The following is a 72,089-nucleotide window of genomic DNA, read 5'->3' on the forward strand; positions in this document are numbered from 1 at the left end:
TTTGGTCATGATGAATTATCTTTTCACTGTGTTGTTGAATCCACTTTGCTAGAACTTTGTTGAGGATTTTTGTGTCAGTGTTTATCAAGAATATTGGCCTGTAGTTTCTTTTTTTGACGTGTCTTTTTCTGGTTGTGGTATCAAGGTAATATTGTCCTCATGGAATGAGTTTGATAGTATTCCCTCTTCCTTTATTTTTGGAATAGTGTGAGTAGAATTGGTGTTAGTTCTTCTTTAAATGTTTGGTAGAATTCAGCAGTGAAGGCATTGGGTCCTTTGCTGGGGGACACTTATTAAGTTTCAATCTCATTACTTGTTATTGGTCTATTCGGATTTTGGATTTCTTCATGGTTCAATCTTGGTGGGTTGTATGTGTCTAGAAATTTATCCATTTCTTTTAGGTTTTCCAATTTGTTGGCATATAGTTGCTCGTAGTAGCCTCTAATGATCTTTTTCTGCAGTATTGGTTTTAATGTCTCCTTTTTCATATCTAATTTTACTTACTTGGGTCTTCTCCCTTTTTTCTTAGTTAACTGGGCAAAAGATGTGTTGCTTTTGTTTATGTTTTCAAAAAGCCAACTTTTTGTTTTGTTGATCTTTTGTATTTTTTTGTTTTAATTTCATTTATTTCTGTTCTGATCTTTATTATTTCTTTTCTTCTATTAATTTTGGGTCTGATTTGCTCCTGCTTTTTTAGTTTTTTAAGAGGCATTATTATGTTATTTATTTGAAGTTTTTATACTTTTTTGATGTAAGCACTTACTGCTATAATCTTTTCTCTTAGTATTGCTTCACTGTATCCCATAGGTTTTGCTATTTTGTATTTCCACTTTTATTTGTTACAAGAAATGTTTTCATTTCTTTCTTAATTTCTTTATTGACTCACTGGTCATTTAGGAGGATATTGTTTAATTTCCATGTGTTTGTATAGTTTCCAAAATTCCTTGTTATTGATTTCTAGTTTTATTCCATTGTGATCAGAGAAGACACTTGATATTATTTCAGTTTTTTTTTTTAATTTTATAGACTTGTTTTATGGTGTAACATATGATCTATCCTTGGGAATGATCCATGTGCTGAGGAGAAGAGTGTGTATTCTGTACCTGTTGGATGAAATGTTCTGTAAATATCTATTAGATCCATTTGGTCTATACTGCATTAAGTCCAGTGTTTCTTTGTTAATTTTCTGTCTGGAAGATCTGTCCCATAGCATATAGAAGTCTCCAGCTATTAATGTGTTAGGATCTATCTATCTTTTTAGCTCTAATAATATTTGCTTTATATATTTGGGTGCTCCAGTATTTTGTGCATATATATTGACAATTGTTATGCCCTCTTGCTGAATTGACCACTTTATTACCTTATAATGACTTTGTCTCTTTTATTTTATTTTATTTTATTTTATCATACTTTAAGTTTTAGGGTACATGTGCACATTGTGCAGGTTAGTTACATATGTATACATGTGCCATGCTGGTGCACTGCACCCACTAACTTGTCATCTAGCATTAGGTATATCTCCCAATGCTATCCCTCCCCCCTCCCCCAACCCCACAACAGTCCCCAGAGTGTGATATTCCCCTTCCTGTGTCCATGTGATCTCATTGTTCAATTCCCACCTATGAGTGAGAATATGCGGTGTTTGGTTTTTTGTTCTTGCGATAGTTTACTGAGAATGATGATTTCCAATTTCATCCATGTCCCTACAAAGGACATGAACTCATCATTTTTTATGGCTGCATAGTATTCCATGGTGTATATGTGCCACATTTTCTTAATCCAGTCTATCATTGTTGGACATTTGGGTTGGTTCCAAGTCTTTGCTGTTGTGAATAATGCTGCAATAAACATATGTGTGCATGTGTCTTTATAGCAGAATGATTTATAGTCCTTTGGGTATATACCCAGTAATGGGATGGCTGGGTCAAATGGTATTTCCAGTTCTAGATCCTTGAGGAATCGCCACACTGACTTCCACAATGGTTGAACTAGTTTACAGTCCCACCAACACTGTAAAAGTGTTCCTATTTCTCCACATCCTCTCCAGCACCTGTTGTTTCCTGACTTTTTAATGATCGCCATTCTAACTGGTGTGAGATGGTATCTCATTGTGGTTTTGATTTGCATTTCTCTGATGGCCAGTGATGATGAGCATTTTTTCATGTGTTTTTGGGCTGCATAAATGTCTTCTTTTGAGAAGTGTCTGTTCATGTCCTTTGCCCACTTTTTGATGGGGTTGTTTGTTTTTTTCTTGTAAATTTGTTTGAATTCATTGTAGATTCTGGATATTAGCCCTTTGTCAGATGAGTAGGCTGCGAAAATTTTCTCCCATTTTGTAGGTTGCCTGTTCACTCTGATGGTAGTTTTTTTGCTGTGCAGAAGCTCTTTAGTTTAATTAGATCCCATTTGTCAATTTTGTCTTTTGTTGCCATTGCTTTTGGTGTTTTAGACATGAAGTCCTTGCCCATGCCTGTGTCTTGAATGGTAATGCCTAGGTTTTCTTCTAGGGTTTTTATGGTTTTAGGTATAACGTTTAAGTCTTTAATCCATCTTGAATTGATTTTTGTATAAGGTGTAAGGAAGGGATCCAGTTTCAGCTTTCTACATATGGCTAGCCAGTTTTCCCAGCACCATTTATTAAATAGGGAATCCTTTCCCCATTTCTTGTTTTTGTCAGGTTTGTCAAAGATCAGATAGTTGTAGATAGGCAACGTTATTTCTGAGGGCTCTGTTCTGTTCCATTGATCTATATCTCTGTTTTGGTACCAGTACCATGCTGTTTTGGTTACTGTAGCCTTGTAGTATAGTTTGAAGTCAGGTAGTGTGATGCCTCCAGCTTTGTTCTTTTGGCTTAGGATTGACTTGGCAATGCGGGCTCTTTTTTGGTTCCATATGAACTTTAAAGTAGTTTTTTCCAATTCTGTGAAGAAAGGCATTGGTAACTTGATGGGGATGGCATTGAATCTGTAAATTACCTTGGGCAGTATGGCCATTTTCACGATATTGATTCTTCCTACCCATGAGCATGGAATGTTCTTCCATTTGTTTGTATCCTCTTTTATTTCCTTGAGCAGTGGTTTGTAGTTCTCCTTGAAGAGGTCCTTCACATCCCTTGTAAGTTGGATTCCTAGGTATTTTATTCTCTTTGAAGCAATTGTGAATGGGAGTTCACTCATGATTTGGCTCTCTGTTTGTCTATTGTTGGTGTATAAGAATGCTTGTGATTTTTGTACATTGATTTTGTATCCTGAGACTTTGCTGAAGTTGCTTATCAGCTTAAGGAGATTTTGGGCTGAGACGATGGGGTTTTCTAGATAAACAATCATGTCGTCTGCAAACAGAGACAATTTGACTTCCTCTTTTCCTAATTGAATACCTTTTATTTCCTTCTCCTGCCTAATTGCCCTGGCCAGAACTTCTAACACTATGTTGAATAGGAGTGGTGAGAGAGGGCATCCCTGTCTTGTGCCAGTTTTCAAAGGGAATGCTTCCAGTTTTTGCCCATTCAGTATGATATTGGCTGTGGGTTTGTCATAGATAGCTCTTATTATTTTGAAATATGTCCCATCAATACCTAATTTATTGAGAGTTTTTAGCATGAACGGTTGTTGAATTTTGTCAAAGGCTTTTTCTGCATCTATTGAGATAATCATGTGGTTTTTGTCTTTGGCTCTGTTTATATGCTGGATTACATTTATTGATTTGCATATATTGAACCAGCCTTGCATCCCAGGGATGAAGCCCACTTGATCATGGTGAATAAGCTTTTTGATGTGCTGCTGGATTCGTTTTGCCAGTATTTTATTGAGGATTTTTGCATCAATGTTCATCAAGGATATTGGTCTAAAATTCTCTTTTTTGGTTGTGTCTCTGCCTGGCTTTGGTATCAGAATGATGCTGGCCTTGTAAAAAGAGTTAGGGAGGATTCCCTCTTTTTCTATTGATTGGAATAGTTTCAGAAGGAATGGTACCAGTTCCTCCTTGTACCTCTGGTAGAATTTGGCTGTGAATCCATCTGGTCCTGGACTCTTTTTGGTTGGTAAGCTATTGATTATTGCCACAATTTCAGATCCTGTTATTGGTCTATTCAGAGATTCAACTTCTTCCTGGTTTAGTCTTGGGAGAGTGTATGTGTCGAGGAATTTATCCATTTCTTCTAGATTTTCTAGTTTATTTGCGTAGAGGTGTTTGTAGTGTTCTCTGATGGTAGTTTGTATTTCTGTGGGATCAGTGGTGATATCCCCTTTATCATTTTTTATTGCGTCTATTTGATTCTTCTCTCTTTTTTTCTTTATTAGTCTTGCTAGCGGTCTATCAATTTTGTTGATCCTTTCAAAAAACCAGCTCCTGGATTCATTAATTTTTTGAAGGGTTTTTTGTGTCTCTGTTTCCTTCAGTTCTGCTCTGATTTTAGTTATTTCTTGCCTTCTGCTAGCTTTTGAATGTGTTTGCTCTTGCTTTTCTAGTTCTTTTAATTGTGATGTTAGGGTGTCAATTTTGGATCTTTCCTGCTTTCTCTTGTGGGCATTTAGTGCTATAAATTTCCCTCTACACACTGCTTTGAATGCATCCCAGAGATTCTGGTATGTTGTGTCTTTGTTCTCGTTGGTTTCAAAGAACATCTTTATTTCTGCCTTCATTTCGTTATGTACCCAGTAGTCATTCAGGAGCAGGTTGTTCAGTGTCCATGTAGTTGAGCGGTTTTGAGTGAGATTCTTAATCCTGAGTTCTAGTTTGATTGCACTGTGGTCTGAGAGATAGTTTGTTATAATTTCTGTTCTTTTACATTTGCTGAGGAGAGCTTTACTTCCAACTATGGGGTCAATTTTGGAATAGGTGTGGTGTGGTGCTGAAGAGAATGTATATTCTGTTGATTTGGGGTGGAGAGTTCTGTAGATGTCTATTAGGTCTGCTTGGTGCAGAGCTGAGTTCAATTCCTGGGTATCCTTGTTGACTTTCTGTCTCATTGATCTGTCTAAAGTTGACAGTGGGGTGTTAAAGTCTCCCATTATTAATGTGTGGGAGTCTAAGTCTCTTTGTAGGTCACTCAGGACTTGCTTTATGAATCTTGGTGCTCCTGTATTGGGTGCATATATATTTAGGATAGTTAGCTCTTCTTGTTGAATTGATCCCTTTACCATTACGTAATGGCCTTCTTTGTCTCTTTTGATCTTTGTTGGCTTAACGTCTGTTTTATCAGAGACTAGGATTGAAACCCCTGCCTTTTTTTGTTTTCCATTTGCTTGGTAGATCTTCCTGCATCCTTTTATTTTGAGCTTATGTGTGTCTCTGCACATGAGATGGGTTTCCTGAATACAGCACACTGATTGGTCTTGACTCTTTATCCCATTTGCCAGTCTGTGTCTTTTAATTGGAGCATTTAGTCCATTTACATTTAAAGTTAATATTGTTATGTGTGAATTTGATCCTGTCATTATGATGTTAGCTGGTGATTTTGCTCGTTAGTTGATGCAGTTTCTTCCTATTCTTGATGGTCTTTACATTTTGGCATGATTTTGCAGCGGCTGGTTCCGGTTGTTCCTTTCCACGTTTAGCGCTTCCTTCAGGAGCTCTTTTAGGGCAGGCCTAGTGGTGACAAAATCTCTCAGCATTTGCTTGTCTGTAAAGTATTGTATTTCTCCTTTGCTTATGAAGCTTAGTTTGGCTGGATATGAAATTCTGGGTTGAAAATTCTTTTCTTTAAGAATGTTGAATATTGGCCCCCACTCTCTTCTGGCTTGTAGGGTTTCTGCCGAGAGATCCACTGTTAGTCTGATGGGCTTCCCTTTGAGGGTAACCCGACCTTTCTCTCTGGCTGCCCTTAACATTTTTTCCTTCATTTCAACTTTGGCCAATCTGACAATTATGTGTCTTGGAGTTGCTCTTCTCGAGGAGTATCTTTGTGGCGTTCTCTGTATTTCCTGAATCTGAACGTTGGCCTGCCTTGCTAGATTGGGGAAGTTCTCCTGGATAAATCCTGCAGAGTGTTTTCCAACTTGGTTCCATTCTCCCCATCACTTTCAGGTACACCAATCAGACGTAGATTTGGTCTTTTCACATAGTCCCATATTTCTTGGAGGCTTTGCTCATTTCTTTTTATTCTTTTTTCTCTAAACTTCCCTTCTCGCTTCATTTCATTCATTTCATCTTCCATCATTGATACCCTTTCTTCCAGTTGATTGCATCAGCTCCTGAGGCTTCTGCATTCTTCACGTAGTTCTAGAGCCTTGGTTTTCAGCTCCATCAGCTCCTTTAAGCACTTCTCTGTATTGGTTATTCTAGTTAAACATTCTTCTACATTTTTTTCAAAGTTTTCAACTTCTTTGCCTTTGGTTTGAATGTCCTCCCGTAGCTCAGAGTAATTTGATCGTCTGAAGCCTTCTTCTCTCAGCTTGTCAAAGTCATTCTCCATCCAGCTTTGTTCCGTTGCTGGTGAGGAACTGCATTCCTTTGGAGGAGGAGAGGCGCTCTGCTTTTTAGAGTTTCCAGTTTTTCTGTTCTGTTTTTTCCCCATCTTTGTGGTTTTATCTACTTTTGGTCTTTGATGATGGTGAGGTACAGATGGGTTTTTGGTGCAGATGTCCTTTCTGTTTGTTAGTTTTCCTTCTAACAGAGAGGACCCTCAGCTGCAGGTCTGTTGGAATACCCTGCCGTGTGAGGTGTCAGTGTGCCTCTGCTTGGGGGGTGCCTCCCAGTTAGGCTGCTCGGGGGTCAGAGGTCAGGGACCCACTTGAGGAGGCAGTCTGCCTGTTCTCAGATCTCCAGCTGCGTGCTGGGGGAACCACTGCTCTCTTCAAAGCTGTCAGACAGGGACATTTAAGTCTGCAGAGGTTACTGCTGTGTTTTTGTTTGTCTGTGCCCTGCCCCCAGAGGTGGAGCCTACAGAGGCAGGCAGGCCTCCTTGAGCTGTGGTGGGCTCCACCCAGTTCGAGCTTCCCGGCTGCTTTGTTTACCTAAGCAAGCCTGGGCAATGGCGGGCGCCCCTCCCCCAGCCTCGCTGCCGCCTTGCAGTTTGATCTCAGACTGCTGTGCTAGCAATCAGCGAGATTCCGTGGGCGTAGGACCCTCCGAGCCAGGTGCCGGATATAATCTCGTGGTGCGCCGTTTTTTAAGCCGGTTGGAAAAGCGCAGTATTCGGGTGGGAGTGACCCGATTTTCCAGGTGCGTCTGTCACCCCTTTCTTTGACTCAGAAAGGGAACTCCCTGATCCCTTGTGCTTCCCAAGTGAGGCAATGCCTCGCCCTGCTTCGGCTTGCACACGGTGCGCGCACCCACTGACCTGGGCCCACTGTCTGGCACTCCCTAGTGAGATGAACCCGGTACCTCAGATGGAAATGCAGAAATCACCGTCTTCTGCGTTGCTCACGCTGGGAGCTGTAGACTGAAGCTGTTCCTATTCGGCCATCTTGGCTCCTCCCTCGACTTTGTCTGTTTTTATACTTTTCGTCTTGATATTTATTTTGTCTGATGTAAGCATAGCTACTCTTACTCTCTTTTGGCTTTCATTTGTATAGAGTATCATTTTCCATCTCTTTATTTTCATTCTATGTGTGTCTTTAGAGGTGAAGTGTGTTTCTTGTAAGCAATAGATCATTGGGTCTTATTGTTTAATCCATTCTGAATCTTTGGACTGGAAACTTTGGTTCATTTATATTTAGTGTTATTATTGATAAGTAAGGACTTACTCTTGCCATTTTGTCATTTGTTTTCTGGTCTTCTCTTCCTTCTTTTGTTCTTTCCTGTCTTCCTTTTAGTAAAGATAATTTTCTCAAGTTGTATGTTTTAAATTCTTGCTTTTGATTTTTTTGTATATCTGTTGTATGGTTTTTGATTTGAGGTTATCATGAGGCTTGCAAATAATATCTTATAGTTCAGTATTTTAAACTGATGACAACTTAACGCTAATTGCATAAACCAGCAAAAATAAAACTAATAAAAACTGTACATTTTAACCTGATCTCTCCACTTTTTAACTTTTTGTTGTTTATATTTATATCGTATTATACTATGTCTTGAAAAGTTGTTGTAGTTATTATTTTTCAAAGGTTCATCTTTTAGTCTTTCTATACCTTGCATAGAAAGTTTACATACTACAGTTATAGTATTATAATATTCTGTGTTTTTTTTTGTTTACTTACTATTACCCCTGAATTGTGTACCTTCGGATTATTTCTTATTGCTCATTAACATCCTTCTTTTTAAGGTTGAAGAAATCCATTTAGCGTTTATTATAGGACAGGTTTGGTGCTTATGTAATCCCACAGCTTTTGTTTGTCTGGGAAAGTCTTTATTTCTCCATGTTTGAAGGGTATTTTCCCTAGATATACTATTCTAGGATAATTTTTTTTCCTTCAGCACTTTAAATATGAAACGCTACTCTCTCCTGGTCTTTAAGATTTCCACTGAGAAGTGTGCTGCCAGACATATTGGAGCTCCTTTGTATGTTGTTTCTTTTTTCTTGTTGCTTTCAGGATCCTGTCTTTATCCTTGTCCTTTCAGATATTGATTACTAAATGCCTTGAGGTAGTCTTATTTGGGTTAAATTTGCTTGGTGTTTTATAACCTTCTTGTACTTGATATCTTTCTCTAGGTTTGGGAAGTTCTCTGTTATTATCCATTTGAATAAACTTTCTACTCTAATCTCTCTCTCTCTCTACCTTCTCTTTACAGTCAATAACTCTTTCATTTACCCTTTTGAGGTTATTTTCTAGATCTTGTACGTATGCTTTTCTCTTTTGTCTCCTCTGACTGTGTATTTTCAAATAGCTTGTCTTCAAACTCACTATTTCTTCAGCTTGATCAATTGTGCTGTTAAGAGACTCTGATGCATTCTTCAGCATGTCAATTGCATTTTTTAGTTTCAGAATGTTCGCTTGATTCCACGTAATTATTTCAATGTCTTTGTTAAATTTATTTGATAGGATTCTGAATTCCTTCTCCATGTTATCCTGGATTTTGATGAGCTTCCTCAAAATAGCAATTTTAAATTCTTTGTCTGAAAGGTCACATATCTCTGTCTCTCCAGGATTGGTTTGTGGTGCCTTATTTAGTTTGTTTGGTGAAGTAGTGTTTTTCTGGGTGATCCTGATGCTTACAGATGTTCATCAGTGTCTGGGCATTGAAGAGTTAGGTATTTATCATAGTCTTTTTAGTCTGGACTTGTTTGTACCTGTCCTTTTTGGGAAGGCTTTCCAGGTATTCCAAGCAACTTGGTTGTCATGATCTAAGTCTTTGGTCACAGCAGCCATATGTGCTTTAGGGGGCACCCCAAGCCCAGTAAACCTGTGGCTCTTGTAGACCCACAGATGTACCAGCTTGGTAGTCTTAGGTAAGATCTAGAGGAATTCCCTGGATTACCAGGCAGAGACTCTTCTTCTCTTTCCTGACTTCCCCCCCACCCCCCTACCCACCAAATTGAGTCTTTCTCTCTCTCTCTCTCTCTTCCTCCATGAGAGCTGACTGAATTCTGCCTGGTGTTGCAACACTAATGACAGGGCAACACTAAGTTCCAATGCAAAGTCTCACAATCACTGTACACTCCCTCTTCCCCTAGTGCAGATTCTTTCTTCATGCCATATGATCACTGCAGGGGGATAAGAGAGGGCTGGTGTAGGTCATTCAAGACTGTCTTTCCTACCCTTTTCAGTGCCTCTTTCCTTAATATGATGTTAAAACCAGGTAGTGTGATTGCTCACCCGATTTTGGGTTCTTATGGAGTTGCTTTTTGGTGTGAATAGTTGTTCAATTTTGTGTTCTTGCGGGGGTGTGAGGACAACTATTGGAAGCTTCTATTCAACTATCTTGCTCTGCTTCCCCTGAAGACTATTTGTAATAGCCCCAAATTGGAAACTACTTATATGTCCTTCAACATAGACTGGAGAGAGAAATTGTGGGAAATTATTCGCTCAATGGAAACTCTACAGCAAAGAGAATAAATGATCAAAAATTACATAAAAATATATTGATGAATCTCATAAATATAATGTTGAGTGACAGAAGTCAGATACTAAGGTATATAATGTATAATTCCATTTATTTTAAGTACTGAAAGAGATAAAGCTAATCTATGGTATTAGATTAGAAGTTAGGATAGTGGTTACCCTTAGAAAGCTTAGTACCTGGAGAAGGGATTTGGGGATACTGGCAATTTTCTTTTGTGTGCTGGTTACTTGGTTGTGTTGTGAAGAGTCATCAGCTATAGACTTATGATACATGGCTTTTCTGTATTCATATTATATGTTGATAAAAGTTACCTTTTTAAAATATATATACTAAATCTCACTCTACTGCCCAGGCTGGAGTGCAGTGGTGCGATCTTGGTTCACTACAACCTTCACCTCCTGGGTTCAAGTGATTCTTGTGACTCAGCCTCCCAAGTAGCTGGGATTACAGGTGCCTGCCACCACACCCGGCTAATTTGTGTATTTTTTGTTAGTAGAGATGGGGTTTCATCATGTTGGCCAGGCTGGTCTTGAACTCCTGACCTCAAGTGATCTATCTGCCTCAGCTTCCCAAAGTGCTGGGATTACAGGCGTGAGGCACTGTGCCCAGCCACTTTATTTTTTATACTAAGTTTAAGTGTCTGTTTTCTTTAATATGTGACAGTGTTGCCATGTACATGTAAGGATGATACAGTTTTACGCTGTTTTTTCTTTGTTGAAACTGAGGGCTGTTATTGTCTTGGGTGGATTGAGATATGCATCTTATATGTGCAGCTGCTCAGGTTAAAGTCAGAGTCTTGGACTCTAGTAAAAAGCTTTTTTCTGTGAAAACCTAAGGATGACCTTGATTGACAACCCTTAGTACTTGCTTAAAACTAACTTGTATAAGTTCATGAAGCAATATATTCTAGCTAACATAGAATATGTTCAGATTGAAGTTAAATAAGATTGTATTTCTATGTCTCTGCCTTGTGTTACCAAGAGACTGAAATAAAATACTGAAATACCTGGTTTCTTAGAAAAGAACATATTTTGGGCTCATTAAAAATACTTTTTATTTTCTGTTTGGTGATAGTCAACCATCAGTTATTTCTGCACTTGAACCAGATGTTAGCTTTCAGGAGAGTCAAAATTTGCTTCATTTTAGGATTACATTCATACTGCCTTCTTCTACAAAAGAAATAGAAAAAACCTAGAAATAAAAGAAACTAGATAATGATTTTTCACATGAACTCTTGAAAATATCATATTTTTGTGTACACAGTTTACTGTCTTATCTATGTAACACTAAATGTGTAATTTTATGATAGTGAAATGAGGAAATTGAATGGTCTTTACCTTTATTTTTCAAAACAGGTCAATTTTTTTTACTAATTCTGGGGATGTCATCAATGATTTTGGGATAACCTGCATCCACGGACTGCATATTTTCATCATACCTGGTAACAAAAAATAACTAAAAATATCACATTGTGGTTAATATAAAAACAATAAAAAACACTTAACTTTCATGTAGAACTTTCCATGTACTAATCACTGTCCTAAGTGCTTTTCATATGAAGATTCATTTAATTCTCACAACAAATCTGAGAGGTAGGTACTGTCTGTGCCTCAATTTTGCAAAACCCCGATGGCTGCTTTTAAAAATTATGGGTGGGTACATTGTTGGCATGAAACTATTAAGAAATTTTAACTGGGAGGGAGAGTGGGGCAAACTAGACAAACTCTAAGATATTCTCAACCATAAAAATCTGATTCAAATTTTCCCTTGGGCTCCATGTTCTGTCCTATCAAGGAGAAATGCTTCATTTTCTCCTTTTTGGATGCCTCTAGTTCCCTTTGTGTGTTCTGCTCTTTATCTCCTTTTCAAATGCAAGCCAACAAGTTCCTTGCCTTGCTAGGCAGCAGTGTGATAACAGGTAGGGGACTGAATGGCTGTGGGCCTGGCTGCATTCATTCTCAGAAAAAAAGGAAAGTTTCAGTGAAATTTGAGAAAAAATTTAAAAGGCAACTCTCCTTCCACCAGAGTGATCTGATTTCCCAAGGTTTCTGAGGGTAGGTCTTTACCTCCAATACTCATTGGCAACAAAGAAATGTGTCTTTCCAGTGTCCTTCTCATAAATGGCAGCATCAATTTTCTTCACCCTTTCAGGGAAGACAAAGGAGCTGTAGACGTCCCTGGGGTAGCCACTCAGCAGTTGATCCTCCTGAACGACCCAGTGCTTACTGCCCGTCAACAAAAAATCGGCCATGAAAAGATTTGCCTGGAGTCTAATAGATATTAGACAGAATTTACTCCAGACATTTACTTCACGAGAAGTGGATGGAGAGTTTTATTCCAATGTAAGGTGCACTCGAGAAGACCTTTCTTCTTAGTATAATTGGGTCACTTCTCAAGCTGCACAGGTGTGTGTGTGTGTGGTGGGCACCCTGCAGGACTACAAGGGTGGGAGGCAGATGGACACCTTCTGCAGAAGACATATCTGAGCTTTCGACCAGGCTGACTCCAGACAAAGGATTCTATATTTGTTCATTTGGTTACTCCAGAATGTCAGTTCGTCTTACATCATGAAGCCAGAGTATCTCTGCACAAATAGAAGTTACCACCTCATAGAAAGGCAGTTTGAAACTTCATATATTTAAAAATCCTCCTTATTGGCAAGATATACACCTTATGCTAGTATGCTTCAAGATTCTTTGCTTATTTAAACCAGTTTTTAATTTTTTTTTTAATTTTCTTGAGACAGAGTCTCACTCTGTCCCCTAGGCTGGAGTGCAGTGGTGCGATCTTGGCTCACTGCAATGTCTGCCTCCTGGTTCAAGTGATTTTCGTGCCTCAGCCTCCCAAGTTGAGTAGCTGGGACCACAGTCACACGCCACCATGCCCAGCTAATTTTGTATTTTTAGTAGAGACAGGGTTTCACCATGTTGGCCAGGCTGGGCTTGAACTCCTGGCCTAAAAGTGATCCACCCACCTCGGCCTCTCAAATAAACTCCTTTAAATTACTCATTTTGCACTGTGATAGGGTCTAGTGTCCTTACATTTTATGCATGCAAAATCCAAAAACCTGAATATTTTCAAAGCACTGAATATTTGACGAATGTACATAATGATATGATATTAAACATTCTAGTAAAAATTTTAGAGTAATGTATTTTTGTCAGTAAAATTACACAGCTTGAAGAAATATTATTCTCTTACATTTTTATGAAATGAGACAAAATAGTTACCTTTTTAAAGTAATTTATAGTATCAACAGTTTATATTTATTAAAGTATTTATACTAATAAAGTCAAAATTGATTCATTTTACTGAAAGCATTCTTTTAGATAAAACAAAAAAAATTCTATAAGCTATGGGAAGGAAAAATAAAAGAGGCAATGAAGGAATTAGCTGACTCACTTCTGAAATCCTTGGTCCTTGTTTCATCATTATCAAAATGAACATCTCCTCCGATACCTGGTCCAGGTGGGAATGCATGAGCAAGACAACCATCATGTCCATAAAAGGGAGAATTGTCATGGAGATCTGCAAGAAAAAGAATTCAACAAAGATATACCCTTGTTTTATTCAGCCTTACCCAGACGAGACAAAAGAGCTATAGCAAGGAGCCAAAAGACACTCTTCATCTGTGAGGCTTTCCTCCATCAGCAATTCTGATGGAGCAGATCCCAGGGTAGCAGGAGGGAACGTTCAGAATGGTTTTGGGAGAGAAGAGCTTACCTCCTCACACAAAGGATGACATTATGTCCCCTTCACTCTCAAAGTCCCTGGTGAAGGTCAGGGCCGAGGCATTACTCCAGAGTTCAAAGGCTTTTCCAGTGGCACGGTCCACGTCCTCTTGAGGCAGATTTGGCATGTAGTTTTGATCCTTAAAATGATAAAGGAGAGAACAGAGACACAGGGAACCTCATTTCTTCCCACTGTGGTGGGAAACAGCTCTCTCTCACTCTGGTGCGCAGTCTTATTACCTGTGGGTCAGATTTGTTTGCTCCCAACAAGGGCTCTCTTGAGTGAGGATGAGGGAAGCCACATCAGGCACCCCACATCTGGGCTGCTTCATCAAATTCGATCTGGCTTCCCAGTTACCTTCAGCCCAAAGAAATTCTGCATTTGCTTCAGCTTCTCAAGCACTGGGCTACTGTCTCTCTGCCTTCCAATTTGATTGATTTCACTCTTCAAGTTGTAGTAGCAGTTTTCTAGGTATTTCTTATAAAGAAAAGAATACTAAAATAGTAGAAGTAAAGTCTTTCTCAGTTTTCTGAAAAATTGCAGCATTTCACTATTGTAACAATATAGCCCTTTTCCTTAATAATTGAATGAGAAGAGGGAAAAAATCTGTCTGCTTCTGTAATGATCTCATAGCCCTTATTATGTTTAGCAGTGGTGCAGAAATGTTACTGTGGTAGAAGAACCCATGCCATTGTTAAGTCTAGCTTTACTCTTGAGGTCAGAATCACAGTTAGTACAGCCAGTCTATGTGTTGCTTGCTCCTTTGGTTCCCTCTAGCTTTACCTTCTTTTTTTCTTTTTTTCTTTTTTTGATACAGTGTCTTGCTCAGTTGCCCAGGCTGGTGTCCAGTGGTGCAATCATAGCTCACTGCAACCACAAACCCTGGACTCAAGCGATCCACCTCAGCCTTCCAAAGTGCTGTGATTACTGGTATAAGCCACTGCACCCAGTGATATATTTTTGTGTTTTTTTTTTTTAAATGAGGGGACCTGTTCCTGACAAACTACTTGTTTCCTAAATGAATCCCAAACTTGCTTGAATTCCTACCTCTTGACCTTTGAAAAATGGGAACACGCTGCTCTTGCATTACTGGCAGCTGCAATGCAGCATTTACCTGGACTATCTCTGCATCTTGTTCTTGTGTTTCTGGAGTCGCTGGGAAGCTGTGCAACCCCACAGCTCAGAGCAGCACCAGCAGCAAAAAAAAAAAAAAAAAAAAAAAAAAGCCTGGACATGCTGGCCTTTGTCTTCCTTCTCAGTGCAAGGCAAGTGATGGCTCCCTACCTTACTGCTGTTCCAATGTCTCAGCCCGCAGGCTCCCTCTTTATGTAGGGTCCTGGCACTCCCAGAAAACAACAAAATGCTATTTGATTCACCTAGGGAGACATCCTCTTCATTCGCAATGTGCAGTCTCAATATTCATCAGAAATTGTGACATAATGGAAGTTAACCAGTTGCTTTTGCAAACTCATGATTATCATCGATAAGGCCATCAACAATGAAACACACCCCATCGTACACAGTTAAGCAAAGCTGTAAAGCATGGCTAAGTCAGCCATAAAAATATCTGGGGGAAAAGTGCTCCTGTCCAAGGAAACGACTTGTGCAAAGTGTTGGGGAGTAAACGAGCACACATTCAAGAAATAGCACACCAAGACCAATGTGGCTGGAGCAGAGTGGGCAAAGGGAAGAATAGTAGGGGACAAGGTGAGTGATTGCAAAGACAGAGGCAGATGAGAGGGAGAGCTTGTAGAGCACTGCAGGGATTCTAGTTTTGCTAGGAGTGATATAGAGAGTTATTGTCCTGACGTCCCCTGGTCTCTTGCTTCTTGTTAGGACTACTACCTTCCAGGACTGCCACTTAGGCAGGGTCCTATGGCAACACAAGAGAGAGAAAAAGGGCAAAAGTAAAATGTGCTTCCCACAGCCCATCGCCAGTCAAAGGAACCTGGGTCTCCTCCATAAGATGTTATTTCCTGCACTGCGCTGGTTGGGTCTGCTGAAACACACAATACACTACAATACTACAATATTTTCTTTGTTAAGATAATCTTGGCTTTTGTTAGTGTGCATCACAAAGCTAAATAAAATGAAACAAACTTATTAGCTGAATCATTTTTCAGTGAAAGTTAATGACTGTGAAAGTTCTACGTGAGAAGCATATTTCTGAGAGGACATTGACAGCAATCAGTTGTTCTGTTATGAAGCTGGGTCAGTACCTACTCATCTTTGTGACCACTGAACCCTTTGAAATGTGGCTAATCTGTATAAGGTGTGCCACAAGTGTAAACTATGCACCAAATTTTGAAAACTAAGTATTTTTTTTAAATGAAAAATATCTCATTTATGATTTTTAAATATTGGTAGCCCGTGCTAAAATGATATTTTAAATATATTAGGTTGCATAAAATATATTATTAAAATTAGTCGGTCTTGTTTTCTTTTTACTTTTAAAAATGTGGCAACTAGAAAACTTAAATTTCTACATGAGGCTCTTTCCTCCTCTCCTCTCCCCTCCCCTCCTCTCCTCTCCTCTCCTCTCCTCTTCTCTCCTCCCCTCTCCTCTCCTTTCTGTCTCCCTCTGCCACCCAGCCTGGAATTAATGGCATGATCACAGCTCACTGCTGCCTTGAACTCCTGAGCACAAGTGATCCTTCTGCCTCTGTCTTCCAAGTAGTTAGGGCTATAGGTGCACACCACCAAGCCCAGCTAACTTTTTTTTTGTAGAGATGGAGTCTTACTATGTTGCCCAGGCTAGTCTTGAACTCCTGGGCTCAAGTGATCCTCCAGCCTCGGCCTCCCAAAGGGTTGGGATTACAGGCGTGAGCCATTACACTCAGTCTTTTTATTACATTTCTATTGGACACTGTTGACCTAATGATCTACATGATTAAAAGATGGGTCAGTTAGCCAGACATTTCATCAGCTATTGATTACTTGGGGCCTACTAATTACAGAACACTGTACTAGGCATTGCAAATGATTAAAGCAGCTATGCCCCACACAAGAACATGGCCTCTGCTGTCATCTCGACATCATCTATGTGGAAGATGAAACATACGCGTCCAGTAATTTAGCAGCAGGTATCTCAAAGAAGAAGGTGTGGAGATGAGTCTTTGTTCTGGTGCCCCCAAGAGACTTCCTTTTGATATTACTCTAAGTTTTCTTTTCCCTCTTTTTTTTTTTTTTTTTTTTTTTTTGAGGCAGAGTCTCGCTCTGTGGTCAGGCTGGAGTGCAGTGGTGTGATCTTGGCTCATTGCAACCTCCTCCACCTCCTGGGTTTAAGCGATTCTCCTGCCTCAGCCTCCCGAGTAGCTGGGACTACAGCTGTGCACCACCATGCCCAGCTAATTTTTGTACTTTTAGTAGAGATGGGGTTTCACCATGTTGGCCAGGATTTTCCCTCTTTTTGACTATCTGCAAGTGGTAACTGATACTAATGTATCTGCAGGAAAAATGAATTCTGTTGCCCTAAGTGACCCAATTGTTTTTTTTCCATTATGTTTTTTCTGTGTGTGTGTGAGTGCCATAATAAAGATCTCTGCCGTTCTTTCTGTTAAGGATGAGCTTCATTTCATTTTCCCGGAAGTGGTGGGAAAGGTCTTCTATGTAGATTCTACGCATCGTATCGATCCTGCTTAGCCTTCTACCTTGTGGGATATTATTTGTTCTTTGCTTACTTGGTTGCCTCTCCTGTATATATTTAGCTTATAACAAACCACTGCAGATTTAGTGTCTCAAAACAATAATAATTAACAGGATTCTATTACTGGATCTCAGCTGAACAATTTGGTTGTTTGGAATCTCTTTTTTGGCAGCAGTCAGATCGTGACTGGGGCTAGAACACCCAAGATGTTCTGGCTTCATCACAGGTCTGGTGCTTTGGTGGAGAAGATTGGAAGGCTGGGATCAGCAGGGACACCAGGATCTCCCTCTCTCTCTCTGTCTTCATGAAGTCTCAGAGCTTCCTCCTCTTCAGTAGAGTAGCCAGAGTTTTTTCTTTACTACATTTAGTAATACTTTCTCCATGAATGCTTGAACACATTTAATCCAGGGGGCTAGGCTGTATTTATCCATTCATATATGTCTTCCTCCATTCAACAAATATTTTCTTAATATTTCCAGTCACTTAGGCTGGAGAAAGGAAAAATAGGCCAGTAAATTATTCATGCATGGTACCTTTAATTTGTGCTGTAAGAGATTCATACAAAGTGCTGCAATTACACAGAAGACAGTGACCTTATGTACAATAGAGATGTGTGTACGAACTTCCAACACATGATGGATAAGAACACATTCTCCTCTCTCAATTTAATTTTTAACCACAACTTCCCCATCTAAATGGAGTATCACACGAATGCAAACAGAAAAGGGGAAGTGAATGAATTTCTCAGGAAAACCCAAATTCTCTCTTTCCCACAGGACTTCTGATGCCTGCAGAGGCAAGGGAAATCAGAAAAGGAGGCATTTTCTAGGACAAATGGAATATAGGTCATCTTTTCCCAGCCAAAATGAGGCTGGAACTCCCCGACCACCATAGGGTGCATGCACTAGCTGTGGAGAAGCCATCCCCTCAGTGCTCCTGGTGCTTCCTGCCAGGAATCCCCTAGTTCACTCAGTAGCCTCAGAAACAGGAAAGGGGAACTCCTGAAAAACTGAGGAAACCACCATTGTGATAACTGGGATTGAGCAAGAAATTTACACATGATGTCATCTTCATGAAGACTCATACAATAAAAAATCTGGTGGTTATTCAGTACAGTGCTTGACAACAATTATGTCATAAAACTGAATGCTTTACTGAAACAGCAATCTGTGTGTATGTCCAGCAAACAGATCAAATTTGCAAACAGATAAAAAAGCAAAGCACGATAGTAGTGCTTAAAGTAGAAGCACTGAACTCTAGAGACTCACTTTCATCCTACTACCTCTCTCTTTGTCCCCTCTAACATAACCCCCAAATACCATGGAAGAATGGAGCAAGTTTAAAAATCACCAATCTAATAGAAACCTCTCACTTGTCAAATGAGAAAACTTAGAGACATGGGCCTTCCATCACTTGTTCCAGATCATGCATCTAGTGAAGAGCACTAGAATTAGAGCTGTTGCTTTCTATTTCGAAGTCTAAGCCTACTACACTAAGAATTTCATTTCATGTCAATGAATCTAACATGGATTAGATTTTGTTTTCTGTCAAACATCATATTGTTTAACTTATTGGAATTCTGTGGTATTTTGTAGCTTTCTTAAAGGACTTCTAATATTTTGCCTTATGCTTGACTATTTGTCTTCCTTTATGTATGAAATTTTTTTATAGGGTAGAGATATACTGTTATAGACATGTGTTTTATAAATTGCACTAATACAACAGTAATCATTATTTCCCTGACATCAAAAACTTACACTGTGATCAGGTATTATATGGAATAAAAGGTAAACAGAGATACTCAGAGAAATGCAGCCCATGTCCTTGGTGTGTGAGAGGGGAGAATGTGTTCTTATCCATCATGTGTTGGAGGTCTATACACGCATCGCTATTGTACACAAGGTAATGTTTGGGTCACTGGTTGGAGAACAGAGACTTCTTGCTCTAAAAGAAAGAATATAAAGAAAGCTATTAAAAATATAAAACAGCATGTTGCAAACTCCAAATGGCTGGCATTCTAAATTGCTACCCTGAAAATTCTTAAAAACTGTATAATCATGGTCTTATGGAATGTTGAATGGGAGACAGAACTTGAAGGTATGATTTTGGGTATGAGGTAGATAGAGATTTAGCAGGTAGAGATTGGAAATCCAACCCTACTTCTAACTGGGTATGAAGACTCAAGTTAGTTCTGTTCCCTTGACTAGAAAATTATAATAATAGTAATAAAATTCCCCCCAATCCCAAAATGGTTTTCAGAAGAATTAAACAAAATTATATATATAACATATATCTACTTTGGTGTTTGTTACAGAGTATTTCATGATTGCCATTTTTTTCTTAGAGTTAAAAGATACCTTTAAAAATCTCTAATTATGGCCAGGCATGGTGGCTTACACCTGTAATCCCAGCACTTTGGGAGGCTGAGGCGGGTGGATCACGAGGTCAGATCAAGACCATCCTGGCTAATACGGTGAAACCCTGTCTCTACTAAAAAAAAAAAAAAAAAAAAAAAAAAAAATCAGCCAGGCATGGTGGTGGGCACATGTAGTCCCAGCTACTCGGGAGGCTGAGGCAGGAGAACGGCGTGAACCCGGGAGGCAGAGCTGGCAGTGAGCCAAGATGGAGCCACTGCACTCCAGCCTGGGTGACAGAGCGAGACTTGGTCTCAAAAAAAAAAAAAAACTCTAATTATAATTGTTGTAAAGATACGGTTAGAAGGAATAAGATCTAGTTTTTGATAGTACAGTAGGATGACTATGATTGACAATAATTTGTGGTATAGTTCAAAATAGCTAGAAGAGAAGAATTAGAATGTTCACAACATAAAGAAGGGGTGAATGTTTGGAGTGATGAATATCCCAATTGCCCTGGTATAATAAACATTACACATTGTATCCATGTGTCAAAATATCACATATACCCCCAAAATATGGCCCACTGTTCTGTAACAGTAAAACAAACAAACAAATCACAAAACCTAATTAAACCCCCTTCCATTGCAAATGAGGAAACTGAGATCTTGAAATTCTCAGTTGTTTTATTTCTTAGAAAGCAAAACAGTGTGACTATGATTCAAGGGACAGGGTTAGTTCATTTTAAGGGGATTTAAACTTACCACAGGAAATGACTCTTGAGGAAATTGTTGCTGTGCAGTTAAATAAAGCAAGGAAAAAACAAGTAATATCTGCTGAATCTCCACAATAAACCAAGTTGAATCATCTGCTTTAGAGATTTGGGAGCATTGCTCAAGAAGCAGCTGTGTTACTAGGTATTGCATCATTGTATAATCATCATTGTTATCATCGCCATCATCATATCTGTGAGCCAAATACGAATTTAAGAACAATTGTGGAGGTGGCAAATTTCCAAGCTAGATAACTTACGCTCTAAATTCACTTATCATGCTTTTGTCACCTTTTAGTTGTAGCTAATGGTGATCCAGTGACATTCCATTAATTTGATTGGGAAGGTCTTACTAGTATGTATAGTTATAAATCTGCTTCTAAATATAAGTAGGTCAATGATTCACCATGTCTTTGTTCTAGGGAAGAAATTAAAGGGTTGGATTTCCTACTGACTTTGCAGGGATTAAGAAGGTTGTATATATCTTCAACTACCTCCTTTGATTTAATCCTTAAGAAACCAAGCAGGCTGGGAGCAGTGGCTCTCGCCTGTAATCCCAGCACTTTGGGTGGCCTAGGTGGGAGGATCGCTTGAGGCCAGGAGTTCGAGACCAGCCTGGCCAACATGGTGAAACCCCATCTCTACTAAAAAAAAAAATAAAAAAAAAATTAGCTGGGCATGGTGGTGGGCCAGCTACTCAGAAAGCTGAGGCATAAGAATCGCTTGAACCTCGGAGGTGGAGGTTGCAGTGAGCTGAGATCGTGCCACTGCATTCTAGCCTGGGTGACAGAGTGAGACTCAGTCTCAAAAAAAAAAAAAAGAAAGAGAGAGAGAGAGAAAGAAACCAGGGCATTTTTTTAGTGCGTGCTTGTTTAATTGATGAAGTAATTTTTCTTTCCTATTTTATTGCTGCTGAGAAAATATACTACACATATAGTGGTAACGTGTGTTACTTAGCTAAGTGAGTGGGCAATTTATTTCTTATTTATGTTTCCTACTTCAAAAACAGATTTGATGGATGCAATGGAATGATTATTAAATGAGCAAATGTGCTAAATGAGTGACTAAATGAAAAACAATGAGTTACAAACTTTGGGAGAAATTTTACTGTTTCATTTACTGAAATGTTTCATTAATTTTATACTCAATCACATGTTAGAAAGCTGATGCTTCATATATTTTCTCTAAAACATAAATTAATGTGACTCCCTTTCTTTGACTCTCTCAGATGTTCCCTTGAGATTCCTCAAACATGTCTTTTAATATGTCCATGCCATTGTGCATGCAGCTTGCTTCCCTTGGAATGCCCTTCCTCTCCAGACATCTCCAGATGCCTGTCATTCTTCACATTCTAAAATTGACATTACTTTCTTCCTAGTTCAAGGGAGTTATGCATGCTTTCATTTAACAAACAGTGATTTACGGAGTAGCTACCATGTATACCATTCTCTGAATTGCAGTGGAATATAACCGAAGGAAGTCACAGTCCAATGTAGGATGAATTTGAGGGGACAGTTAAATAAAGAGTGGTAAGTGCTGTGATTGGAGAGTATTTTGGGAATGTACAAGAGGTATGTGCAACACAGCTCAGGAGGGCCAGAGAGTGCATCTCAGCAAAGAAAACTTCTGCAGCCAGTCCTGAGAAACAAGGCGGTAGCCAGGCAAGCAGACGCAGATGGATGTGTGGGAAAGCTTTTGCAGTTGTGGAATTTTTTTGTTGTTTATTTGCTTGGTTGCTTGTTTTTTATTATTATCATTTTTTGTTGTTGTTGTTTCTCCTCCGCCCCCTTTTAACCAGAAACCATTGAATTGGAAGGGGTGTTTATTTTACAGAGTCAGAGGATTCTTAGAAACTAACAAAAGCTTTGAAGCTGGAGTGGGAAGGGGAAGTTGATTATCCCTAATTCCTTCTTCAGCTTCCTCTAAAACCCTCTGTTTCGCTGATTGTGTCCCACTTTCCACCGAATTAACTAATGTTAGACACTGGGTGTGGTGAGAATTCAATGGTTGCAATTCAGACGGATGCATGATGACTCTCTGGCCACAGGTTTCTGCAGTCTGAATGCTACCTACACCCAGAAAGAGCTTCTGGTAACAGCTCACTGATTCTTCTTTTCCTTGTCTGTTTCATCCAGAATCCTCTAGACTGTAATTTTTCTCTTTTTCCTGTATGCTATAGGCAAGCGCTCCTTAAAGTGTGGTCTGTGAATCAGGGATGATTCATGAACTGTAATTGGTGTGTGATAAGCTCAGCAATCGAACATGCTTTTACAACAATTTGATAAAGTAGTTTTATGTCTATTGGATCTAGTCTAATAATTTAAAAACTGAACATTTAAAAATGTCTTTGTCATCTCATTTTCATAGTAATTCCCTTTCGCTGTATTTTACAAAAGTATCCATGGTGAACTGGAAATGTAAGGAACTGGTCCTTCACTACGGATGGCTTGAGAAGCAATGCTTTGGGCCAGAGAAGTAATCGACACTCTCCAGTACTCTTATCTCTCTCTGCCTGGACCACCTCCCTTCTTCTTACCTCTTAAGTTCTTGCCCTTTGGCTCTCCATATAGATGCCTACTCCTCTTGGAAGCCTCCCTAATCTCTCAGCATTGGGGGCAGAGCCCCTCCTTGGTGATCCCACAGCTCTGTGTGCTTCCCCCATTATGGCCATCACGCTTGGTAGTGTATCACATAGACTGCTCACTTCTCCATCTCCCTCTGGAGAATATACGCTCTGTAAGAGTGTGGCCATGTTTGTGAAACTCTGTGCCCCATATGTTGCCTACTATACAGTAGACATTCAGTGGGTATCTGTTAAATGAGTGAATGAATCAATGAATGATGGAGTGGAGGAGGTAGAACAGCAATTCAACCTCCCAAAACCCACTTCATGCAAGCACTCCCTTCCCCACTTAGATAGAGAGCGGTTAGGTGGACCAGCTTGAACTCTCTCTGCTCCTGGTCCTTGAGGCATGAAGGCCCACCTGCAAGGTTGTTTGCTACACCCCAAGGCTTAGCATGAAACTGCTCTCCAGGTTACTCTCCCCTCCCTGATCTCAAGACTGCCCCTTAGGTGGCTGGTCCCAGTGGAATTTCCTAATGCAGTCCTACATTATATCACCTTAACCCTTTCCTTCTTCACTCCCTTTGCTCCTCCTCCCTCCACTGATTCACAGATTTTTGCTTCTCGGCCTTCTCATACCTGAATCATCTTCCTGCAATTCAAATACAGTTCATGTATTCCTCCCTACACTTGTCTTATCACCATCGTGTCACCCTTTCCCTCCTGTCTCTGTTTGTCTGCCTGTCTGTCTTTCTGTGTGTGTGTTTTGCTCTAACTCTACTACTTCTCTGTCTCTTAAAACATGCATATTTACCGTATGTCCTAATGCTAGTCAATAGCAAGAAAGGAACATTTATAACTCACACACTCTAAACTTGTTATCATGCATATTTTATTAATGACTGCAAATTCTGTGTTCTAGTGTTGCTTGGTGCCTGGAAAAAGAGGTGGGTAAAATACAGAAAGATAAGAGAAAGATACCCCAAATAAAGTGAGAGCATTAATGGCTGTTTATTTCCACTTTAAAATTTTGCCTTAAAGCCCACCCTAGACACAGTCATTTGTCTCTCTATGTCAGGGGTATCATTGCTGGTTATGAGCTCCAAAAGGGGGTGGGATATTTCTGCCTCCAGACTTTCTGTAGCAGAAATGGATTTTGGCCTGAATCATCTGGATAATTGCTATGTGGCTGTGGCTCCAAATAAGGCAGTCACTCAACATATTAGATATCTATTGCTGAGTAGAAAATAACCACTAATTTTAAAACAACACACATTTATTATTTCAGTTTCTGTGGGTGATGAGTCTGGGTATAGCTTAGCTGGGTCCTCTTCATAGGTTCTCGAGGTATTGGCTAGGTCGCATTATCATCTGGAGGATTGATTGGGGAAAAAACGTGCTTCCAAGCTCATTCAGGTTATATTCACTTACTTTCTTTTCTGTCTGGTTACCACCATTCTGTGGCTACTTATTGGTAACTCCCAGCCTGTTCTCAGCATCCCTCTCAATCTCTGCAAATCTGAAGTCACTTGTTCCCTTCCTGAAGGTGCAGGCATACTCCCAGTTTTCTGAACAAAACCTGTTTGGAGGTAGGAAGCATTGAAACATTCACCTTATCTCTTTCTGGGAATCCTAATGAATTTGCCATTAGTGCATCCTCCCAATTTTCTGAACAAAAACTGTTCAGAGGTAGGAAGCATTGAAATATTCACCTTATCTCTTTCTGGGAATCCTAATGAATTTGCCATTAGTGCTGTTCTTGTCTTAATGTAGGGGTCTTTGAAATAATAAGAAATACATATGTTGGTTTCTTCTCTAGTTCCTGACACAGAGCTCCTAACCCATTGGAATTTTCTGAGTAATAGGAGTTCTAGGAGAAACTTTTGTTGTAATGTTTGCTCTCTGCCCTTGCTTCTGAGACAGAGCTCCTAATACCCTTATAGATAGGGGTGGTAGGCATATCTTTTGTTCCAATATTTGGTCTTCGACCCTGGTTCTTGACACAGAGCTCCTAATCATTCAGAATTTCCTGGGTGATGAGAACATCTTTTGTTCTAATGAGGGGACTCTTGGTGGGACCTTGGAAGGAGGCTGGTCATCAGAAAGACCAAACCATGATTAGAAGCTTGGAGTTTTCAGCCCAATAAATTTAAGTAAATGTTTCCCTGAGTTTTACGACCTGTTCTAGCAAATTATTGACCATGAGGAGTGGTTTGTAGAAAGCTCTCATTTATAGCTGGTCTGTGGGACGTTCAGGAGGCCCAGACATGTGATTAGCATTGGAAGTAAGCAGAGTGGTCTTATGGGATTGTTTCCTTAACCTGTGGGGTCTGCACTAACTTCAGGTATTTAGTGTGATAATTGAATTACATGACACCCAGTGTTGGGAAAGTTAAAGAATTGGTTGGAGTGAAAAAAACCCCCACATATCTGGTGTCAGAAGTGTTGTGAGTACAGAGAAGAAAACAGTGAGTTTCCTATACAGATTCTAAGTCTGTTCTGGAGTGGAATTTCAGTGCTTCTGCTTACTAGTTGCTCATCATGAGAAAATTCATCCTTCTAAGCCTAAAAGTCTATAATCTAAAGACATTACTGTTTGCCATGGTTAACATGAGGACCGAAAGAATTGCACACATCTAGCACCTTTTACAGTGTCTATAAATTGAAGTTCCTTTTTTTCCTTACCCTCACCCAAATAAAGGCATTCACTGGAACCATTAATCAAATCTGTAAACACAAGAGAAAATATTTCCTATAAGTACTTTCTTTGCCAACATTTTACCTAGATTGCCTCGGCATACTGTTTCTACTTTCTCATCTCACAGTTCTTGGTGGAAAATATTGATGCCAATTCTTTCTTCGCCCACTGATCAACACGATTAGGGTGAGATTAAGCACAGCCCCACCTCCAGGAGTTTAAGCCAGTCATGGATGATCCCAACAATAGCAGTGTGGAATCAATGAATTGCTTTTCCAGTTCTTCCTCTACCTAGCCCTTAAGCAAGATAGTTTTTTAACGGATTCACTCCACATTTGTGAAGTAACATGTGTAAAAGGTTATTAATTACAGTATTTCTTTGTGAAGTAACATATGTAAAAGGTTTATTACATTATTTCTTTTGAAAAGTAAATATCGAAAACAAACCCAAATTTGCCCTAATAAGGGATTGTTAAATAAATGATGAATTCGTATATTGGGTTACTATGTAGCTATTAATTAGAATAATGCAGCTCTTTGTCACTGATACAGAGCAGTCTCCAGGATATATTAAGTGAGAAAAAATGAATTGTGGAATAGGATATAAAGTATCCCACCCTTTGGGTTAGAAAGTAAAGGCTTAATAGACATGCTTATTAATGCATAAAGTAGATTAAAGGATTCATAAGAAATTAGTAGCATTGTTTACCTCTGGAAAAGACTGGTTGGCTGAGATGAGATGAGAGGGAGAAAAACTTTTTACTAATGAAAGTGGTATTTCCTTCTCTTTGGATTTTGGGTCATTTGTACATATTTCTCTGTCAAAAATCTAATGTAAAATATTGAAAATATAGGAATGTTACTTTTTTTTTCTGTAACAAAACTCCAGAAGTTTTGTTGAATCTAAGATCAAAGTAGCATGAACTTTAGGGACAACAGTCATGAAAACAAATTCACTCCAGAAAGCTGCCAGGTCTCTCCACTTGCCCACATCTCTTTATTTTATGTTTCTGATGTTGTCGGTGAGGCCAAAGAACCCACTGATGTGAACTGGGAGGCCTGTTCTGCTTTCCCCACCCTGCAGTAAAGAAAACAAAATGCTATTCCTGAGACATCTGACATTGCTCCTTTTGCTTCACCATCTTTGCTTGACAAAGACATGGCTATTCCAATGATTGGGACAAATTTCAATCCATCCACTAAAGACTGAAGATTACTGCAAATCCCTTGGCCACCCACACCATTACACACCAACCAAGATGGCTTTTGTACATCTTCAGTACTCTTGTCTTCTAAAACTGACCCAATCATGGCTAACTGCATAAATCCCTGCAATCTGGGACAACTCACTGAAGAGAGGCTCTAATACCAGCATGGTATGTTATACAGTTGATGCCATTGCTTGGCGTCCTTTCACAATTGTTACTTAGTGCAGTTCCCAGGATCTTTATAGAATTCAGACGTTCACGTTTCAGTGCCGTCTAAATAGAGTGCCCTTGAAGTCACTCTAAATACCGGTTTCTCCATTCCACCAGCCTCTCGGACATTATAAGGAGACGTCCTGCACACTTTTTAGAAAGAGCAGCACTGGGTCTACATCTGCCCTAAAAGACGGAGAGCTGGAGAATCTTCTGCTTACTGTAGAGGTTACTACTAAGCTGTCGAGGATGCAGGCGAAAAGGAAAAGGGAAAAATGTTTCTGGAAAATTGAGATTTATGAATGTTTCCTTGGTGCTTCCAAAAATGCCAGCAAATGGCAGAAATTGGTCCAAAAGTTCACGAATTTAAATGCTGTCATCTTTGACATTCCAACACTGGCCTCACTCATGTGGGCCAAAAAGTGTTTGATGAGGCTCGAACATCCCAATCCAGTCACCACTAAAGATACAGGGAACATCTCTATGGTAGCCAGACTTAAACTCAATTCCAAATCTTCCAACCTTCAAAGGCTCATACTTTGTCTTACTTCTTGCCATTTCTGAATGCCGCGCCAGTCGTCCAGGCTGAAAACCGTGTTGTACACCCGGAGATCTGACCCCATCATTCACCGTAGCTGCTTTAAAACCGCATCTAGAAGGCAGTGTCTGCTTCTGCCTGTTCCAAATGTCCATTAAAAAGGCCTTAAGAATCTGTCCTCCTGGACGTCTTCGCAAAATATCTTTGAGAAAATCAATGGGTAGTGGAGTTGTTTAACCAAATCAACCTGTCCCCCGTCGCGGGTGTCGTTAGCCGCTGGGCTGTTATGCAGCCCCAAAGCCAGCGTCTGGTCCCTGCAGCTCCTGGGCTCTGGGAGGCTCCCAGCAGCCGAAGCGCGGGATGCTCACTGCGCAGGCGCGAGCCTCGGCAGCAACCCGGGTACACATGTTACTTTTTTGTTGTTTTTGTGAGAAAGCCCTTTGTGTTTATGATTAGTGTCCTCTATTAAATATTTCTGATTCTCCTCCTAGGCGTGTGACAGTATATTATTTGACTATCTTTAGTGTCAGATGAGGCAATGTAATTTTCTTTGGCCAATGAAGTATGGGCAGAATGATGTTTATTGTATCCACACAGACTTCTAGGAGTCAGCGCGAAATTTACCAATAACTCTTTCCCTCCGCCGCAGTGAAGGCTGGCGTTCAACGTGGTGCCCGTTCCATCAGCCCGAGTCTTGAAGTGAGGACAACTTGGAGTAGAGACCCCAGTGGAATACTACGATGCACTTTTAGTTCTAAGCCACTGAAAATCGGGAAGTGCTCATTACCACAGCATATCCTGGCCTGGTCTGAGTGATACTGCGTTTTACAAGGTTCAGTCCTGAACCATCTTCTTTTATCTCTGCAATCTTCCCATATAAACTTACCTATTCCCATGGCTTGACTGATGCCGCCAAACACCCACAGTTTTATCTACTTTGTTTTGAGCTCCAGATTCCTCCATCTAATGGCCTACTCATGCCTTTAGTTGGTTAACTTACAAGAATTTCTATATTTAAAAGGTGAGGTGATTCCTACTGAATCTTAACTTTCTCCCACAAAACTGCTTCTCTTTCAGCCTTCCCCTGACTCTGTTGAAGCTGCTGTGATCCAAGAATTTGTTCAAGCCAGTAATCTAGGAATTATTCTTAATACCTTCCTTTTTTCTCAGAACTCTATCTAGTTTATCATGAAATCTGAATGATGTTGAAATATATATCAGGGCTGGGTATGGTGGCTCAACCTGTAGTCCCAGCACATTGGGAGGTTGAGGTAGGTGGATTGCTTGAGCCCTGGAGTTCCCAATCATCCTGGGCAACATGGCAAAAGCCTGTCTCTACCAAAAATACAAAAATTAGTTGGGAGTGGTGGTGCACACCTGCAGTCCCAGCTACCCAGGAGGCTGAGGTGGGAGGATTTCCTAAGCCTGGGAGGTCAAGGCTTCAGTGAGCTGTGGTTGTTGCACCACTGCACTCCAGCCTGGGTGACAGGGCCAAAAATAAAATAAAAATAAAAATAAAAATAATAAAAATCCAGTCATGTCTCTCAATCTACCCAGAGGTCCCCCGTCCCTACCACCCTTCCCTGTCATTTTTAACCTGTTCCAACTTTTGTCGTCACTTCCTTCCAACTCTCTCCAGCTAACGTAATCATTCAAAAATATAATGGCTGGCATAACTTATCTGTTTAAGACTCACTCGATGAATCTACAATGCACTAAAAGTGAAATACAACGCTTAAGTATACTGTAAAGACATTGGATGATTTGATTGTGTCTACCTGTCTAATATCTTATTCCACCCCTACTCTCCAACATGCCAATAGGCACTCATCTTTCAGTTCCTTGAACATGCCAAGGACTTTTATTTTTTTAAACCCACTGGGCCTCAACACTAATTTGCATTTTCTTTCCTTAGAGTAGTCTAAATCCTCCTACCCATTCACCCACCTGGCCATTTGGATTTAGATGCTTTGTTTTTAACATTATTTTCCCAGAGAGACTTTCTCTAATAACCAAACTTTAACAGATAACCCTTCCTCCAACAGTACTCTTCTTTACAGCTTTGTCATTTCTCTAATAACAGCTTTATAATTTGTAGTTATACATTAATTTGTGTTCTTTCATTTGATTTCTTTCTCTCACTAGACAAAACTCAATGAAATTGAGTTAAATGTATTTTCTTCACTGTTTCATACTTTGCAACTATGACAAAGTCTGGCATTAAAATTAGTCAATAAAAGAAGGAACAAGTTTCTATAGTGTTGTCAGTATGGTGTAAGCATGTAACTTCGTGATGGTAAATCTGTCACAAAATTGGCATGTGCACATGCACTGTTATCACTCAGGGGTTTCCATGTACAAAATGGTAGCAAGAGAGTATTCTAACAGGAGGGTGAGGGTGAGGGGGAGATGAGAAATTTAGTCTCTAGAGCAGGAAAGGAATCCCACTGAAGAAAGATTTGGGTTAAAACAAGAGGTGAGTGGACTCCAAACTAGTTTTATTTCCCCACCTGTAAAATTGGAAAGTCTATTAAATAATATGCAGGTTCCCAGGCTCTAACATTCTAGAGTTCCATTTCTCCATTTTGTTTTGATCCTGCCTAGATACAGGACAACTGTTGATTTACCTCTTTCTTTGTTAGGTGTGTAAGGAACACTTACAATATCTGTGAGATGAAAAGAAAGATCCTGTTGGTGCAGAGAATAGGAGAGGGTATGTGACAGCCACATGACTAATTTATAGAGTGTGTGTTCCTACCACACCTACTGGCAGACTATCTGTCAAATAATCAGTCCCCAGTATGATCAGGGTATTGAACATGAATTGTTCTAGAAAGTAAGGAACAGGCCCAAAATAAAACTTTTTATTGAGGAAGTAATAACACATCTATGAAAATACATTCTCTCACCTATTGCACATGAGTATTTCTTAATTCTGTTCAGTGCAATTCAAAAGCAAGTGAAGAATTCCAGAAACATTCTTCATGACACATGCAGATATCTGCAAGGCTCATCTTCTTCAGCCACAGAACATGCAGGAAAAATTAACCATTTTGGCTCATAATACATTAGATGAGTAATTATTAGATTTATTAAAAACACCCATATCTGTCTTCCCCCTATCTCGCCTAGCAATGTAACCAGCTGTTACTCTTTAATATGTGTGTCACCATCCTGGCATTGGGGTCAAACTCAAACTGTGATGATCCACTGAAGAAGTAGAAAAATCCTGTAAATATAGATAAGGAAAATGATGAGACATCTTCAAATATGTCATTTTGCAACACCTATAACTTAGATTAAGTACAAGTTAATAATGGAGGGCATTTATTAAGTGATTAATCTATGCCAAGCACTGAGCTAAGTGCTTTACATGCTTTATCTCAATTACCCTTACAAAAAACTGTGATGTGTTATTAATGAGAACAAAACTAAAAATTAAGACGGTTTTGTAATTTTAACAAGGTAGCATCTGTAAGGAAGGATGGAGGGAGGACTCCATCTCATCTGACTCCAAAGAAAGTGCTCTAAAACATTATGTCATACTGGTTCTAAATAGATAAAATTCTATAATATTTTAAAACCTTGTTTTCCTTTCTTTCCAACCTCTCCTCTTCTGCTAGGTTCTAAATTACAGTTTGGGAGACAACTAGACCCAAGAGAATCAGACAAATGATAAATGAGCCAGAGGTCCATTTCCTGCTTTGCATCCATCATGGTTAAGTCATTTTAGTAACAAGATCATCAGCCTCATGAGCATTGGATTTTCAAGCACTGGCAGCTCCCTCCAAAATTCCTTCAGAGTAATCAAGAACAAGTTTTGCTTTCCTATTTGCCCATTACCAGGAATCACATTTGACCTATTTTGAGCATATGGGAGGACTAGTATTTTATTTACAAATGACTAACGCAGGCAATCTCAGACTGCAACAGAAGCCCAGACAAGGCTCCCCTGGGGTGGGATAGAAGAAAAGGGACAACAGGATGGGATAGAGTAGAATGACAACCAGCCATTAGTAAGCCTGGCTCACACAGATTGTATTTTTATACCAACATAGTGACCTGAAAGATAATGGCTTCTGTGTGAGGAAGTATCCTTTGATTTTATGTGCAGGTATGAAACAGAGACTAGGAAGTTATTCAGGAAAACACACACACACACACACACAAACTTAAACCCACTTTGCATAAATTGGAAAGTTAAGATTTTCAGGAATTTGGAGTAAAAAAGATATCAGACTGAATGATTTAAAAACTGTTTTGATTCTGCACTTTACTTTGAAATCATAAAAATGCCTGGAGATTCCTGCATTGACAATGAAATAAGGGTCTTCTTACCAAATGCCTGTAATACAGCATCAACCTTAGGCTCCACTCCTGGAAAGTCATCAGCTATTAGTCTAGGGAAGCCTTGCTCCATGGACTGGCTATTTTCATCAAATCTAAACCAAATGAAAGAAATACAGTTCAATGATGTGCAGTAGTCCCGTTACACACAATAGTATAATGTGATGTTAATTTTCCAGTGTGGAATCCTAGACAAACTTTTTAAGTTGTGTAAAAAAGTGTTAAACATTTTTAGAGCTACAAGAATAGGTTACTTTCCTGGGCTTACAAGTTTAACACATAAAACAATATTTTCCAGAAACAGGAACATTATGCCATTTTACAGAGGTTCCATACATATGTCTGAGGTAAATTTTCTAAGCCTGGACACACAGAAACCAAATTTCCCTGTGTCTACTATAGATACATAAAGACTGTGTAGACATAATGAATTCATAATGCAAAATGAATTAAATCACTTAGCTAAAAATAAATCTCTGGTTCTCAGTCACACTGGGACCCTGTAGATCCTGTCTCCAAAGCCTGCCACACCTGGGCTTCCTATGGCAGCCACATGGTGACTGGAAATGGAATAAGAGGTGAATGCCTTTGGACCTCAGCTGGCCTCTCCTGATGTCTTTTAGCGTCTGAGTATATGGCCCAGTGATCACCATTCTGAGAGCCCTTTGTATCCGGAAGGTAGAACAATAAGCTGTCTTCCTCATAATCATAAATTTTGAAGTTAGAGAAAGTTAGAGGGTGGGTGTAGGGTAGGGAAATATCCTTAAAGAAAGAAAATAATTTTCTTAATCAGGCTTCATAGAAAGTCATTTCTCTTGCCTCTCACCTCCAGTATTTGTCCTCTGCAAAGAAGTATGTTTTCTTCTTTTCCTTGTCAGAAACAGCTGCATCAATTTTCCTTATGGTTGAAGGAAAACCCAGGGTATGGATGCCTCTTGGATAACCTGCTTGTACCTCATTTCCTCTGATGGCCCAGAACTCATTTCCTATTGAAAAAATAAATCCAAGACATTTTACAAGAAGCCATTGATTTTAAAAATAATTATAGTGCATTGTTGTGGTAAAGAGGAAGTCTTGGTTTTAATTCCAACCTAATAATGTCCAGTTCACAGCCAGTCCTTAATAAATACTCCCTCAATGAGTGAGTGAATGAATGAATGAATAAATGAGTAGATAACTCTGATTCACTGCCCTTTCTGTGTCTTATATATTTGTATCTATACGTTATAGTTTATTTATAGATCAGTTTTAGTTATTTCTTATAATTGTTGGTAACCTTTTAACCTGAATTTCTCACCTAGACCTCTCTCTCTTAAGTTTCATACCAATAGATCAGTTGCTTATTGGACACTTCCTTTGAGATATTTCACAATCACCAATTCCAATCTGTGCTTCTTGTGAACACTATCGGAATTCATTCAAATTCTAGTGAGTTAGGACAATAAAATCCCATCAATCTCTCTGCATTTACTTTGTTACATCACTCTCCCAGACCCCAAGCCTGAATTCCTTCTTCACACTCACTGCCAGATTCACTAATCTAAAATGTCCATCTGTTGTTTATCTCTCTTGCTTCGTCTGAACTGAATGACTTGTATCTGTCTGAGCAGTTCCAGATATGCTCTTACTTGGTAAAAACAATTTCTTCTTTCTTAAAGACCTTTCTACTTTCTGTACACCCAGCCCATCTCTGCACAACAAAAGAGAACTTTAAGACCCATCCTAACATCACCTCCCCTAAGGGATATTTGCTGAGTCCTGGGTATGAGTCAGGTGCTCCCGTGGCACCCTTCCTTCTCTCAGTCCCAGCACTTGTCATATGTAGGCTGCCAAAGGCTTCATCTCTGCTGCCCCTTCTAGAATATGAGCCCTTTTCAGTCCTGACCTCCACCAATGAGCATGGCGTCTGACACAGTGCAAGTGATATGTAAATGTGAGATACATTACTTGATAACAATACGTTAGAGTTATGTAATCCTTTACAATTTCTACTGTAATTTCACATTCATTTGATCTTCACATAAGTGAGATTGCCAGAAATAAATATTTTTAAAATCTCCATAAAGCTTGACATTTAAAAATATTCCATTATCACCTATGAGTCTAGGGAAAAAATAAAAATGAGAAATTAAAGAATTAAAATTGAACAAAATGAAAATACTGCATATCGAAATTTGCTGGATGAAACAGAAGAAATGGTTATTTATAGGTATAAATGCTTGTATTAGAAAAGAAAAAAGTTACAAGTTAATAAGGTAAGTATCAAACTTAAGCTATAACAATAATAACAGGATCAATTCAAAGTAAACAAAAATTAAGGCAACAATAAAGATATGAACAGAAACTAATTAAATGGGAAATCAAAATATAATATAGAGAGTAAATAAAGCCAAAAGTCAGTCCTTTGAAAAGATCAGTAAAATTATTACATATATTATGAGATTGATGAAGAAAAAAGAGAAAGGCAAAAGGATTCAGTATTAGGCATGAAAAAGAAAACAAAACTTCAGCAATAATTCAAATTACAACAAAATAATTTTCCAAAAACTTTTTCTGATGGATTTGAAAACAGACAAAATTGGCAAATTTTTATAAAAACATGTTAACAAAACTGACTCAAGAAGTAATAGAAACTCTAATAGCATATTGCCAATAAAACAAATTGAAACAGTAGTTTAAAAGTCTGATAAAGAAGCCTCTATACCTGAATATCTCCATTAGTTAATTTATCTCTCCCTGCACTGATACTACATCTTACCGATTAAAGTTTTATAACACAGGGCTTTTCTCCTCATCTAATAAGATGGGTTCACCAGGAGCATCCTGGCTATTCTTGGCCTTTCCTCTGCCATATAAATTGTAAAACTAATTTGTCAAGTTCCATGAAAAATCTTTTGGCATTTGGTATTTGAAATGAAAATGTCTTGTATCTATAGATAAATTGACATTTTTACTATCTTGCATTTTTTATGAATATGGAATGCCACCTATTTTCTTAAGAGGTCTCTAAAATAAAGTTTATAATGTTCTTTGTACAAATTTTATTTAAGTGTTAGCACAAGGTCTTTCAGTAATCTAAACTTTAATATAATGGAAAAAACTCATGTCGATAAAATTTTTGCAATAGGATTTATTCCAGCAAGTTGAAATTCTTATGTAGTACTCACCTTTAAAAATAAAAACGGTGTCCCTGCTGTTAACTTCATATGCAGCATCCAAATATGATGGAAGAGAGGGCCAAAATGCAGATATCAAATGAAATTCAGGTTCAGGGTTCCAGTGGGATCTTCGCCAAAAATATCTGTAATACATAAAATTACTTGCAATTGTCTTTCTCTTTTAGATATGTGAAAAAAAAATTCTTTTTTTTAAAATCCATGCTAATTCACCCATTCATAGAAGTCTGTATTAAACCATCCTCCTGCATGTGATTCCAGGGTAATGAAATCGATGGCAGGACTTGTGACTGGTTCCAGTACAATTATTTAGCTTGGTTCCATTCTAAAAGTCCATAAACAGTGTGCATATTATGTCCTAATATTTTAAAAAATATTATGTGTATATTGATGCTTGTATATGAATAGAACATTTTTGTAAAGAGTCAAAGGAAATTGGTAGCAGTGGTTGCACATATGAAGGGAGCTGGAGGACTGTAGGCCAAAGACTGGAGAGAGATTTTTTAACTCCGTTTCTTTTGGTAGTGTTTAAATATTGTGCCACAAGCACATATCACTTTTTTCCAAAAGTAATTAATTTAAATAGTAGCATATATTAGTAAATGGAAAGATACCACCCTGCTTCTAAGGATCCACCAGTGCTTTCTGAGGAAGTTCCATGATATATGATATTTTAAAAAAATGAACAAAACAGATGTAACTCCCTGCCTTAATCAAACTTACAGTCTAGGGACCAAGAATCATCCCTTATAAGTCTGTAAAAAATGATCTGGACAATTCTAAGAAGATGTTAAAAATTCAACAAGAACTAGATCTGAATGATTTTAAAATGTAGAGGAAATTTTATATTTTAAAAAATCTCTGTCAAGCAGAAAAAGTAACTACTGGGTACTAGGATTAGTACTGGGGTGACAAAATTATCTGTACAACAAACCCCTGTGACACGAGTTTATCTATATAACAAACCTGCACATGTACCCCTGAACCTAAAATAAAAGTTAAAAAAAAAAGCTCTGTCAAGTTTCTGTTTTTCTTTCTAAGCACTGTACATCAAAAGAATAGATAGGAAAATATAATTTTCTGGTCTGACCTGTCTTTAAAGAACAGATATTCTCCCCTCAGAGTGCTGATGGCATCGAAGGACAAAGCAGGATCACACTTGGCTGGCACCTCAGATCCCGAAGGAACAGATTTTGTGGGCACCAGGGGTTCCTCAGTAGAGGCAGGGGGAGGTCCTAAAGGAAACAGATTTGGGGATGCAAACATTAAAAAAAAAGTGATGCATCTGTCAATTTGTGTGCCTTTCAAACATTCTCAAAGTGCTTCAAGCCAAATCAGAAATACTTTAGGTAGCACTGGAAAGCTTTCTTGAGGACTGTCATTGTAGAGCTGCAATGCCTAATTTTTCCAACATCACTCACCGTAGAGAGACTGAATGCCATTCACATCATCTTGCGAAAGGCGGAACTGGGCGAGCTCCGTGAATGAGTTGTAGAGTGGGTACATCAAAGCTTCAGTGTTGGCTGAGTGAAAGAGCCCCAGGGAGTGGCCAAGTTCATGAGCAGCAACGAGGAATAAATTGGTGCCTGTATGAAAATCATAAATGTTCAGAATCCACCAGCTCTTTCTTCCGTAAATACACATACAGAACATATGCCAGCTGTACAGGCCATCCTTGAAACCACAATGTCTTTTCAGTATTTGTGGATTGGTTCATTGATTGGCACATTCCATACTTTATAGAAATTAATGTGTTTTTCAAGGTTGACTTTAAGTCAATATATAAGACAGTTTTTCACCGTATCCCTCCCTAGATCCCTCCTTGGTCAGGAAAACTAAGACACTTTTCCTATATTGACAAATGAGAAGCATTATTTTCAAAAGATTTTTTTTGAAAGGACAAGACTAATAGCATGTCAGTAAATATAACTCTTCGTTGTCTAAAAATAAAAAGTCATTGTTCAAATTTAGGAACACTTGCCAGTTGCAACCTCGGTTAAAATTAATCATATAACATTTACGTTCAAACTTTTAAGCCAGAAGACTGTGGTTATTTCTTGTGGGGTTTAGTCTGATTTTCTCTTCCTCCTCTTCACCATACTCAAGTAATTTTTTTTTTTTTGAGACAGAGTCTCACTCTGTCACCCAGGCTGGACTATGTGTTCGAGCGATTCTCGTGCCTCAGCCTCCTGAGTAGCTGGGATTACAGGCACGTGTTACCATGCCCGGCTAATTTTTGTATTTTTGTTGAGATAAGGTTTCACCATGTTGGCTAGGCTGGTCTCAAACTCCTGGCCTCAAGTGATTCACCCAACTTGGCCTCCCAAAATGCTGGGATTACAGGCATTAGCCACTGGTGCCTGGCCATAATCAAATAATTTTTGATTGTCAAAAATCTTCCCAGTAATAGGTGCCATTGGATGTGTACAATCTTTAGTTTAAAACAGAAACATGCCCAATAACAGTTTTCTGCAGCACAAACACAGCTAGATTCAGCTTTTTAAAAATATTATAAAAAGAGTTGTATTGAATTTAGTAGTAGATATTATTTAACCAAGACTCCAAGAATTGTGCAGAAAAGAACAGTTGTTCAAATAAAAGGCAATCATTTCATGCAACACAAACTTCAGTCTCGTGAGACAGAGTCTCACTCTGTTGCCCAGGCTGGAGTACAGTGGTACAATCTCGGCTCACTGCAGCCTCCATCTCCTGGGTTCAGTGATTCTCGTGCCTCAGCCTCTCGAGTCTTGTACTCAGGAAAGATGTTCTTTGCATTTACATTAAAAATCCCAGGCACTGTCAGAAATAGTGATTATTTCAACAGTGTGTTTCTAAACTTCAGAAGCCATTTTAAAAATTAAATAGCATACAGTTAATTTTAGTCATTATGTTTAGATGTAAAGTGTTTCCAAGCCAATTTAGGGAGAAAAAAAATCCATCTAAGCTAGAGACAGTGACATGTTTATTCGAAAAGATGACCTACCAGTTTTTTTTCAGTTCCTGGCATTTTCTCCTGATCTCTGCTTTTAAGTAAAAAGGAGGCCAATGAGAAGAAAGAAAGAAAACCTGAGGGCAAATGTTAGGATTGGAACTGATTTAATGGAATTCATTCTACCCTAATCATCTATCATTAAAGTGATGAAAAACATTATTAATTATGCTGATCCTCAAACCCCCACAAGATCCTGAGTTGTGGAGATGAGATTGAATGGTTTTTACAATATTGTACCTGGTGGGGGCAAACATGAAAATACAGACATTTTATAAAATTCTTCAATAATGATTGAAACAAACAGTACTTCTGTTTAAAACTCAGGTAATAAAAAAATTCAGTTACTAGTATATTCCATTTATTGCTCATTCTAGATAATCCAATTATTTTTGGGTAGGATTAGACATTATTCCTGAAATGTTCCCGAGAGGTTTACCACCCACCTGATGCATCTTCTGTCCATTTTTCATCATCATCAAAGTGAATATCTCCATAAAGCCCAGGTCCAGGTGGGTAGGCATGAGCCAAACTGTGTCCTGGGCCATCAAAAGAGTAAAAGTCTCCATGTTCTGATAGGGAACAAATTAATGGAAATATAAGTGTTCAGAATTTCTTTTTACCCTGTTCCAATAAAACAACAGTAGATTCTATAGTCTGAATGTTGGTGTCTGCTGCAAATTCATATGTTGAAACTCAATGCCCAATGAGATATAGTATTAAGAGGTTAGGTCTTTAGGAAGTGATTATGTTGTAAGTGCTCTGCCCTCATGAATGAGATTAGTGCTTTTATGAAAGAAGCTTGAGGGAACCTCCTGGCCCTTTCTATCGTGTGAGGACACAGAAGGTACCATCTATGAGGAATAGGCTCTCATCAGACACTAAATCTGCTGGCACCTTAATCTTGGACTTCCCAGCATCCAGAATTGTGAGCAATAAATTTCTGTTGTTTATAAATTACCCAGTCTAAGGTATCTTGCTATAGCAGTCTGAACAGACGAATACATCAGATAAATGGATGCTTTATTTGATTACCTTTAACTGCAAAAGAGATCATTATATCAGCCTCTCCTTCATATAGCCTGGAGAATGTGAGTGGAGTCACCTCTTCCCAGACTTTCAGAGCTTTCTCAATGGCAGAATCAACAGCATCTCTTGGCAAATCTGGTGTATGATTCACAATCCTGGAGAAGAAAAATTGAAGAGGATGTTATTTTCTCCTGCCTTTATGAAAAATTGTTAAAGAAAACTTTATGTTACTTATCCAAATATGACGAGTAACTTATAAGGTTTCAATATTATGTGAAAACTACTCTGAACCATTACCTGTATGTAAGGTGGGTTTTCCTCCACTTCGGCATGCCAGGAAAGGAGCTGAAGTGACCAACGTCAGGAACTCCACACCTGGGCTTGCGCATCACCTCCAGAGTGTCAGTGTCTAGCTTTCCTGTCACCTCCAACCCAAGGAACTTCTGCATTCCTTGGATTTTTTTAACAATGAGATTACTGTCCTTTCTTCTAAACTGTTTCACATCCTTTTCGAGGTTGTAGTACTTTTCTAGGTATTGCTAATGGAAAATAGAATTTTTAGGTCATTTTTGTGATTTTCCATCATTTATCCAACTTTTATAATCCATCGTAATTTTCCTCTAGTTTCTTAAAACAAAAGAGGCTATCACATTTAATTTGATTTTTCATTAAGGCTCCCCATTTCATACAAATTTTTAAATTTTATTGCAGTGTTAGTTTGCTAGTCAAGTAAGGAATTGGGGATTGAAAATTCAAGTCTAGCATTATTTTTGTTAGTTTTTAAAGAAACCCTCTTTTAACATAGTTTTGTGAAAAGTTAGAATACTAACCTTTTCTACTTACATTGTTATTATAGACCTGGTTTAAGACTGAAATGTGGTAAGCTCTTTTGTCCAAATATGACAAGTAAAAATATAAAAACTATTACCTGATATGATTTAAAGATCAAACTTAGCATGCTCCCCTCCCCAATAATTTTAACTAAATAAATTCTAAAGCCAGAGGAGTTTCATATATTCTCCATATGTTCTTTTCGCTTAGCCACAAATATACTGCTACTATTTTATTGTAACCTTGAGCAGTTATATTCCCTTTCTGAACCTTTCTTTTCTTCTCTGTTAACATAAAAATAATTTCCACCTCCAGCCTGTTAATTATTCTCTGATGCTACAGTTTTCTAACAAAGTGATCTCTAGTCTAATCATTCTGCTTTGTATTGGAAGACCAAGTAGACACAATTGAGCTGGCCAGTAGCTGCAATAGATGCCACCGTTAATTACCTGGGCAAGATCCCTGTTGGAGTCCTCCTCTTTTGCTGCCCCACTCAGAGGATAGGCAGAGCAGACTGGCAGACACAACAGCACAAGGAATGCAAGATGCATCATTCTCACTGCCCTTACCTTCTTTGTCTACTGGGCTTCTAGCTCTACCCCCTAGTGGCCTTTTATACAGAGACAATGCTGAGATCACCAACAGTATGATTCATGCATGTGTTTTTTAAGTCTGAATGTTCACAAACATTTAATTTAATGGTGATACAGCCTACATCAGTATTTTCCTTCAACTTTCTAAACTTGAAAGAATGATTAATCCCCAGGAAATGATTTCTGTGTTTGTAAAGACGAAAAAGAATTGGCTAGATAATTCACGTCTCTGTATTTACTTAAAGAGAGCTGACAAGCTTGGTAAAATGCCAAATGTTTTGACATTTTAAAATCAGTGCAATTTTCTTTTAAGAAGACTATGTTTTAAACTTAAATATAAGCAGGTAAGAATTAAGTAGGTCAACAGAAATAAATTCCAAATATAGTCGTGGTCTAAATGTGGGAGTTGTTATTTACAAAGATATTAAAACAAATATTTCACTTCTTGAGTCCTTGTTTACAACAACTATTATTGATTTTCAGATGGATTTACTGGCCATGGAGTAGGGGTATTGTGAGAAGGACATGGAGCATGTAGAGAAAAGAATCCAAAGAGAGAAGCTTTGGTGTTCACTCATTCTCCATTTCCCAGTGTATAATTATGTTCAAAGTAACTGCTCCATAAAACTTGTTAAATGGAAAAAATTAAATTGCATGTTAGACTGAAATGGTCCTCCTACCCTCTTCCTCTTCTTTGCTTTTAAAAATTCTTTTCCCCCTTTCTTTCTCCTCTTAAGGTACAAAGGAGGAGATGGATTGAGATCTGTAATGGGAAATGATTTCAAATCCTCCCTTTCTTTCACATGTCTAACGATCCACCTCTGCCCACAAATAGTATTTTCTTTCTTGTTTTCTCAGCCAAATAAAGTGCTTTTTACGCAGTAACACAGTAAGTCTGCAATAACTGTTTTGTCAAATTAACCTGTTAATATAAAGAACCCTGAAATTCTTATAGTAAAGAACTATACTTTTCTCTCACTAAAGATAAATTAACTCTACCATGTCTGAAGTATATAATTGCAAAGTGATGAGAGATTAAAATAATAAGTGTGTAGGAATGATCTTTTCAGTATCACCCACCATCCCCACCCTACTTAAGGTAGCCTGGACAGGTGAGACTTCCAGGAACCAAGAGGCTCTGAGACTTCCAAGCCAGAGTTGGAGAGAAACTGGGATATACACTGAGCCAGCCAAGTCAACTTGTGACTTACTGTTGCCAAAGAGTTTGCTCTACAGTGTGGTGACATCAGCTTGAATATCAGAGGGAGAAGGACTGACAACTAGACTCAAATAAAGTCAGCTGGACATTGAGCAAGTACAGTCAGGCACTGTATAATGTTTCAGTCAACAATGGGCCACATAGATGATGGTGGTCCCATATGATTATAATGGAGCTTGATATGGTTTGGATCTGTGTCCCTGCCCAAATCTCATGTCGAATTGTCATTCCCAGTGTTGGAGGTGAAGCCTGGTGGGAGGTGATTGGATCACGGGGGCGGATTTCTCATGCCCATTTAGCACCATCCCATTGGTGATGTTCTTGTCCTAGTGAGTGAGTGAGTTATCATGAGATCTGGATGTTTAAAAGTGTGTAGCACCTCCCCCCTCTCTTTCTTCTCCTGCTCTGGCCATGTAAAGTGCAGGCTCCTCTTTTGCCTTCCGCCATGATTGTAAGTTTCCTGAGGCCTCCCCAGAAGAAGGTGCCACCATGGTTCTCATATAGCCTGCAGAACCGTGAACCAATTAAATCTCTTTGCTTTATAAGTTACCCAGTTTCAGGTATTTTTGATAGCAATGCAAGAACAAACTAATACAGAGCTGATAAGCACCCATCAGCTATTGTCATTGTAGCCAACATAATGTCATAGTACAATACATAACCCATGTGTTTGTGATGATGCTGGTGTAAACAAACCTACTGTGCTGCCATACGAAAGTCTAGCACATGCAATTGTGTACAGTACATAATTCTTGAAAATAGTAATAAATGACTGTTTATGCATTTACTATACATTTTATCATTTATTTTAGAGTGTACTTTTTTTAAAAAAGTTAACTGTAAAACTGCTTCAGCCAGGTCCTTCAGAAGGCATTCCATGGTTACTGCCCTATGCAGGCATTATTATCATAGGAAACGACAGCTGCATCAGCGTTATTGCCCTGAAAGACCTTCTAGTGGAACTCGATGTGAAGGTAGAAAACAGTGATATTGATGATCCTGATCCTGTGTAGGCCTGGGCTAATGTGTGTTTTGTGTCTTCATTCTCAACAAAAAAGTTTAAAAAATAAAAAAATTAAAGATAGTAGAAAGCTTATAGGATAAGGATATCAAGAAAAAAATATTTTTGTACCTCTGTGAAACGTTTGTGTTTAACCTAAGTGTTATTACAAAAGAGTCAAAAAATTTTTTTAATTAAAAAGTTTATAAAGTAAAAAAGTTACTACAGTAAGCTAAGGTTAATTTATATTGATGAAAGAAAAATGCTTTTATAAATTTAGTGTAGTCTAGGTATACAATGTTCATAAAGTCTACATAGTGTACAGATTCACTCACCACTCACTCACTGACTCACTTAGAGCAACTTCCAGTCTGGCAAGCTTCATTCATGGTTAGTGCCCTATATAGTTGTACCACTTTTTATCTTTAATACCATCTTTTTATTGTATTTTTTAATGTTAAAATATGTGTAGATACAGTAATACTTATTACTATGTTACGATTGCCTCCAGTATTCAGTAGAATTTCATGCTGTATAGGTTTGTAGCCTAGGAGTAATAGGCTTGCTGGGCATGGTGGCTGACACCTCTACTCTCAGCTACTTGGAAGGCTGAGATGGGAGGATAACTTTCCCCAAGAAATTTTTAAAAGGCTATACCACATAGTCTAGGCATGTAGTAGGCTGTACCATAGAGGTTTGTGTAAGTTTAATCCAAGGTGTTTGCACAATGGATAAATTGCCTAAGGACATGTTTCTTAGAATGTGTCCCCATTGTTAAGTCACACATGACTGTGTATAATTAATTCAGGCCATTATTTTGTCATCTGTAAAATGGGATGGATATAACCACACTCACAAGGTTATTTTGTATGCTTTATGCTGGGGAACAAATCTCTTCTTATTTCACTCCAACACCTTTAACAGACAAAGCTTGTTGGCCTGACAAATCTGTGACAATGCCCTTAGGCACTGATTTGACAAGCTGTGAGATGCCCATTTTCGCTTGAGTCATAACTTTATTAGTGTTGACACATCCTGTTAATGGATTTTATTATGTGGTAATGATACAATGAAAGTTTACATTGTAGTAATAGCTACTACTATAATTGGGAGCCTGTAGGGTAGCACATGCCTCACAGAAATGATGTTAGTGTTTAAACTTGTCCTGCATTAAACCCTGACACCTGGAAGAAATTAATGACCTGGAGCAGGTGAGTCCTATGTTTGTCTTTAAATAATTCATTACTTGTTAAACCTACTGAAGTATGTATAGGGTCAGGCGAGGAAGCATACAGAGCTCATACTTAAAGAAAGGTGAAACGCCTGGTATTGAGCTTCCACTGTAGTCAGTTCTTAAATGTGAGTTATTTTTAAACTTCAGAACAACCCAACAAAGTTGAGATTAGAAAAATTGAATAATAAGCTCATGATCAAAAGCTAACAAGTGGGAAGAGATTATTCAGAACTGCCAGAAGAAACCTTCATGACTACAACTTGGATGTTTATCAAAAACTTCTTGGCTTCGTTCCATATCTTTGCTATTGTGAAAACTGCTGCGATTAACATACAAGTACAGGTATCTTTTTGACATAATGATTTCTTTTCCTTTGGGTGGATATCCAGTAGTGGGATTGCTGGGTTGAATGGTAGTTCTATTTTTTTGGTCTTTGAGAAATCCCCATACTGTTTGGAATACTATGCAGCCATAAAAAGAATGACGTAATGTCTTTAGCAGTAACATGGATGGAAGTGGAGGCCATTACGTTATGTGAAATAACTTAGAAACAGAAAGTCAAATACTGCATGTTCTGATTTACAAGTGGGAGCTAAATAATGTGTACACATGGATATACTGTGTGGAATAATAGACACTGGGCACTCAAGAGGGTGGGAGGGTGGGAGGGTGGGAGGGAAAAGAGGGATGAGAAATTATCTAATGGGGGCACAATGTCTTCTGTTCCAGTGAGAGTTACACTAAAAGCTCAGACTTCAACACTATGCAATATATCCATGTGACAAAACTGCACTTGTACCCCCCAAATATATTTAAAATAATAGTAATAACAAAAGTTTTAAAACAACCTCTTGGCTTGGACCTTGGTTCTTCCCCAACTTTTTTTCTTTTATGTCTTGACACTGTTCTTTATCTCTCATTTTTTTTTTTTTTTTTTTTGAGACGGAGTCTCACTCTGTCGCCCAGGCTGGAGTGCAGTGGTGCAATTTCAGCTCACTGCAAGCTCCGCCTCCTGGGTTCACACCATTCTCCTGCCTCAGCCTCCCGAGTAGCTGGGACTACAGGCGCCCGCCACCACACCCGGCTAATTTTTTGTATTTCTAGTAGAGATAGGGTTTCACCGTGTTAGCCAGGATGGTCTCGATCTCCTGATCTCGTGATCCGCCCGCCTCGGCCTCCCAAAGTGCTGGGATTACAGGCATGAGCCACCATGCCGGGCCTATCTCTCATTCTTGAACTCACCCCTGAACATGCCTTCAATTTATCTCCTTAGCTTTTGTTCTTTTCTCCCAACTCTCTGATCATCCTGCTAACACAGCTACTTCATTTGATCTATGTTTATCTGTTCTGTCACTTGCAGTTCCTCTTGGCCTGTGCTGCACTGATGTGATCCAGACAGAACGCAGGTCTACAATCCATTGCAATTTCAGTAACTAAGACTGAGAAATGCCTAACGGTTTCTCACTTCCAGTTTATCCAATTCTTGGGAAAACTGGTTAGCTATTAATTTTCAATACCCAAAGACCTCTGATTTTAAGGTTGTACACATATACATATAATCCTGCGTCAACCATGGCATGACACTGACTTCAGTATTTTGCAACTTCTTCTTTTGTTGGAAATTACTGGTTTTTACACAGACTCATAACAAGTGAAAAGTTGATCTCTTTCCCATGCTTTTAGTTCCAATTTGACTGCTTCACAATGGGAACGCAGTTTATTGTTAGATTTATATTCATTTTTTTCTCTATTCTGATAGTTTAGTCAAATATTGCAGGTCACTTGTGCTTGCTATAGAAAATACTATCAATGGAAGGAGGCAAAGTATCAAAGTAGGGGTTAGACAGACCTCAGAATCATGAATTCAGTGTTGTGAATATTAGAAAGCATAATTTTATGTTGTGTCCTATAATGGCCATTATTATTTTAACAATACCTAAACACATAAAATAATGCTCTATGAATGTAGTTACTGTATTTCCAATGTGTAGGAGATACAGTAACGATGTGTTAGGTTAGTTACTCTGTTGATTCCTTGGTGCAGTGGGCTTTTCTGGTGGGAAGACCCTCATTGGGGAGGAAAGAAGCACTGAAGAAAAATTCTGGCTGTAGGGGAATATGCGAAAGAAAACGGCAATTATCATTTGTTGAATATTTTCAACATGACAGGCACTGTGCTAGGTGATCTAACCTCTTCTATCTTTACGACAATCCTGGAAGTTAGTATTATTTTCCCTTTACCATAGAAAGGAAACAAAAATTCAGAATGGTCAAGATCACAAAGAGTTGAGTGGCAGAGCAGATCTTGCAGCTTTGCACTGCAATTCATTGGCCAGAACACTGCCCCTTTAAGACATATGGGCTAGGTCTGGAAAAAAGCTACTACTTCCCCTTAGAGTGGTGTTTGGGGTTAAATTCTCTAAAAGGATTCAAACTGGAAGGCTAGAGCCTCGTTTAAAACCCAAACAAAACCCAAACAAGCAAAACCCCTACTTTCTGGTGCATTTGTGGGCTCAAAGACAGCAGGGGAAATCTCTAAACACTCCTCTTGAATCACTCTGTATCATGTTTCTGAGGCTGTGTTAATTTGCTCTAGTAAAGAAATCATGTCTGAAATAGTAGCTGTAATGGTAATTACCCACTAGGTAAGTTACCTGCTAGGTAGTTACCCACTAGGTAAGTCCACCGTCATGATGTATTTGGTTTATGCAAGGGCTCCAAGGATTCATTGAGTGAGGCTGTGAGAGGATTACCCTCCTTGTTGCTTTTAAAACTCTGATAGTGTAACCAGTCTGTGCAATCCTCCCAGGATGTGACACTGGTTTTTTGCTGCTTTTGGTTTACTATTTTGGCTGGAGTTTAGGAGGAGCAGTTTCAGGGGCTACTAGTTGGCCCTTCCTACCATAAAGATCTTATTCCAGAAGTCAGGGAACAACCACAAGATGGTCTGTGGGCCCACTGGGCCCACTGTGAGATGACCTTGAGTCAGAACCCTATTTATCACTTTCCCTCATATACCTCCTTTCTAAACTGGGAGGCCTTAATATCATGTTGGGACCTCTGATACCAGGACAGTTCAGATCTGGTATTCAACTGTCCTTGCAAAATCTGAGTACTCTTCTTCCTCAGTGCACGGTTACCCTGGTGGATGGCCATAGGTACCTTTATGAGGATAATTTAAAAGACATATGTAATCCTTGGTATGTAGTGGCATCACAGTTACTAAGATGTGTGTGTGTGTGTGTGTGTGTGAGAGAGAGAGAGAGATAGAGAGAGGGAGAGAGAGAGAGACTAGGTCCCCTTGAAGGAGGATTTCTGTCTCCATATATACACATACATATATATATATATACACACACATACATATATGTATGTTTTGTATGATTTTTGTATACATATTATAACGTATACATATTATGCATGTTTTATATTATTTGTACATACATATGATAAGTATGATTTGTATATACATATGTATATGTATATATAGTATATGTGTGTATATAAATGGAGAGATATATGTATGCATGTGTACATACATATGTATATATATGTATATGGATATGGATGTGTATGTATATACATGTATATACATATACGTCTGTATGTATGCACTTTTACCATTCTGCTATCCCATCATCTTTAATGATACTAGAGAGGCCAATTCCCCAGAAACACCTCATATTCTTAACCCACCTCACAGAGAACAACCACCACCAGGTATCTCTGAGACACCAGTGTGCACCCTCACCAGTGTGGTCCTTATGGCTTCAATGAAAGCCAATGAAAAGAGTGCCCTCTGGGCCTTCCCAGGCAACAGAGTATGATGGTGGGTTCTTCAATTTCATGTAATAGATTCATTTTAAGGTTCAAATCTCTCTGTGCCTTCTGACTTCTTCCTCAAAATCATGCCACAGAAATTCTGGCATCTCCACCTCATATGCCACAGGACATCATTGTGTCCAAGATTTGAGAATCCATGTCAGCAGAGTATTAGACAAGCTCCTGGTTTCCTTTCTAGGAAATTGATTCCCAAGTCAAGAATGTGTGTATCGATGTCAATAAATTCTTCTATCTTCAGCCTTACATCCCCCAACTTAATCCGATGCCTTCCAGATTTACTCCCATATGTGTTTCCTTGATTTCTGATGATACTTAATGCCCAGGTCCTATAATTCTTTTGGTTAGTAACCTATATTTCCTACCATAGCTAGGATCTGAACTATGCTGAGACCTGATCTTAGTCATTTGCCTGAAAATAATGAGCAGAGGGAAGAGGAATCTGGGATGAGGGCAAGCACTATCTTGTGAGGTTTTTGTCTCAAATGAGGTCTTTATCAATTCTCCATGCAAGCATAGTTTGTGCTCCTCTGGCAAGAGGGAGGTACTACTTCTGCCTGTATAGAGCTTGCTTCTGCCTGTGTAAAGCTACTTGCAAGACTCCTGCCTACATAAACTTTCTTCCCAAATTAGTCATGACAAACTAGTGATTATCTTGACAAACTATATTATGCAGCATTAACCAAATAGAAAATCTTAGTGGCTTAGGAAATAAAAGTTGTATATATGTTTAGAGACAAGAATCTCATTCTGTAACCCAGGCTGGAGTGCAGCGGTGATATGGTTTGGCTCTGTGTCCCGAGGCAAATCTTGTGTGGAATTGTAATTCCTCAGCGTTGGAGGAGGGATCTGGTGGGAGGTAACTGAATCATGTGAGTGGATTTCCTCTTTGCTGTTCTTGTGATAGTGAGTGAGTTCTCACAAGATCTGGTTGTTTGAAAGTGTGTAGCACTTCCACCTACTCTCTCTCTTCCTCTTGCTCCAGCCATGTAGGACATGCCGGCTTCTCTTTCACCTTCTGTCATGATTATAAGTTTCCTGAGGTCTTTCCAGCCATGCTCCCTGTACAGCCGGTGAAACCGTGAGCCAATTAAACCTCTTTTCTTTATAAATTATCCAGTCTGAGGTAATTCTTTATAGCAATGTGAGAACGGACTAATAAAGTGGTGCGATTATGACTCACTGAAGCCTCCAACTCCTGGGCTCAAGTGATCCTCTCATCTCAGCCCTCTGAGTAGCTGGGACTACAGGTGTGTACCGCTATACTCAGCTATTTTTAAATTTTTTTTTGTAGATGTAGAGCCTTACTATGTTGCCCAGGCTGGTCTCGACCTCCTAGTCTCAAGCAATCCTCCAGTCTCAGCCACCCAAAATGCTAGGATTATAGGTGTGAGCCACCATGGCCAGCCTAAAATTTGATTTCCTGCTTAAGCAAAGTCTACTGAGGTTTGTGTAACTATTTGGAGCAGTTACCTCCAGCAATTCAGCTTGTTCTGTCTTGTGGCAACTCTCTCATGATGTACTTCTACCACAGGACAGAAGGAATAGACTACTAGAGAAATTTCCACCAGCAATTAAATGTTCCAGTCTGAAAATGATATTTGTCACTTCTTCACTCAACCCTCTGGCTAGAAGTAGTCAGATGCCCCACTGCCCACCACCCAACTCTGCAAGGAGTTGGACTGTGGGAAAATGGAACCCTCCCATATGTTCAGAAGAGAGAAAATGACATACACCTAGAACGCTCTACCATGATGTCACTGATTTTACCTAAAACCACTTTTGGAATCCATAAATGGGGCAAGGGAAATGGATTCCCCTCCCCCACCCCAGTTTATATGGTATAAATTCCATGTGAACAGAGAATATTTGAGTTTTTTATATATCCTCATTTCCCACATGAATATTTTTTATATTGTCTACTTCCCATTTCAAATTTGAAAAGCAGTCTCTGTAAGTGTGGCGTTGTCATCAGAAAGTAACAATAATAAATACAGAAAGTGTATAAAACAGTAGAAACAAGGTTGACTTTATTCCAAACATAAAACACTTATTTTGTGTTAGAAGAGTTATCCCTTGCCTATCCAGGGTGACACCAGTGACTGCACATGTGTTCTTGAGCTGCTTTTCCTCCGGCAAAGACTCATGTCTCCTGTCTCTTTCTGTCTTGAAAGGATATGTTTGTCACTGAAGCTGCTCTCTGGGATCAACGTCAGAGTTGCATACTCTGGAAAAGATCTTTGCAACTCTGGCCTATATGAATCCATAAGCCACAAACTTGACTTTTCGTACCCACCATTTGTGGAACTAAATTATATCAGTACAAAAAGGGCTACATTCTAAATAGTAAAAAAAAATATGCAAAATGAGGTATAAATAAGATTATATTCTGTGTATCAGTGACTCTAGAGGTTAAAAATGACTGAGAAAATAGACAGTTCTTCAGGAAAACACCTTCTTTGGACTCACACCATGTGTTTTCCATTCAAATTAGTAATGTTCAATTTTTCCTGCAGTTGAACCAGCTATTAGCTTTCTGGAGAGTCAAAATTCTCTTCGTTTTAGGATCAAATTTGTATTGTCTTGTTCCATGAAAGAAATAGAAAAATCCTAGAAACAAAACAAAAGAGACTTACTACATTATACAAGTAGTTTCTAGGTTTAACTTGAATTCTTGAGAAACCAATTCATCTGTGAGCACAGATATTTTTGGCATTTGCTGCTCCAACTAACAATAATGATGTTATTGCTATGGCAATGAAATGGAGGAAATACATGTATATTCACTTACCATCTTTCATGAAAACTGCATCAACTTTGTGGCCAATTCCAGGAAAGTCATGTGCTATCATTTTGGGATAACCTGGATCCATAGATCGTTTATATTCATCATACCTGGTCAGAAAACAGTTAAGAGTGTCAGACCTTTTGCTAAACATGTGCACTCTCAAAATCATTACAGAAAATACACAATGAGGAATTTAACCAGAATATTTCATTTTATAGATCATTTGTGAAATGGGGAGTGGATGGGATAAGGTGGAATGTCGGGTGAACTAAAAGGCCTTTAAGGCCCCTCTGAAATCCAACATCGAATTCTCCAGTAGGTTCTACGCTATGTCCTATCAAGGTAACACACTATGGAAGATAAGTAACTTTTGGCCGAAGTAGCTCTGTTAAGATGAATGTCCTCAATTCTACATCCTTTTAAAATTCATCCCCCTACATTCTCTGGATTCCCAGTGCAGGCATTGTGTGATGATTATTGGTCAATAGACTAAATAGATGATAGATTGGCACCAGCCATCTGAAGGAAAGGATGCTGGCCAAGGCAGTTTGAGACTCACTTTGAAATGGGCTATTCTAGAACTTTTTATGTAGAAAGAACTGAGGCCCTAACATTCTCTGCACTTAAACTTACCTCCAGTATTTGTTAGCAACAAAGAAGTAGGTTTTTCCAGTGTTTTCCTCAGAAAGAGCAGCATCGATATGCTTCACAGTTCTAGGGAAGCCAAAGGAGCTGTAGATGTCCTTGGGGTATCCGTGTAGCACATTCTGTCCCTGAACAGCCCAGTACTTATTCCCTGCCAATCAAGAAAGAGTGATGAAAACACTTGCCTAAGACTTCAATAGGCAGTAAGTGAATTTTCAGCTAAGTTCTTAGTTTCACATGCTAGTGCAGTACCCTGGCTGCAGATTAGAATCATCTAGGGAGATTTTTGAAAATACTGATGCCAGGACCCTATCCCAGACCAATTAAATGTGTCTATCTTTGGAAGCTTCTTAGTTGATTCTAATCTGCAGCAAGCTTTGAGAATGACTTGTTTATGGGGTTGGGGGCTTCTTTCCACAGTCAGATGTTCAAATGACTAAAGAGTTAGTTATGCCACCTTGGTGATATAAACTTCGGTTCTCCAGGTTTGCTCATGGACTGTGGAAGTTCAAACCATTTGTATCATAAAGGGTGAAGTGCTGTAGTGACTCATAACCTGTAAGGGTTTGCAATCCTGGATTCAAATCACTGCATTTGACTAGAAGATAGTTCCAAATACTTGAATTAATGCTGTGTCCAGATTCCGTGTTTATACTCAGTAAGCCCCTCATCACATAAAGCTGGTCTCATATACTAAAGCCAAGATTTCTCTTACTGTACACACGTGCTATTTACCCCTCATGAAAAAGGAATTTGAAACTTTCTGTCTCTAACATCCATTTAATTTCATAATTTAAAGGCTAGAAATCCTGTTTCAAAGCGTTTGGCCCATCTGACCTGCATTTAATTCTTTGCCTTGAGTGTATGGCTGAGTCAAATGTCTTACTCATTGTACTACGTTAAACACATGTTTGCAAAAATACTGGTGCGTGGCATAGTGTCTTCAAAGTCCAGGAGCTGATCATTGGATTGTGTTTCATTCTGACAGAATCGAAGAAGTTTCTCCCATTCAATTCACAGTATTCAGAACTTCTCATAATTTGATGTGCATATGAATTGCCCAGGAAACTTGTTAAAATTCAGATTCTATTAAAGAAGATCTGAAGTGGGACCTGAGATTCTGAATTTGTAACAGACTGTCAAGTGATGCCAATGATGCTGGTCTGAGGACCACACTCTTATAGCAAGGTTGCGGCATCCCCTGTCATGGCTGTGGCATCCCCTATCTTAGCTGCCTACTTGAGCTTCCCCCATTCTCAAGAGGGTAGTTTGTATTGAAATAGAGTCTAGGAAATCATACAAACAAAATCTTTCTGTTCCGTCCTCTGTAGGATTGGCCCAAGTCTCGAGTTTTACTTTGAGTATTCCCAGGAATATGGAGGGGGTTTTAAATACATAGTTTGTGCAAAAAATATTTTTGTAAATCTAGATTCATTAAAAAGGCCAGAACATTCTATCTCCAGTCATTTGCCTTTTGTTTAAAATGACTCCAAAATGAGCTACGCACTGTTTAGTTGATGGACTTTCATTGATTTGGTTGGTGAGACTGAGATTTTCAAAAGTCCCTGGAGAGAATGTAGCTAGTAACCTTATATCTCAGCCCCAAAGGGAATGAAAAATTGATTTATTAAAGCAGTGAAAAATAATTAGAAAGATTACCTTTGAAAAACCGGACTTCATCTCTGTCGGCAAATTCGTAAGCAGCTTCAAGCCCATTTGGCAGTTGTGGCCAGAAAACAGAAATGAAATTGAGCTCAACTTCCGGGTAGAAGGGATTTGTGCGCATGTAGAATCTGATTAGAAAAAAAGCAAGAAAAGTTTCCATCTAATTTCTGGTAATCTCTGGCAGATATCCAGCTCCAGCTCCTTCTTGTTGCTGGCACTAGTGGTGTGCTGGTAAATGTATAACATTCAGCTCTCCAAAGAAGGGTTGGTTTATAGCATTTGCTGATTTTACTAGCTTGAAATACTCCCATTATGATGAATTTCAAGAGTCTCAGTGGAGCACCATTGTATAGCATACAAATAAAATCGGCATAAGTAACTTTAAGAACATAAATAAGTAGAAAAATGCAGTAAAAATTATGACAAACTGATGATTTTTGATTATTTTTATTACCTTTTATTTTAATGTAATTTAATTTTGTTTATATAATTTAAGTTTTATCTCTTTTTTATTTATTTACTTTTTTGAGACAGAGTCTCACTCTGTCACCCAGGCTGGAGTGTAGTGGCACAATCTTGGCTCAGTGCAACCTCTGCCTCCCAGATTCAAGGATTCTCCTGCTTCAGCCTCCTGAGTAGCTGGGATTACAGGTACAGGCCAACACGCCCAGCTAATTTTTGTACTTTTAGTAGAGACAGGGTTTCACCATATTGGCCAGGCTGGTCTTGAACTCCTGATCTCAAATGATTCCCCCGCCTCAGCCTCCCAAAGTGCTGCGATTACAAGTGTGAGCCACTGCACCTGGCCTATAATTTAATTTTTAATAATGGCTATGGTTCACAGCTAGCTTGCAAAATTCTTCAAAATTTAACAGTCAGCTTTGGTGAGCCATTAGGGATCGGCTGTGCACATTACCAGCTGGACCATGACTCTAATATCATATTATTTAGCGGTTACTTACAACACACCAGGCCCATTCCTTACATGAGACCTTATCACAAGGACACTACAAGAGAGTATTTGAGGATGAGAAATTGAGGTCGGGGAGACTAAGGGAGGTGTCTAAGGCCACCCAGCTGGTAAGAGGCTAAGGTTGATTTTTAAACTCCGCTCTGGCAGCCACTCCCTTTGTTGTCCCTTGGTTAGTAGTATTTACACAAAGTGGATTATAGAGCTTATAGGGACTAGGGTAACAGCACAGCATAGACTGTTATGTGGGCTGACACAGAAGAGCTCCAGATTCCAGGCCACAGGGAAGCCTATGGCCTTGGCTGTCGGAAACCTGACTTCTAGGTCCAGTCCTGCCTCTGCCTGGCTGTGATGCCTTAGGCAAATCAGTTACTATCTCTATCTCTAGCCTTTCATGTCTCCTCGACATGGCGACATTTAAATGATCTCTGTGTCCTTTCAATTCTGGCAAATCCTCAAATTGGTCCTGTTCCATCTAGTAATATTTGGTTTGATAGGTGTGTCCTGCTGTACTGAGAGGTTTCCTTTAAAACCATGTGTTTTCTTAACTTGTCCCAGCATTGAACCACACCCTGTATAGTTTACCCTCAGCCTTATCTTTTACACTTAAAAAGTAAAGAGAGGGCAGAAAGAATTATGAGCCAGTGCCCTGAATTCTAGGAGAGATGCGACTACAGAGTAGTAAAACAGTGCCACGGCACTTGAGAGGCTGCAGAGAATGAGCCTTTCAGGCCACCCTGAATTTCTATGTGTTGATCTTTCTGTGGACTGCATCATTCACCAAATGCAGTGTGCAATAACACACCAAAAGAGTGTGTTATTATTTTGCCTGATCCTTTAGGAATCACTATGGTACAGAGAGCAGGCCTCCTCCTTGCATGTGAGATGACCCCAACTTTTTGAGTCCACATGCTGCAGAGGGAGTTCTAGGATTCTTCTTTGAAGAGGGAAGCACCACATTGTGGCTGCCCCTATCTGTCCCAGGAGGGATTTCATCAGTTCTTGGGGACTTTCCCAGCATTGGTGCCCTCTCTTCTCTTCTTCTCTGGGCCTCCAGGGGGCAACAGAGACCCTTCAAGATAATAGGCTTTGGGAGGGCCATTTTTCCAGGATGGCAGGGGAGATAATTAAAGGATGGCTATGCAACCCTCATCAGTGAGATGTTGCTATGGAAAGGACCACTTTCTCCTAAGAAAGTCCAATGATACTTATCACCATAAAGAGTGGCATAATGAAAAGAGATCTGAAATAGGGAACAGAAGACCAATAACTGCTCTGCTACCAATGAGATCTATGCCCCCGAAAGATCTCTTTCCTTCTCTCTGACTTACTTTGCTAATCTGTAAAAAAAGATCATACATACTGATTTTCTAAATCAACTATATTTTCTGAGAATCAGTTGACCTAATATATGTAGAAAAACAAAGTTGTTACAAGTACATTATGTTGTACAAATGCATGCGATTGCTACCATATGATTATAGATGTAAATCAGCATGAAATAAGTAACATGTGAAGCATAATAGTTAATCATAGTGGTGAATGTTGTTATTATTACAAATGCAGATCACAAAGAAGAACTGACATCTTACCTGTCTTTAAAGAACATCACTTCTCCCCGAATCGTAGTTATGGCATCAAAGGTTAGCTTACTGTCACACACTTTTGGGGTTTGTGGGCCGATGGGCTGGACAGGATTTTGGGAACGTCCTAAGGAAAATAAAATATCTGGAGTTAGTTTTGCCTAGTATTAGAAAACTACATAAACAATGAAGACAGCTTCTTCAAGGATATCGCTAATGGCTGTTTTATTTGAAATACATATAAAGACCACCAGGCCCTTGTCCGTAATGTTTCTCTCCATACTCACCATATATAGCTTGGATGCCATCAATGTCATCCTGAGCTAGCTGAACATCACCACTGAAGGTGTAGCTAGGGTACATCAAAGCCCCGATATCAGTAGAATGGGAGAGTCCAAGAGAATGGCCGAGTTCATGAGCCGCAACACGATATAAGTTGTACTCTAAAAAGGCCAATAAATCAATTTGTAATTATTTGAAAGGTATTCAGTTTTGAGGCATTTAACTAATAAATAATTTACAACTATAAGGACTCATGTTACTATTTTATCAGTGACTTTTGAAATATATGCATGTATATATTTTTTCTGAAGGCAGAAGGCATGCATTTATTAATAACGAAGAGACATGTTGAAACCTAAACTCTATGATTACACTCATACAATTAAAAGACAAACTCAGCTGACTGAAAGCGCACCACAGATTAATCCATATTATCAATGATTAAATGACACGTATTATTTCACACAGAAGCAAAATATTCTATTAACATTTAATATTTTTCTTTTTCTTTTTTTCTTTCTTGAGACGGAGTCTCACTCTGTCACCCAGGCTGGAGGGCAGTGGCATGATCTTGGCTCACTGCAACCTCTGCCTCCTGGGTTCAGGCGGTTCTCCTGCCTCAGCCTCCTGAGTAGCTGAGATTACAGACGTGTGCCACCATGCCTGTCTAATTTTTATATTTTTAGAAGAGACGGGGTTTCACCATATTGGTCAGGTGGGTCTCGAACTCCTGACCTTGTGATCTGCCTGCCTTGGCCTCCCAAAGTGCTGGGATTACAGGCATGAGCCACTGCGCCCAGCCTAATATTTAATATTTTTCTTATTTACAAAACTGATAAATGTTGACTGCTGGAAATTTTGGAAAACACAAAAAGCCTTCCTTTTCTTTAATTTCCACATAAGTTTATGACCACTGTTAAATTTCACTGTTTTCTTCTAATGAAAAAGTTTCAATGTTGATGCCCACAATTAAAACATCAAAGTTTTCAACAATTTTCTTAATAAAAATTTTAGAGTGGCCTAGTTGTCACTGCTAAGATGTTGTTAGCTAGCAGAAAAGACCACTCTTTCACTTTTCTAAGTGTATCACTAATTTTCTGAGTGGTAATAGAAAAATATATACTTCTACGAATGCATTCTTTCAACTAAATCAACCAATATTACAATGAAACATGAAGGGGTGGGAGAATTGAGAGAGGCAAATTTGATTGGCTTACCTCTGAAATTGTTGGTCCACCTTTCATCTTCATCAAAATGAGCATCCCCTCCAATACCTGGGCCTGGTTGAAAAGCATGAGCAAGATTTCCTCCAGGTCCATCAAAAGGAGAGTTGTCCCGATGATCTGAAAGAAACAATTCAACAAAGATTCCTTGCGGTTCTTATGTAAGCTAAGCCAGAAGGGCAAGCATTAGCTTTGTTAAGAGGCCAACAGACTTCCATCAACTGTGATGCAGTTTCCCTCTTCGAGCCCATAAAATCAACATTCATTTTAAACAATCAATTCCAGTTGCAAAGCTACGAGATCTAGGGGCAAGGTGAGGTTAAGGTGCTATAAGAAGAGCTTACCTCCCCTGACAAAAGATATCATGATGTCTGCTTGACCCTCAGAGACCTTGGTGAATGTCAGAGGTGTGACATTACTCCAGAGTTGGAAGGCTTTCGCAATGGCATGGTCCACATCTGCTCTTGGCAAATCTGGCGTGTAATTTTCAATCCTTAGAATGAAACAAAATAGAGACACATTGGACGTGACTTCTTACCACTGTCATGGGAAATAGCTCTCTCACTCTGGCCCTCAGTCTGCCTACCTGTAGGTCAGATGTGTTTGCTCCCAGCGAGGGTTCCCCTCAGTGAGGACAAACTGAGCCACATCAGGCACTCCACATCTGGGCTGCTTCATCACCTTCAGGGTTTCAGCATCTGGTTTCCCAGTCACTTTCAGCCCAAAGAATTCCTGCATTTGCTTCAATTTTTCAACCACTGGGCCACTATTTCTCCGCTTTTCAACTTGCCTCCCATCATTCTTCAGGTTGTAGTATTTTTCCAGGTATTTCTGACAAAAGAAAATTTTCAAAACACTGCATGGGAAATCTTTCTCATTATTCTAAAAATTGATGGCATTAAGTTTTAGCCAAAACAGAGAACTGCTTTTAAACCTTGTGTTTAGATTTCGCAGTTGCTTTTATCCTTATTTTTGGTGAGAAATGAAATTTCAGAGTAGAAATGTCCCTACTATTAGTTATTGTGAAGTAAGAACTTCATAGTAGAGCAATTTTTGTAGAGCAAGATTTGCATACTGTTACAAGTCTACAATTTGTGGAGACAGGTTTGGATGCTGTTCCTTTAGTTCACTCTCACCTCCAACTGGAAAAAGAGAGCCTATGCATGGCTAGATACATTTGGGTGGAGGGTGCTGTTTCTAGCAAAAAAAAAAAACTCTTTATAGGAAACCTATCCTTAAAAAACTCTATTACATTACTGCAGAAAAATACAAATTAAAAATTTGCATTATTGTCACATGCAATGCAGTATTTACCTGGACTAAGTCCACATCTTGCTCTTGTGTTTCTAGAGTCGCTGGGAAGCTGTGAGACACCACACCCCAGAACAGCAGCAGCAGCAGTGGAGGAAAGCTGTGCATACTGGCCTTTGTCTTCTTTCTCAGTGCAAGGTAAGTGGTGGCTTCCCAGCTTCTTGCTGCTCCAATATCCCAGCTAGGAAGCTCCCTCTGTATATATAGAGTCCTTGCCCTTCCAGAAAGCCAGAGGCTGTCTGACTCATGTTTTATAACATCCTCTTGATTAGCTATGAATAGACTAGGCAATCATTAGAAATGGTGACTCCTAGCAGATTATTTGGAATCACTTGGTGTTGCAATGTCATGATTAACTTCAAACAAGATGTGTGTGAAGGAGACACACTCTGCCAAGTAAACAGTGGTTTTCTCCAATTCATTTCTTTCCTATTTGAGAAAGGCTCTTGTTATATACACAGGTCAAAGAGTACTCCATGGTCTTTTTGAAAAAGACTGATTCTGATGGTCATAAAGTGCTACAGGTTTCTCCACACACCTTGCTCCCAGGGCAGAGGGTGGAATTACTAACACTGTGCACCTTATGGCTGTTCAGCACCTGTACTGACTGAAGTTCAGCTCCTCCGGCACTCACTTTATGGTGGCTCTTCGGGGTTCTCTGAGGTTCCCTTCTGCCTTTGTTAAGCTGCCTGGTACCCTATTGCGATAGCACCATGGCTTCCCTTAATCTTTACTCAGAGCCAGGCATGGTGGCTCAAGCCTATAATCCCAGAATTTCAGGAGGCCGAGGCAGGAGAATCACTTGAGCCCAGGAGTTCAAGATCAGCCTGGGCAACATGGTGAAACCCCATCTCTGTAAAAAACAAACAAACAAACAAACATTTTTTAAAGTTAGCCAAGCATGGAGGCATGCACCTGTAGTCCTAGTCACTGAAGAGGCTGAGGTGGGAGGATCACTTGGGCCTGGGAGGTTGAGGCTGCATCGAGCTGTGATTGTGCCGCTGCACTCCAGCCTAGGCAAGAGAGAGAGACCCTGTCTAAAATAAAATTTGAAAAAATTTACTCAGGCCTAGGATTTAAGAGCCTTACCTGAGAAGACCCCTCATCCACAGGTGGAGTATGAGATAACTCCCCACCCCTTGCCCATCATTATCATGGGACAAATAGGATCCTTCCCTGAAACTTGTCTGAATGTACCAGATGATGAAAAGGCTGGAAAGAGACCGAGCGTGACTCTGGGGTCTTATTTTTAATCATACTTGTTTCCCTTGATATGAGTCTATCTTTGCTCCTTGGTGCTAGGCAGCATTTATTTATTCTTTCATGTATGCATTCATTCATATATTTATGCATTCCTCCATTCAAAAGATCTTATTTAGCATCTCCTGCCCATTAAAATAAATACATGGCTCTGTAATGAAAGATGTGTATTCCTGTACTTATGTTCCACATTAAATTGTCTTGGGTACTGGTGACTGGTGTCACCAGTGCTATCTGTAGCATTCCTGGTAAGAAAAGTTGGTTTATCTCTGTAGCTCCCCTACTCATGCCCCACTCTCCTTCCTTGGAAGCATTTATTGAAAACATACAGTGGAGAAACACTGGCCTGTTTTATCACTTCAGCACCTTATGGTGTCTCCCACCTTTCCCACTGTATCAGGTTTGCTTTTCAAGACTTTCCTCACCTTATGGATTCCTGTTTCCTTACAGCGTCAAGACTGATATCTTACTCATAAACAATACTTCAGTATATCTTGGATTGATCTGAGATAAGTCATATCCTTTCTAATTATTTAACTACAACTTCCTCATCTAAGTGGCATAACATGTGAGTTCAAGAGGGTAAGAAGAATGGGAAGACATTCTCACGAAAATGAAATCCTCTTCTCAGAGGCATCAGAGGGAGGGTGGGGCAGAGACCAAAGAACAATTGCCACTGAAGTGACTCCAGCACAGACAAAGAAAATAGTGAAAGGGGCTCTTCATATTAGAGGGTGAACATAGACTATGTTTTAAAAGTCAAGGAGTGGCAGATATACTCGACTGTGAGGGAATCTAGTCACTGTGAAGACGTGACAAGCCTAGCTCCACTGAGGCCTGGGAAACAAGGGTGAGTTAATAGGTTAACTCAGGAAAGCAGCATGTGACCATCTGTGATTGGACAGGAAATTGCCTAAGACGTCACCCTGGAAGAGTCTCATACACTGTCCCATCTGGCAAGAGCCTGCACATCCTGCAATGTAGAAGTTTTCAAACTTTTATAAACCTCTGTATCCTTTACTTAAACAAAATCCCTTTTGGAAAGCAAATTTGAAAACCAGGTGAAAACAGAAGTTCTCTGGTGGAAGTTGGAAATAGAGCCTTGGAGTCCCCCACAACTCGCCACATCATGCCTGCTTTTTCCTCCCTTCTCTAGCAAAGCTCCCTGCATCTGAGTCCAGAGCTCTCATGCTAAATGCTCACAGTGTTTCATTAAATGTCATAGTTGCTGACGTGGATTGGAAACCGGTTGCTTGAAACATCTTTTCGTTAATTTTTTTTTCCTAAAATAAACAAAAAAAATTAAATTAAGTTTTGGTTAAGCAGCCAGCCTAGATTCACATGGCCCTGAATCTTGGAATTTCCGGTTAGGTATTCATGGAAGATCGTCTAATACAACATATGTAACTTTGCAGCTGGTGCTAGCATATGATTTATTTGAGAGTAAAAAAGAAAACAAAAATTTAGAACAGAAAGCTGGGGATTAAATCATACCAAATCCTAGCAATGCCTAAACTTAGCATAGTTTCCAAGAAGTTCAAAACATGTTAAAGTTGTATTTGCTCTTCACATCCATACTATTTGTTTCCTCTGGGAGCATCTTCTTCCCCCATAATTCTCTTTTAAATGTAATTTTCTGAAATTATTCCTTTACCCCTTATGACAAGCATAAGAGGGCTCTCGTGTGGCTGTGTCAGCTGACTCCGGACTATTTCCAGGCAGGCAAATTATTTCCATGGTTTTCTTGGTTGCTTCATGCTGGCTGCTCTGTGAAAGGCCTCAAACATATTTGTATTTTTCCATATTAAACTTAGTCTTGAAATTTCAATCTTGCTTCATATTTTTTTATGCTGGGGAATTCAGCCTTTTTAATTTTGTAACTCCATTTGAGTGTCAGATATTTTTTCTATTTTTTGTCCTACAAGTCTTGAAATGGTCTTTAGCCAGAAACATTAAGTATTTAGTGCTATTTTGTTGTGAGAGTTACACGTGGGAAAAATTTGCCCCACCGTCTGTATTCTTCCTACATATGGCCATGCAGTAGCTTTATGGATAACCATTGACCAGACACTTAACAGACACTTGGTACACACTGGTTCCGTCAGTCCTCATAGTTACCTTCCGGGTAGAAATGATTGATCAATTAACCCCAAGTCCCAGGGCACACAGCAGAGTGGTAGTCACTCATTGAACACAGCTCTGTGCCACTGCAGTCCAGACATGACACATACATACTCTGGGATAGAAATCTTGCTTCCCTAACAGAGAGAAAGTGTCTGGAGACACGAGGACTGTCACATTAACTCCCTCAAGTCCACAATAATGTCTCCATGCCACCACCCGGTCCCACAGGCCTGAAAGAATCGTCCCCTTCAAGCTGTCACTCAATCTCTCTTATTTGTCTTATCAAACTTGTTGAATTTGTAGTTTATACTACCTCAACATAGTAGGTGTCTGCAAATGATTGTTACATGAGTTAATAAATGAATAGATCAATGAAGAAATAGATACTTAAATGACACTTAAATAAAGGTTCTACTTCTCATTAGGCTGAGTTGTTTATAAGAAGTCTTATGTCCATGACTTTTACTCTCCTAAGACTAAAGTTTTTACAATTACCATGGGAAGAATTTGGATATATCAACTGACTGGACATTCAATTAACTAATTTATTTATTTAGAGACAAGGTCTCCCTCTGTCACTTAGGCTGGAGTGTAGGGACCTCAAACTCCTGGGCTTAAGCAATCCTCCTGCCTCAGACTCCCAAGTATGTAGAACTACAGATGTGCACCACCATGTCCCACTGATTTTTAAGATTTTTTGTAGAGATGAGGTCTCACTATGTTGGCCAGGCTAGTCTCAAACTCCTGGCCTCAAGTAGTTCTCTCACCTCGGCCTCCCAGAGTGTTGGGATTATAGGCGTGAGCCACCACACCCAGCCTTACAGGAGATTTTATATGAAGCATAGCACATTTATTTTTGGTGATTTGCATGCCATGCTAGAAGCATTTAGTATCAGATTATTTTGAGCATTTTATTAATTTGTTGGTCAATAATATTTTCTTATCTGCATGGTTTATTAAACACTGTGGAAAATGCTTATAGTTAGCACATTTGTGAAACAGATTTTTGCAGCTATAGCTCCTTTTAAAGGAAATTCAAACCAAGAGACTTTCTGGGGATGAGTGTTACTCGTACCATAGCTCAGTTCAGCCCTGTCAAAACCATCCTTTCCCAGCTCTTACATCGTGAATATGAATTTGAGATGGATTTGAAATATGTGAGGAAGCTTCCTGTGAGATTTTGATCATGTGCCCAGACTATGACTTGCTTGTTTGGAGTCTGTGACATACACACGTGTGTGGCCTGCAGAGCTTTTAGTCCATGATTCAGAATTCAAACTATATTCCATTGTTTCAGAATTTTTCTGTTTTTCACAAAGTGAAATGTTCTCTAAGCCTGCTACCCAGTTCTTTTTAATTACTCTTAACTACTTATGCCTCAGCCATAATTCTTTCTTTTTTTTTTATTATCATACTTTTCAAGGCAGAGTCTTGCTCTGTTGCCCAGGCTGGAATGCAGTGGCATAACCATGGCTCATTGCAGCCTCCACCTCCTGGGCTCAAGTGATCCTCCCACATCAGCCTCTCAAGTAGCTGGGACTACAGCTCTCATACAGCAACTGGGGAACTACAGGTGTATGCCACCACACCCATCTAATTGTTATTATTATTATTTTTGTAGAGACAGGGTCTTGCTATGCTGTTCAGGCTGGTCTCAAACTCCTAGCCTCAAGTGATCCTTCCTCATCAGCCTCCTAAAGTTATAATCATTTATGATGACCATTGGGCTGGTCAGTTGGTTTTCCTTGAATCAGTCAATTCTTCTTCTTTTTTTTTTCTATTGAGACAGAGCGTCACTCTGTCGCCCAGGCTAGAGTGCAGTGGCATGATCTTGGCTCATTGCAACCTCCACTTCCCGGGCTCAAGCAATTCTCCTGCCTCAGCTTCTCAAGTGGCTGGGATTACAGGCATGTGCCACCATGCCTGACTAAGAATCAGTCAATTCTTATGAGTTCTCACTGAAAGAAATAACATTTAACCTTTACTGGACTCTCTATACCTTTAACATACAAAACTATTTTATCCTCACAATAATCCTGTGGAATAGTTAGGGTGGATACTATTATTTCCATTTCATAGGTGAAGAAACTGGGACAACTTTCCATGACTAAATCCTTTGTCCAAGACAGTTCCTCTAGCAAGTAGTAGAGACAGAAACTTGAAAAAGGTCTTTGGCAGCAAAACCAGGTAATTCAGCTCTTAAGACAAAAGATAAATCCCTGCAGACATCTTTTTATACTTGTCACTGAGATGCATTTTTAGTTCTAATAGAAAATTATTGATGAAACCACCAATAAGACTGCACAGTCCCTTTTTGCTTAAACTGACATCTTCTCCTGTGAATTATACCCTTCTCTCTCAAGGGTGTTTCTTGCCCTTGGCACAGATTCTTTCCCTCATCCTGTGAACATGGCTGCTCTGTGAAATACATGAAGGAGCACAACCCTAACAATTGTTGCAACCCATAACTCCTTGAGCATCATTTTTCTCTTTATCATCAGCCTTATTACCTAACTTGGATCTTGACCTTGACCTCACCCCCTTGTTGTACATTTTCAAACATTACTATTAACATCCAACATTTAAAAAAAAAAGTCAAATGGCTTTTCTTCAGTTCACATTTTCATCAGTCCTTTTTAGCGTTCAATGCTCAGTCTTGGAAACCCTCAGCTTGGAGTTTCTGCACTTTATTTTTCTCCCTGTACCTTTCTGATTACTTCCCCTCCTTTGCTGGTGTCTCCTTCCTTCCCTTCCTCTTGAATTTTGCCATTCACCAATGTCCTGTTTTGAGTCTTCACTTTTAATCTCTGGCCACTATTTCTCCAGGACAGTCTCGTCTATTCCCACAACTTCACCCAACATCCCCACAAAAATGTCTTCCTAAACTTTAGCCCTACTGTTTTCCTGAACTCCTGTCTCATAGTTTCCACTGCCACCAGGACACTTCAATCTGGATAGATCTGGTTTCATTTTCTTTTAAACCAAGACTCCTATTCCTCCTTATATACTTCTTACCTAGCACAGCTTGCTAAATCACAGACCTGGGTTCAAATGCCAACTCTGCCAATTACTAGCTAAATGACCAATTATTCAACCTTTTTATTTTCTCATCTAAAAAATGGAAATAATAACAGCACCTGCCTTAGATGGTTGTTTGGAGGCTAAAATAATACATATAAAATATATTAGTACAATGACTGGCACACAGTGAACACACACAAAATATTTGTAATTATTTTTATGAATAAAATGCTTCAGCAGTATCCATTGCCTAGCACAGCAAAAGGAACAACCAGCAGACTAAACAGACAACCCACAGAGTGGGAGAAAATCCTCACAATTGATATATCTGACAAAGGACTAATATCCAGAATCTGCAACAAACTCAAATAAATTAGCCAGAATAAAACAAACAATGTCATCAAAAAGTGGGCTAAGGACATGAACAGACAATTCTCAAAAGAAGATATACAAATGGCCAACAAACATATGAAAATATGCTCAACATCACTTATGATCAGGGAAATGCAAACCAAAACCACAATGCGATACCACCTTAATCCTGCAAGAATGCCCATAATCAAAAAATCAAAAAACAGTAGATGTTGGCATGGATGCAGTGAAAGGGAACACTTCTACACTGCTGGTGGGAATGTAAACTAGCACAGCCGCTATGGAAAACAGTGTGGAGGTTCCTTAAATAACTAAAAGTAGAACTACCATTTGATCCAGCAATTCCACTACTGAGTATCTACCCAGAGGAAAAGAAGTAAATTATACAAAAAAGATACTTGCATATGCATGTTTATACCAGCACAATTCGCAGTTGCAAAAATGTGGAACCAACCCAAATGCCCATGAATCAACAAGTGGATAAAGAAACTGTGATATATATTTTATCATATATATATTTTATCATATATCATATATATACATTTTATATATATAAAATATAACAGAATACTATATATGATATATATAATACTCTGTATATTATAGTATATATATACTATATATAGAGTATATATGTTATATATGATGGAATACTATTATATGTGATAGAATACTACTCAGCCATAAAAAGGAATGAATTAATGGCATTTGCAGCAACCTGGATGAGATTAGAGACTGTTCTTCTAAGTGAAGTAAATCAGGAATGGAAAGTCAAACATCTTATGTTCTCACTCATAAGTGGGAGCTAAGCTGTGAAGGTGCAAAGGCATAAAAATGACACAATGGACTCTGGGGACTCAGGAGGAAAGGGTGGGAAGGGGGTCAGGTTTGGATAAAAGACTACAAATTGAGTATATACTGCTCAGGTAATGGGTGCACTAAAATCTCACAAATCATCACTAAAGAACTTACACATGTAACCAAACACCACCTGTTCCCCAATAACCTATAGAAATAAAAAATTAATTTTAAAAATAAGCAAAACAGATATAAACTAACTTTAGCACTTAAGACCTTCCATGCTCAGGTCTAAAAATGACTTACCGGTCCCACTTCCCTCCCATCCTACCCCCTTACAAAGTGAATTATATTTTTTCCCAAATGTGCCTTGTACCTGTCCTGCTTTTTTATATTTTTTATTCTCCTCTATTTCTACTTAATACAAGTCTACCCATTCTGCAAGACTTAGTATAAATGTTACTTCACTGATAATTTCCTCCATTACCTTTCTCCCTTTGTGAGATAGGTTTTTTTTACAGAAAGTTTTTACTTTTCAATGAACTTGTAAACAAAAAAAGTTCCCATTTCAAAATAAAAACAAAATCCCAGATCATGCAGATGTTTACAGTGATTATATTTATCTAAGCAACATAGATACATGTTTAGTTGTAAGATGTTAACTAAATTTCTGTGACAAATATGCTTTTTTAAATAACAAGAATATTATAAAATTAATGCAGAGTCCTAAGAATAACCTAGTAGTTACTAAGTTTTTCTTACATCTTCATTTTGGATGCTGTTATTTCTAGCACGAATGAGCAGGCAGAGTCTTTCATATGCTCAAACAATGGAATATTTGGTTGCTATCATATCAATTGGCTTTCAAGCAACAAGACAACCATTTTAAGAATGTTTTAAGTGAAGAACTTGCAAACCCCAGGGATGGAAAAATGCTAAGAATGCACAATTGCGAGCACTTACAACCATCACAACTGTGGCTGAAGACTTTATCTCCTTCTTCTTAAATGACATCTCAAAGTAGTATAGTTTAAAACAAAAGGTTTTAACAAAAAAATTGGCATTTGCCCAATTTCTCCACTAATTTGTGTGAGTCAAACATTTAATTTTTTCACTTGAAAAAAATGCAATAGAAAACCGGACATCATGTTTCACTATCTCAGTTAATATTCACGATTACAGCAGCTGCAATTCAGGATGCAGCATTACCAGTGCTGCCCAGAGTCAGTTCATACTGAAATTAAGTTCCTAACACCAAGTAGATGGTTGCAACTACCATTGGCTAGTGTACATATGAAATAAAATTTCTAGCAGCAACAAATGCGAGATCAAAAGCAACAGATCATCTGCTCTGCTTCTTCTGTTACTCAGCTCGTGCTTAGAAACCAGTGGGGGTTTGGGCCTGCTGACCCTGCCCACTGGAAGAGGCTGTCTGCTGCGCTACTTTCAACTTTCACATTGTCCAATAAAATGTTTAGTCCTATTGGTGGTTCAGGGTCCTCGAAAGAATGCGGAATAGCTGTCTGAGATACACCTCATCCGGGACTTCCTCAAAGTGTAGCCCGCGATTATAGTTTAAGCACATGGCAAATTCTGCAGGAAACCCCTTACATAAAACTTCAACAGGAGTGGGCATCTTCTTTTCACTAATCTTTTCATATTTTTGTTTCTTTGTTGCGGACCTAAGTCCTTGCCATGGCAAGCTGGTTCTGTTAAAACACATCAAAACAGCCTAAGGATTCCATATCATCTCTGTGACTCTGCTCAATACCAAGATGTGCATTGATGCTGGCACGTCGGGCAGTGCTAGTGAGATTTTTATATTACCTGCACAGTATGCGTTGCCTTGTCCTGCTGTTGCTGTATTTTTTGACCAAACCAGAATCAATACGGAATAACTTACTACAGTGGTGTCCAATACCTTTAGGGAGTTATCTGGTTTAACGTCTCTGTGTATAAAATTGTTTGTATGCACATACTCAATTTTATTGATTGTCTGGTCAGCTAACATAAGCACAGTTTTCATTGTGAACCTTCTTGAAGAGAAATTGAAGAGGTCTTCGAGGCTAGGTCCCGGAAGGTCTGTGACTGGTACATTGCAGTCTTTTTCCTGATCATGCCACGGTATGTGGGGGATGCCAAGCCTACCTTGAAGAATCTCACAGAGTTTGCTTTCCTACAGCAACTGGGGATGCCTGGCCTTTTGAGATTCTAGCTTCACTGCCACTTGCTCGCCATTGGTGATATCGATGGCCAGATAAAGGTCCCAGAAGGAGCCAGACCTGATCTTCCTTACTAGTTTATATTTCTCTCAAACAATAAATTCGGCCTTGGATCCGCTGCTGCTCGCCATCCTAAGAGATGAAGACGGAGGCTGAGGCCAAGTCCAGACGCCTCTGAGAGGAGGACGGAGGCCTCTGGGGCTCCTCCACGGCGGAAGGTGGCAGGAAACGGGACATGGAACACGGAGGCCTCCCTCATATTCGCGGCCCAGAATCAGCTGACGGGGAACCTGATCACCGCTGCTCAGTCAGGTTTCTTGTTGCCAGGCTGCAGTTTGTGAAAGGGTTCTTGCAGTTACAAGGCTGGGCCACTTGTTTCTGGGCGGCGCCACTGCCTTGCTGTCTCAGCTATGTGCAGGCTGGAAAAAGGGGTGCGGTGAGCTAGAGCAGGGATACCATTGCCACCACTGCCGGCGTCTCCAGCCCGGAAGGACCCCTGTCCCTCTGCCGACGCTGCCGTCTTGTTACTCCAGCTCCAGCCCAATAGTTTCACTCTGAATTTTCTTAGCGCATTACACTTTCTTAAAGCCCTTTTCATATTTTCCTTATCTTCACCTCATTCTCTTAATGGAAGGTAATTTGTTGAAAAAAGGCTGATGTTTTCATTGTGTCCCTGCCCATTCTCCAAGGTTTACCAGTTGCTTTGTAGAAACTTGCTCAACAGGGGAAATGTTAGGTTACATGCAATAGAATAGAAAAAGTGGCACTTAGTACTTTTGAGGGTAAGTGTCCCTTTGAGGGTAAGTGTCCCTTCTTTCAGTAAGAGTTCTTTCACTTTGCAAGTCTGAGGGAAAGCATAGTGACTATGTATGCTGAAGTGGTTTGATACGGTTTTGCTGTGTCCCCACCCAAATCTCATCTTGAATTGTAGGTCCCATAATTCTCACATGTCTTGGGAGTGGTCCCGTGGGAAGTAATTAAACATGCGGGCGGGTCTTTTCCCGTGCTATTCTTGTGATAGTGAATAAGTCTCACAAGATGTGATGGTTTTTAAAAGGGGGAGTTCCCCTGCACATGCTCTCTTACCTAGTACCATGTAAGACCCTGACTTTGCTCCTCCTTCGCCTTCTGCCAGGATTGTGAGGCCTCCCCAGCCATGTGGAACCATGAATCAATTAAATCTCTTTCCTTTTTAAATTACCTGGTCTCAGGTATGTCTTTATTAGCAGCGTGAGAACAGACTAATACATGGTTAAACCCAAGAAACCACAGTGAACTCTCAAAGAAAATATATTTATCAGACTGTCTCAGTGTATGTGGACAACATGTTAGTTTAAGTATCCCCTAGACTTTTGTATGAACAAATTGAAAGCAAGTAGACTGAACTCACTCCCACTTAGTAAGCACGTCTGATCTACAAGGCTAGAAATTGCAAAAATAATCAGACACCAATTTAGCTCTTAGAAGTTAATTTGCTCATGAAGTGGATGCAGCCTAATTATTGCATAAATTATTATTTCTTCAAGTAGCTGTTAAAATCTTAGGTGTAATTCCTATTATGCCAATGAATGTTTATGTGGTATATATCTCTAAAAATATTATGAAAGACAGGGAAAATAAGATTCAAAATGCAAGTGTGTGCTTTCTAGGCAATTTATCCAGAAATACAAATTTAATCAAAGTCCTTTTTTACTACTCTTTAAGTTCTGGCACTTCTTACTACTGATAATGGATCTTGTCATATTGGCATAACTAATATCTGTTGGGCATTCTTGGAGAGGTAAGTGGAGAGGGACTTAAAGGATTTGTGTGGTTAGACAGCTGTCTGGACTATTTCAATAAGCCCTGCCTGCGAGGGTCCTTTGTTGGGTCTTGGGGAGCTGATAAAAGTGAATGATTCTTAAGCCATTTTATACACCAAAACATGAGTAGGTATTTGTTGGGATTTGGCTTAAGGCTGAGGACATGCAACTAGTCAGTTTCAGAATCACATACTGCATTGTGGAGAATTTTGGAGATTCGTTCTATTTCAGAAAGGAGACCAAATGACCTACTCTCCAAATTGTCTCATAAAAAAATTTAATCCTAGAGATCAATTGAAAAGGAAATCAACTTCTGCTTCCCTGTTTCATATTAGTGGTCCTTGAAGTTAGGGTAATATAAATGTATTATTTCCCATTTAAATCACATGCAATGAAAAGAGTTTCTGACACAGAATAGCAGAATACATGCTAAATAAGAGTTAGATTTATTATTTTTATTTTTGTGTGTGCTTTCTCAACTAAATTCAATTTCAGGTAAAATGCAGAGATAGCCTCAGCCTATCACCCTGCAACTAGACTCTGTGCGTTCTGCAGCGAAGCTGATAAAAGACAGTGCCCTATCTTTAGGCACAGCCTAGTTCTCCTCTGTGGTCTTGGGAAAGAAAACTAGGTTTCCAGGCCACACAGCTTTCAAAAGTAGAATGCCTATGGTGGTGTAGAAGAATGTATATAGATAGAATGCATGGGACAAAATAGTTTTTATAGAAGTCTTCTCTGAGGATTATAGCCAGAACCCCTCAGAAAACTCTTAAAAGCTACACAACTAGAGCTTCTGTTTGTTTTCTTCCATGGCTTTAAGGCTCAGCTTGAGGTCATAAGCCCCCATCAGGTCCCCCAGTGTCTTCTGTTACTGAGCTCTTCTAGCGCCCTGCTCTCTACGTTGTAAGAGCAAATCTACATACTATTTACATGGAAGGTTAGCGCAGTCTTTCTATAAAAAGGTACCAGTGCATGTTACATATTTTACCTACACACACTTGGATCTTTATGACTCAATATCTGTAAATATACCCGTCTATGTAACTATACATACATAGGTGTATTTAACACAGTCCCAGCAAAATAATATATACATATAATTCTATAGACAGAGTATGTCATAGGATAATATATTGAGATATAAAATTATATTTTCCTCTATATTTTTCCCTGACTTTGCCAAGAACTGTGTATCTCCTAGTCTCAGAGGTGTCTTCAGGACTTCAGTTGAAACCTACATGAAGGCAATATCTCTTTCCAACTTTTGGAAAAGCCTGAGCTCATAGGAAGAGGTTGTCAGATGTCTTCAACTAAGAGGGGAAAGGAAAAAGGTTTCAGGGAGGCATGAGAGAGGGAGAGGTTTCCTTAAACTGGAAAGAGAGACATCTGGGCTGTTTCCACCAGGCATAAAGACCCATGCTCTACTTCTAGGTCCTTGGAAACTCCTGGGGTAGTTGTGAGGTGGGCCTAGGGTGGCAGGATCCCGCAGATCTGGATCCTTAGAGTGTGTGAGTGAGGAAAAATGGAAACTCATACGTTGTCTTCTCCAAAACTCCAGTAGGTGGCAGAATGGAAATTTAAACCCAGGGCTCATTCCAAAGTCAATGCACGTTCCAATCTCAGTGCTCTTTAGTTGTAGTAAGTGAAGATAGTTATCTCGTATGTGGAAGGGGGATGTGTAGGGGATGTATATTTCAAGTATTCTCCAAAGGATGTGATAGACAAAGTGCAGAATTTGGAATTAAATGATACAGGTTTGAATCACAGCAGAGCAATCTTGGGTGTTATCTGCAAAAAGGAAATAATAATGCTTACACGATTTATTTATGATGTAATTGAACTGATAAGTACTTTGCAAATTGAATGACTACATATGTTGTTTTTACTACCTTCTGACCTTTAAGACTGTTTCCCATGATCAGGTACTACACAGCAATAAAAGGTAAACAGGAATTCACAGACATATAACTCATTTCCTTAGTCTATGGCATTTTCTTGAACTAAAAAAAGAAATTTGTCTCTAGAATATTAATCAAAATACTACCTGTATACATGTATTACAAATTCTATATACTCCCATTCACTAGTACTCCAAGCAGCTT

The 72,089-nt window shown here is 39.2% G+C and overlaps 2 protein-coding genes and 1 pseudogene across 2 annotated transcripts; all 3 read right to left on the bottom strand.

Moving 5' to 3' along the window:
- Positions 1–30,500: 30,500 nt before the first annotated feature.
- Positions 30,501–40,626, bottom strand: MMP10 (matrix metallopeptidase 10). The gene is made up of 10 exons (XM_001153881.1): positions 40,485–40,626; positions 39,502–39,743; positions 39,211–39,359; positions 38,622–38,747; positions 36,608–36,772; positions 36,277–36,421; positions 35,178–35,311; positions 32,837–32,996; positions 32,002–32,105; positions 30,501–30,892 (listed from the first exon to the last, which is right to left on the bottom strand). The coding sequence occupies exons 1-10, from the start codon at positions 40,587–40,589 to the stop codon at positions 30,792–30,794; spliced, it is 1,431 nt and encodes a 476-aa protein (XP_001153881.1). The 5' UTR covers positions 40,590–40,626; the 3' UTR covers positions 30,501–30,791.
- Positions 40,627–49,926: 9,300 nt separating this feature from the next.
- Positions 49,927–58,677, bottom strand: MMP1 (matrix metallopeptidase 1). The gene is made up of 10 exons (XM_508722.8): positions 58,392–58,677; positions 57,664–57,908; positions 57,422–57,570; positions 57,072–57,197; positions 55,860–56,015; positions 55,582–55,699; positions 53,014–53,147; positions 51,343–51,505; positions 50,713–50,816; positions 49,927–50,531 (listed from the first exon to the last, which is right to left on the bottom strand). Exons 1-10 carry the CDS (start codon positions 58,494–58,496, stop codon positions 50,422–50,424), a joined length of 1,410 nt encoding a protein of 469 aa, XP_508722.2. The 5' UTR covers positions 58,497–58,677; the 3' UTR covers positions 49,927–50,421.
- An 8,664-nt stretch (positions 58,678–67,341) lies between these two features.
- Positions 67,342–68,316, bottom strand: LOC100610561 (casein kinase I-like; annotated as a pseudogene).
- Between the last annotated feature and the right edge of the window lie 3,773 nt (positions 68,317–72,089).

The sequence above is a fragment of the Pan troglodytes genome, chromosome 9 (assembly GCF_028858775.2).
Source record: "Pan troglodytes isolate AG18354 chromosome 9, NHGRI_mPanTro3-v2.0_pri, whole genome shotgun sequence".
NCBI classification, from domain to species: domain Eukaryota; kingdom Metazoa; phylum Chordata; class Mammalia; order Primates; family Hominidae; genus Pan; species Pan troglodytes.

Coding starts and splice junctions, on each gene's coding strand:
- MMP10 (XM_001153881.1), bottom strand. CDS start 40,589: ATGATGCATCTTGCATTCCTTGTGCTGTTGTGTCTGCCAGTCTGCTCT. Junction 38,748..39,210: donor GATCTCTTTTGCAGTTAAAG/GTAATCAAATAA, acceptor GTTCCCTATCAG/AACATGGAGACTTTTACTCT. Junction 30,893..32,001: donor TGCTGTATTACAGGCATTTG/GTAAGAAGACCC, acceptor CTATATTTACAG/GATTTTTCTACTTCTTCAGT.
- MMP1 (XM_508722.8), bottom strand. CDS start 58,496: ATGCACAGCTTTCCTCCACTGCTGCTGCTGCTGTTCTGGGGTGTGGTG. Junction 57,571..57,663: donor CAAACACATCTGACCTACAG/GTAGGCAGACTG, acceptor TTTCATTCTAAG/GATTGAAAATTACACGCCAG. Junction 51,506..53,013: donor TGAAGTCCGGTTTTTCAAAG/GTAATCTTTCTA, acceptor CTTGATTGGCAG/GGAATAAGTACTGGGCTGTT.